Source organism: Malaclemys terrapin, chromosome 10, assembly GCF_027887155.1.
Source record: "Malaclemys terrapin pileata isolate rMalTer1 chromosome 10, rMalTer1.hap1, whole genome shotgun sequence".
Lineage (NCBI taxonomy): Eukaryota > Metazoa > Chordata > Testudines > Emydidae > Malaclemys > Malaclemys terrapin.
The window spans coordinates 46,330,033-46,402,121 of record NC_071514.1 but is presented as its reverse complement, the minus strand read 5'-3'; positions in this window follow the sequence as shown (position 1 = coordinate 46,402,121).

The following is a 72,089-nucleotide window of genomic DNA, read 5'->3' as shown; positions in this document are numbered from 1 at the left end:
AGAAACTCAGTGTTTGAAAATAGAAAAAGTGGGAGGTTCAGTTATTTCACTTACTCTTGCTCTTTTTTCCCTTCTTCCCCAAAGGATGAGAGGAAGCAAAAAGGAACAGAAGAAGGAGGGAGAAAAAGTCAAGTGAAAAACTAACTTTTTCATATTTCAATTAAAAAGAGGAGCATTCTGAAACAAATTTTTCTGCAAAAATTTTAATTTAATTGAAAAAGCCATATTTCATGGATAAACATTTAGATGAAAATTTTGCTACCATCTCTATTCTACTTCTGTCTATTTAGTAAAGACAATATTCAGATATGTACAGCCATGCTCGGGTTTGTGATCCCATCTGCTTTGGAAGGCAATGTGGCCTAGTGGATAGACCTTGAGAATTACAAGACCAGGGTTCTATTCCCAGTTCTGCCCTTGGCCTGCTTGGTGACCATGAGCAACACACTACACTCTGTCTCAGTTTCCCCATCTGTAAAATGGGTATAATGATTCTGACCTCCTTTGTAAAGCGCTTTGTGAGCTAGGTATTATCTACTAGAGGGTTCTGGGTGCTAGGTGAAAAATCTACATCTTGCACTGATGGTGGAGAGAAGGATTGAAATGCAGGGGCAGTCTCAGCATAGCTCTAAAAGGCACGCATCCAGAATTACCATCTGACACCAAAGTGCCCTGACTGGCAGTCTCTGGACCGGGACCAAGGTTTGCATGGGTGTCCTACTAAGTCAGAGATGGGAGAGCAGCAGGGATGCTTCTAGCAGGGCTGCCCATGCTATATCCCTGCTGTGGAGAAAGAGATTGGAAAAAAATCTGTCTCTAGGGTTGTGACCAGCTCCAAATTCACTCTTCAAAAGGAAAGGATGTCTGTCAGTCCTGGCTTCAGCACTAAGCAATCTGCAGCACGTCACAGTGAGATGACTCATGCCAGCTCAGTGAGTACATGTGGGCAGAGAAATTCAGGAATTGCATGAAAGAGAATTCACATCAGCTTCCCATAAAGAAGGGCAGCAGGAACAGCTTGCACACCCTTCCTTGCGGCAAGGGAGAGATCGCTCGGCTGATGTCCTACAGGCATGACACGCAGAAAGGCAGGGGAAGGGGAGGATTTACACAGAGCTGGTCATGGCTAGCAGATTTGCAATGGGATTCCTAAAATGACAATGTTCTGGATATAGAAGAAACTGGGGACTCCAGCTATTGCACACCTGCTGGCGAGGTGAAGTTTTGAACCATTCAACAAGAGCAAATGCTGGAGAAGATGGTGTCTCTGGCAAGGTCTCTGCTCAGGTCCACAAACAGCTCAGAGACCTTGTTGGTAAAACACCTGCTGCAGTTTATTTACAATATTAGTTCCCACCAACCCTTGTGCTCTGTGTAGCCTCATCCCCCTAGGACTAAGAAGCCCTCTGCTTTTGCATCAGGAGCTATCTCTTCCTCCCTTCCTTTCCCCATGTCCTTCCTGTGCCTTTTGTATCATCTGCCTACTGACCTAATTAGCCTCTCAGTTCTCCTCAGCCCATCAATTAAGCCAGGTCTACACTATGTTGCTCAGGGGAGTGAAAAATGACAAAGTTCAACCTACCTAAGTCCCTCTGTAGACAGCGGTATATTGACAGGAGAGCTTCTCCCACCCACATAGTTACCGCCTCTCAGGGAGGTGTATTAACTACGCTGACAGGAGAAGCTCTCATGTTGGCATAGTAGCATCTTCTTCACTAAAGTGCTACAGCAGTGCACCAATGCAGCTGCACCACAGTAGCACTGTACGTGAAGACAAGCACTAAGGTACAGCTCTTCTTAATGAGGTCTGCTTTGCAGTAATTAATTAGAACTGCAGTGACTAGGGTGCTGGCTCAGCAGCTGTTGCCCAGCACTCTGTCAAAGTGTCCTAGTGGTTATAGCACTAGACCAGTTATCAGGACACCTGGTTTCTGTTCTACTAACTTGCTCTATAAGCAAATGACTGACCATTTCAGTTTTCCCATCTGTCAGATGGGGCTAATGATCATAGACATGCAGGACTGGAAGTGGTCTCAAGAGATCATCTAGTCCATCCCACCACACTGAGACAGGACCAAACATACCTAGACCATCCCTGGAAGAGGTTTGTCTAACCTGCTTGTCAAAGCCTCCAGTGGTGAGGATTCCCCAGGCTTCCTAGGTAACATGTTCTGGTTCATCTCTGAAACCCCAAATGCACTGTGTACATCTATGGTCCCCTTTGCCATACCATCCGAGCACCTCATAGTCATTAACATACTCATCTTCACAACAGCCCACAACAGGAGGGAAAGGCCACCATCTTCATTTCTTAGGGGATTCTGAAGCACAGAAGTACTAAAAGATTTATACAGCGCTGGAAGTCAGTGGTAGGGCAGGGTATGGAACCTAGGTCTCTTGAGGCCTAGGCTTGGGGCCTAAACAGTGGACCAGCCTACCTCTTATACAACAAAGTGTTATTGGGCTCAATGGACAGAAGGGGTGCCTGCTTTCCCTGGCAATTCTTGAAGTTGCATCTGTAACCTCCACTAAAATGCTCTTTGGTATTTGCAACCATTCTGCTCTGCAGTGTGAATTCTAGCAAATACCCATTGTGGTACTGTAGCCTGAGATTTCTCCAGTGACCCTCCAGTTCAATACAGCCAACAGGGGGTTATAAATATCATAACATCTGACACCTCCTAACTGCTCAACACTGTCTGACCAACGAGCTGCCATTGGGAGAGCCATCAGAACCCACGAGTGGTCACACTAACCCGGAGCTCCCACAGCCCTTGGGATCACACTGAGGAGGGCTGGCCAGAAAATAAGGATGTGAAAAATGTCGAGGTTTCAGAATGTGTTCATTTCGAAGTAGAATGAAAACTCAACCTTTCAAAACTTCTTGTGAAAAAGCACACAGAAAAGAGCCACCCCTACCCCCTGAATAGCCACTAGCATGCTGGTAAAGGTGTACAGCTGGGGTATAGGAAAACCAGGGTCAAGTCACTGCTTGGTCTGATTCAGAGCATGGACTTGAACCTGGATTTTCAAAATCACACATGAGTGCCCTAACCACTGAGCTATTGGCTATGCAGGGGGTTGCTTACCAGAAATTCCATCCTGGATCTAAGAAACAATCTGTTTCAAAACCAATATGTTTCCATCAAAAGCTTTGGCTTTGACAAATTGTCATTTTCTGATTAAAATTGTTCAAACAAACCTTTCCTTCTTAGTCCTGAGCTCAAAGGCAAACATAAAGACATTACTCCAGCCATTGCAGTGAAGCAAATCCAGATTGGCCATGCTGCCTTCATTTAGAACAGGAGACTGGGTCACATGGCATTCATGTGAAGCAATTTATTTAGTCTTTCTCTCACTAGGAAGAGTTCACCATGAGTTTCCATGGGACATTTAAAATCTTACTCCATATTTTGGGGGTATTTTTCATCTCCTTCCTCATTTTAACTGCTATGGCCCATGAGTTCTTCTAGCTAGCACTCTCTGGTGAAAGCTAGAGACACTTCCTCATTAAAACTTAAGTTATAAAGTTTAGTCCCCAAGAAAAAATGAAGGGAAAAAAATACTACTGATTTCCCCAACATCAAAGTCTTTTTGAAGATCAGTCAACAGAGAAATGATGGAATCACTGCCTCTCGAGTCTTCTTTTTTCCATCATAAATGGTCAGTAAACTCTATTACTGTTGGAGAAGCAGCAATTGAGAGATTTGATTTCTTAGATCAAATCAGAACCCTTCCTGAGTGTCTCAATACAGGTGCCATCGGGGCTGCCCGGGGGGGGGCAAGTGGGGCAATTTGCCCCAGGCCCCGCAGGGGCCCCCACGAGAGTTTTTCAGGGCCTGTGGAGCGCGATCCTTCACTTGCTCCGGGGGCCTCGGAAAACTCTCGCAGGGCCCGGGCCCCCGGAGCTTCTTCCAGGACCCGCCGCCAAAGTGCCCTGAAGACCCGCGGGGGGGGTGTCCTTCCGCCCCGGGACCTGCCGCCGAAGTGCCGGGTCTTCGGCGGCAATTCGGCGGTGGGGGCCCCCTGCCGCCGAAGACCCCAGGCCCCCTGAATCCTCTGGGCGGCCCTGGGTGCAAAAACTGAATAGGCCATTGGACAGCTGATTTCCTTCTCAACACTGTGTAAGTGGCCCTACTAGGTCAAGTTTGTGAGCTAAGGCTCAGTGAAAGTATTGGGGATTCATTTGCAATTTTGTTTTGCCTCTTTTCATATGAACCCAAAATGTAGCTTTTTCGTGAAATTTTGCCATGGTAATTTGACTACTAAAGCATGTGAAATCATGATGTATTTTCATGTTTCCAAAAACTGAGTCCATGTTGATGGGAAATTGGTTTCAACTGAGCTCATGTGCAAAGCAAAGTTTCCCACAAAAGTCCATCAGTGTGGACTAGGCAACTAAATATGAAAACATTCCCATTTCTAGCATTTTGAATGCTATCACAAATAATTGGCACAACTACAGTTGTGGCACATTTGCAGTGGGGGATAGTCTTGCACTGATATCTGTGCTCTATGTACTTGCTCTGGGGAGACAGAGGCCTTCAGTTTCCAGGGCTGTCTTTCTCCAGCACTAAATCCATTATAGAGAAAATGTTATGGATTGCTTCTACTTCTCGTTCCTCATTTCAGCAAATACATTAACCTACATGTGTTCCTAGCACAAGGAAGAAAGAGCTGATTTCCCCCAGTTCTCTCTGCAGCGAGATGCTAGCTGGAGACCTGGTAGTATCGGTAGATTGGCCAACAAGGAAGAAATGATTGGCCAAGCAATGCGCGCCCAGCTCAATGGCATTTCTGTTTGCCTGTCTGTAACGTGATAACCTTTGAAAACCACCTCTGAGCAATTCCAAAGAGCCAGGGAATGTTTTGGGCACCAGTGGGCAGAACCCTACTGACTGTGCGGGAAATTAGAAATGCCTGATTTGCACTAAAATCACCATTTGGTGACTCAGGATGAAGGAGTGAGGTGTGACCTCCCAGAGGCCTACAGAAGGGAGGCAGAGTCGCCCCGGATAGTGGGGTGAGACAGTGACCTTAGGATTAGGGGTCCTGGTGAGGTTTAGGGCTAGTAGGCCCCTTGCCCCCCAGTCCAGCCCCCCAGCTGATCCCGTTGCCACCACTCTGGCTCCCACTGCCCCAGACCCACTACTCTACTTTGAACCCTACTGATTGTGGTGAAAATTGGAAAACTAGAAAAGCCTGATTTTATTGGCCATCAGACTGTTCCAGTTTTCTGATTCTCACCAAAGTCAATAAGGTTCTGACCAATGTAGGTGGACAAGGGGCCCAGCTGTGTGTCCAGCTTGGCCTATATAAGTAGCAAAGTGCATGAGCCTCTAATATCCTGGAAATTATGATGAGCTCACCAGTGTGATGCACAGTGATGACTGCTGTAGAGGAAACAAAATCATCAGATGAACTTCATTGAGTGGACTAGTGAGAGCAATAAATCTGATGGAAGGTTTGGAACTCATGGGCCTCAGCTGCTTTGACTCTGATGTCAATGGCAAGCAATGGAGCTACTCTGGTTTACACCTGCAGGAATCTGGTTCAGGATCTCTGAAGGAGGATGAAGAGGACCTCGGGGCAAGGTTAGTCCAGAAGAGAGGGAATGGAAATGGCTCTGCATTAGAAATTGACAATTTTTTAAACCAAAATGCTTTTTCCATGAGAAATGGCTCCTTCACCAAATGGAATTTTTGCATTTCTATTTTTTGGATTTTCTTCAACATTTTTCAGTGGCTGGCCATTGCAAACCCTCAAGTTAGCAGGTTTTGGATGAAAATTTTAAACAAAAATGAAAAATTTCCATTTTGGGCAGAAAATAAAGTACAGCTGTAATCTACATAGGGACAAAATGCTGTTACGAAAAAGGAGCAGGATCTGTTATTCCTATCATGCCAACAACAAGATGTTAGAACATAGAAATGGAAGTCTGGCTCATCAGTTGGTATAAATCAGTGTACTCTGTGGATTTCAGTGGGGCTCTGTTGTTTTACAGTATAGCTGAGGCTCTAGCCCTATGAACTAAGTGGATCAGCCAGTCATGCCTTTCTCATTCATTATAGTGACTTTAACTCAGCAGTTCTCAACCTGCGGCCCGGGGACCGCATGTGGTCCAATTACCACACAGTTGTATGCTAAAGGCCGCCGGGTCACGTGGTGTCCAGGGTGCCTGGCCCAGCTAGATCACCACCTGGCCCTGCAGAGTCTGGGCTCAGGGGCTGCCGCCTGACCCTACAGAGGCCAGGATCTGGGGCTGCCACCCGGCCCCGCACAACGGAATCCGCGGTCCCTGCCACATGGCTTCCCACCCAGGACTCCACTCCTGGCCCCACTCTGTGGACGGGTCTCTGGGTGGGAGGCACTGGGCATAGTGGTCTGGGGGGGCGCACTGTGGTTCTCAACCTGCGGCCCAGGTAACACATTGTGAGCCGCATTTGTGGCCCACAATGATAAATAGGTTAAGAACAACTGCTTTAACTAGATCAGAATAACAACAAGAAAATAAAATGAGAACAAAAATGATTCAAGCTAACACAGTGAGGAGACCCATCCAATTGCACTTCATCACGGGGTTCAGTTTCCAGCCAACTCCAGCTGAAAAGCACACTCAATTGCCAGAGCATCTACAGGACAGAGCTAGATATCACCCCTGAGCAGTGGGTGAAGGTTTTTGACTCCTCCCAAATGGCTGGAGACCCGCTGTACTCTGCAGGGACAGACTAAGGTCAGGCCATGTAGGATTTGTTCCTTAAAGAGATGTTACCAGATCTGCCCGTTACTTTGGGGTATGCACATTTATTCGGGTTATTCTTCTGGAGGGGAGTGGGTTTCTGTAATTCTGTCAATGTACTGCTTGTGTCACATGTTTTTTTCATATGGAGCTCTACTTCTACCTTATGCAAGTCGCCTCCCAATGTAGCTATCCTGCAGGACCTAGGTTCCCTAGGGCTGGGTTTCTCCAGCCCCAGACTGGGATGAACACACCCACACATACATTAACAGAACAAGTCTGAGCGGACTGGATCAATCAGCACTTTCAAGCTGACCCCTGATATGTCTCTGGAGTCAGTGGGCTGGATCGAGGAGCACTTTCAAGCTGCCACTCCTATGCATCCCAGATTCAGCACATCCCTATCCCCACTCTCACATCACAATTGTACTGGTAGTAACCTACTCGATGAACAAACCCCACAGTATTTTGGGCGCTGCAGGGATCTTTAGCTTAGGTAAAAGAAGCGTTGCTCTAGGGTAAATGGGGGAAGCTAAAAACACAAAAGTAAATTTCAGCAAGAGAGAGAGAAGCAACCAGCTTAACCATACAAGTTATGTATTGAATAATAGTGATAACTACACAAGGAGAGTCTAAACCAACATAGCATACATTATTAAAGGTTAATACCTAAGGTAGAAAGGAAAACAGAGAAACAAGGGGTTCTCAGCACTCCCTAAAGCTTGAACTGGTTGGGGTTCTGTCATAACTATAAAGGGAAGGGGAACAGCCCTCCTGTGTACAATACTATAAAATCCCTCCTGGCCAGAGACTCCAAAATCCTTTTACCTGTAAAGGGTTAAGAAGCTCAGGTAACCTGGCTGACACCTGACCCAAAGGACCAATAAGGGGACAAGATACTTTCAAATCTTCGTGGGGGGAAGGCTTTTGTTTATGCTCTTTTTTGGGGTGGGGGGGGAGTTCACTCTTGGAACTAAGAGGGACCAGACATCAATCCAGGCTCTCCAAATCTTTCTGAACAAGTCTCTCATATTTCAAACTTGTAAGTAAACAGCCAGGCAAGGCGTGTTAGTTTTATCTTTGTTTTCTCAACTTGTAAATGTACCTTTTACTAGGGTGTTTACCTCTGTTTGCTGTAACTTTGAACCTAAGGCTAGAGGGAGGTCCTCTGAGCTCTTTAAGTTTGATTACCTTGTAAAGTTATTTTCCATCCTGATTTTACAGAGATGATTTTTACCTTTTTCTTTAATTAAAAGCCTTCTTTTTAAGAACCTGATTGATTTTCCCTGTTTTTTAGATCCAAGGGGGTTGGATCTTGATCCACCAGGAATTGGTGGGAGAAAGGAGAGGGGATGGTTAATTTCTCCTTGTTTTAAGATCCAAGGGGTTTGGATCTGTATTCACCAGGGAATTGGTGAAGAGTCTCTCAAGGCTACCCAGGGAAGTGAATTAGCACATTGGGAGTGGTGGCAGCGGACCAGATCTAAGCTGGTAGTTAAGCTTAGAAGTTTTCATGCAGGCCCTCACATCTGTACGCTAAAGTTCAGAGTGGGGAAGGAGCCTTGACATGGTGGCAGAGCGGTGGGATCATTTTAAACCAAAAGCCAGTAAGATTTTTTTTTCTCCTTTCTAGCTGCTTGGAAAGCAGAGCTGAATTTAGATGCATATCTTATCTATCCTTGCCTAAATGCAGAGGTGTTAAGTTTTTTTAACAAGGGTCTTTGCTCACTGCTTGAACCCTTCTCTTAACAAACAGTTGGCAAAAGGAATTTACAAGCTGAATTGTTTTTTTTTTCTTTCTACCTCTCGGGGATAGCTAGTTAGAAAGTCTCTGTTACCTAAGCCAGCCCTGAGCTGAGTTCATCCCAGTTTCAGTGAACTTCAGAGGGGTGTGGCCCAGCACAAGAAAGCAGGAAAATGACTACCAGTGAAGCAGCTAATAAACTAGAACTGGCTAGACTGGAAGCAACAGAGAAAGAAAATGAACATAAGACACAAATGGAACTAAAACAATTAGAAATTAATGCAGAAAAAGCCAGGGAAGAAGCTGCCCATGAGAGAGCTATGGAGCAGAGAGAAAAAGAGATGGAGGAGAGAGAAAGAGAGAGGAAGCATGAACTGGAATTAGCAAGGGGTAGGCAGAAAAATCCAGCCAACCCTAGCAACCTCTCTCCAGGTACCGCTTCCCATCCCAGAAAATTCCCCACCTACAAGGCAGGCGATGATACTGAGGCCTTCTTAGAAAATTTTGAAAGGCTTGCCTTGGGTACAGCATCACTACAGACCAGTACATGGTAGAGCTGAGGCCGCAGCTCAGTGGACCCTTAGCAGAGGTGGCGGCTGAAATGCTTAAGGAACACATGGACAGTTATGAACTTTTTAAAAACAAGGCCAGAATCCGAATGGGGCTAACACCCGAGCATGCCCGTCGGCAGTTCAGAGCCCTAAGGTGGAAACCAGACATGTCATTTACCCGACATACCTACCACATTGGGAAAAATCGGGAGGCCCGGATATCAGGAGCAAATGTTAAATCTACAGAAGAGTTGCCCTTCCTAATGCAAATGGAACAGTTTTTAGAGGGTGTTCCTGAGGAAATAGAAAGGTACATCCTAGATGGGAAGCCCAAAACTGTAACCAAGGCGGGGGAGATTGGAGCCAAATGGGTGGAAGTGGCAGAAAAGAAAAAAACTAGTAGCAGTTGGAGCGAATATCAGAAGGGGCAACCCGAAACAAAACCTTACCACCGGGGACAACCCAAGGCCCCACCTACATCCCAAGGGAAATCCCAGATGCCTTCTCACCCCACCACACCAGTCTCCACCAACCAACATCGCCCTGGTGATACCTTAGCAGGGCGATGTTTTAAATGTAATGAACTGGGACATATAAAGGCCCACTGCCCCAAGAACTCCAACCGATTACAGTTCATTACACCCCAATCACACCAAAGATCCCCAGGCCCAGATGCTTCTCTCATACCCTCGGAGCGAAGGGAAACCTTGAGAGTAAGCGGAAAGAAGGTTATCGCGTGGAGGGACACTGGGGCACAAGTGTCGACTATCCACCAATCCCTAGTGGACCCCAAACTCATCAACCCGGAGGCTCTGGTGACAATTCAACACTTCATGTCACCTCTGTAACCTTGCCTACAGCCAAGTTGCATGTCCAGTACAAGGGCTGGTCAGGAATGTGGACTTTTGCAGTCTATGACAATAATCCCATCCCCATGCTGCTGGGGAAAGACTTGGCCAACCATGTGAAGCTAGCCAAGAGGGTGGGAATAGTCACCCGCAGCCAGGATAAGCAAGTTTTCACCCCCATCCCTGTTCCTGAGCCGTCCACCAGGGCCCCGTCTGTGTTAGCAGAGACCCAGACAAAGGTGGTGGAACCGGATCCCCTGCCAACGACTGCAACAGCCGTAGTGGATCCAATCCCAGAGACCCAGCCAAAGCCAGTCCCAGAACCGAAACTGGCAACACAACCAGCGCCAGAACCATTGCCAGCACTGAGTACAGCGTTTGCAAACCCGTCTACAACTCCAACACCACAGGGCACGAGCGAGCCTGAACTGGCAGAAGCAGCACATAACCCTACCCAAGAGGCTCAGCCAGAGCCTGAAATACAACATAGTGCACCAGCGGACAGCGGTTCACAGTCAATGGAAACAGCTCCAGCACCTGCATCGCTTCCAGAGGGACCAAGCCCAAGTCCGCAGTCCAAGGAGGAACTGATGTCTCCAGCATCAAGAGAACAGTTCCAGGCCGAGAAGGAAGCAGATGACAGCCTTCAGAAAGCTAGGGCGGCGGCACGGAGCACCCACCACCTCTCAGCTCTTCTAACCAATCCCGGTTTGTTGTAGAACAAGGACTTTTATACAAGGAGACTCTTTCTGGTGGCACCAGGAAGACTGGCATCCTCAAAGACAGTTGGCAGTTCCCACTAAGTATCGGGTAAAGCTCTTGAGCTTAGCCCATGATCATCCCAGTGGCCATTCTGGGGTGAACAGAACCAAAGACCGGTTGGGGAAGTCCTACCACTGGGAGAGAATGGGCAAGGACGTTGCTAATTATGTCCGGTCTTGTGAGGTGTGCCAATGAGTGGGAAAGCCCAAAGACCAGGTCAAAGCCCCTCTCCAGCCACTACCCATAATTGAGGTCCCATTTCAGCGAGTAGCTGTGGATATTCTGGGTCCTTTCCCAAAGAAGACACCCAGAGGAAAGCAGTACATACTGACTTTCATGGATTTTGCCACCCGATGGCCGGAAGCAGTAGCTCTAAGCAACACCAGGGCTAAAAGTGTGTGCCAGGCATTAGCAGACATTTTTGCCAGGGTAGGTTGGCCCTCCGACATCCTTACAGATTCGGGAACTAATTTCCTGGCAGGGACCATGAAAAACCTGTGGGAAGCTCATGGGGTGAATCACTTGGTTGCCACCCCTTACCACCATGAAACCAATGGCCTGGTGGAGAGGTTTAATGGAACTTTGGGGGCCACGATACGTAAATTCGTAAATGAACACTCCAATGATTGGGACCTAGTGTTGCAGCAGTTGCTTTTTGCTTACAGGGCTGTACCACATCCCAGTTTAGGGTTTTCACCATTTGAACTTGTGTATGGCCGCGAGGTTAAGGGGCCATTACAGTTGGTGAAGCAGCAATGGGAGGGGTTTACGCCTTCTCCAGGAACTAACATGCTAGACTTTGTGAGCAACGTACAAAGCACCCTCCGACATTCTTTAGCCCTTGCTAAAGAAAACCTAAAGGATGCTCAGGAAGAGCAAAATGCCTGGTATGATAAACATTCCAGAGAACGGTCCTTCAAAGTAGGAGACCAAGTCATGGTCTTAAAGGCGCTCCAGGCCCATAAAATGGAAGAGTCGTGGGAAGGACCATTCATGGTCCAGGAGCGCCTAGGAGCTGTTAACTATCTCATAGTGTCCCCCACCTTCAACATAAAGCCTAAGATATACCATGTTAATTCTCTTAAGCCCTTTTATTCCAGAGAATTAAAGGTTTTCCAGTTTACAGCCCAGGAAACAGATGACGCGGAGTGGCCTGAAGCTGTCTACTATGAAGGAAAAAGTGACGGTGGCATGGAAGAGGTGAACTTCTCCATGACCCTTGGATGTCTGCAGCGGCAGCAGATCAAGGAGCTGTGCACTAGCTTTGCGCCAATGTTCTTAGCCACTCCAGGACGGACCAAACGGGCATACCACTCCATTGACACAGGTAATGCTCACCCAATTAGAACCCCACCCTACCGGGAGTCACCTCATGCCCAAACTGCTATAAAAAGGGAGATCCAGGACATGCTACAGATGGGTATAATCCGCCCCTCTAATAGTGCATGGGCATCTCCAGTGGTTCTAGTTCCCAAACCAGATGGGGAAATATGCTTTTGCGTGGACTACCGTAAGCTAAATGCTGTAACTTGTCCTGACAACTATCCAATGCCATGCACAGATGAGCTATTGGAGAAACTGGGACATGCCCAATTCATCTCTATCTTAGACTTAACCAAGGGGTACTGGCAAGTACCACTAGATGAACACGCCAAGGAAAGGTCAGCTTTCGTCACCCAGGCAGGGGTGTATGAATTCAATGTACTCCCTTTCAGGCTGCGAAATGCACCCGCCACCTTCCAAAGACTTGTAGATGGACTTCTAGCGGGATTGGGAGAATCTGCAGTTGCCTACCTTGATGATGTGGCCATTTTTTCTGATTCATGGGCAGAACACCTAGAGCACCTAGAAAAAGTCTTCAAGCGCATCAGGCAGACAGGACTAACTGTTAAGGCTAAAAAGTGTCAAATAGGCCAAAACAGAATGACTTACCTGGGGCACCAGGTGGGTCGAGGAACTGTAAATCCCCTACAGGCCAAAGTGGATGCTATCCAAAAGTGGCCGGTTCCAAAGTCAAAGAAACAGGTCTAATCCTTCTTAGGCTTGGCCGGATATTATAGGCGATTTGTACCACACTACAGCCAAATCGCCACCCCACTGACAGACCTAACCAGAAAGAAACAGCCAAATGCAGTTCAGTGGACTGATGAGTGTCAAAAGGTCTTTAACCAGCTTAAGGCGACACTCATGTCTGACCCTGTGCTAAGGGCCCCAGACTTTGACAAATGGTTCCTAGTAACCACAGATGCGTCCGAGCAGGGTGTGGGAGCAGTTTTAATACAGTGAGGACCAGATCAAGAATTCCATCCTGTCATGTTTCTCAGCAAGAAACTGTCTGAGAGGGAAAGCCACTGGTCAAGCAGCGAAAAGGAATGCTACGCCATTGTGTACGCGCTGGAAAAGCTATGCCCATATGTTTGGGGATGGCGTTTCCAACTACAAACTGACCATGCTGCGCTAATGTGGCTTCATACCACCAAGGGGAATAACAAAAATCTTCTTCGGTGGAGTTTAGCTCTCCAAGATTTTGATTTTGAAATACAACACATTTCAGGAGCGTCTAACAAAGTGGCTGATGCACTCTCCTGGGAAAGTTTCCCAGAATCAACTGGTTAAAAATTGTTCTTGGAATGTGGGACATATTGTTAGTTTTTATATAATCAGTAGTATGTCTAAGGTGCATGTGTCTTATTAACTCTGTTTTCTCCTAAAGCTCCAGGAAGAAATCACAGCCAGTGTGGAACCGGATGTCCAACACTATCTGTGATTTGGGGGGGCGTGTCATAACTATAAAGGGAAGGGTAACAGCCCTCCTGTGTACAATACTATAAAATCCCTCCTGGCCAGAGACTCCAAAATCCTTTTACCTGTAAAGGGTTAAGAAGCTCAGGTAACCTGACTGACACCTGACCCAAAGGACCAATAAGGGGACAAGATACTTTCAAATCTTGGTGGGGGGAAGGCTTTTGTTTATGCTCTTTTTTGGGGGCGGAGTTCGCTCTTGGGACTAAGAGGGACCAGACATCAATCCAGCTCTCCAAATCTTTCTGAACAAGTCTCTCATATTTCAAACTTGTAAGTAAAAATCCAGGCAAGGCATGTTAGTTTTATCTTTGTTTTCTCAACTTGTAAATGTACCTGTTTGCTGTAACTTTGAACCTAAGGCTAGAGGGGGGTCCTCTGGGCTCTTTAAGTTTGATTACCCTGTAAAGTTATTTTCCATCCTGATTTTACAGAGATGATTTTTACCTTTTTCTTTAATTAAAAGCCTTCTTTTTAAGAACCTGATTGATTTTCCCTGTTTTTTAGATCCAAGGGGGTTGGATCTTGATCCACCAGGAGTTGGTGGGAGAAAGGAGGGGGGGATGGTTAATTTCTCCTTGTTTTAAGATCCAAGGGGTTTGGATCTGTATTCACCAGGGAATTGGTGAAGAGTCTCTCAAGGCTACCCAGGGAAGGGAATTAGCACATTGGGAGTGGTGGTAGCGGACCAGATCTAAGCTGGTAGTTAAGCTTAGAAGTTTTCATGCAGGCCCCCACATCTGTACCCTAAGGTTCAGAGTGGGGAAGGAGCCTTGACAGGTTCCCAGATGATGGTGGTAGCTCAGGGTCCTGAGGGCAGGAGACAGGCAGAGCCCCCAGCACAATCAGTCAGGAGATGTAGTCCTAGTGAAACTAATGCAGAGCTTGGGTCTATGCATCAGAACACTTACTTGAACATAGGTAGGGGTTTTTGTAGAGAAACATCAATGGTTCAAGGGAGAAAACTAGATTTGTTTATGGGTAAACTGATGACTCAAGGGTTATTTTTAGGCTAGACAATAGGAGCTGATCACTCTTGGCTATGGGTGGTGTTTTCTTCCAGGGAGCTCACAATGCAACTAGGCTGCTTCAGTATTTTGGATATCAATCAAGGAGCAGAGATTCCCAGGATGCAGTGCTTCCCTGCTTTTTCTGGTCCCAGAGTTCAGTGCGGTTCTCTGTTCTTCATTCTATATGCTAATCCTGTCCCATCTTTCATGCAGATGAAGCTAGGGGAGTTGTCTGTGCTCTCCATTCTGTATGCAAATAGGGAGGTCTTAATCTTGTCACCCTTGTCAGGAGGGGTCTAGGTGTGTTTCCCAACGCCGTTCACTGCTCTGTGCAAGCCTTTTCTCTGATCAGTCTTGGTTCAAGCAGAGACCGTGGGGGAGGAGGATGTCCCTCATGAATCAGACAGGCCAGACACTGCGCCCTGGTTCCCCCAAAACACAGAGCTGACTGGTATCAGAGAACAGCTTCAAAACTGAGATACACTGGGCTTGTATAACAACATCTCCATCTTGGTCCAGTGAAGGAATTGAACCTGCTATCTGATCATAGGACAGCATTAACCTTATGGCATGAGGTAAACAACTGGCTCTGTCAGCCTCCAGGCAGTAGTGCTTATAAACCTCAATGGCCACTAGCCAGCCACAGAAAGCCACACTGTGTTAGGGTGGGTTATCCTTCAGCCCCTCAGCTGCAGCTAAAGTGAATAGATGAGGAATTTCCCATACAGTGGGGCAATGTGCTCTCTGGGGGTAAGATTTCAAAAGTGCACTAACATGCTGCATGTGAATTGGTCTGTGTAGACCCTGCTAGTGTGCACTGAAGGATCCTTAGTGTGCTTTGACATAGGACTGTTTCTCTACTGCACTTCAGTGAAGTGCATTGAACTTGTAATGCACACCAGCAGGGTCTACACACACCAATTAATGAGCAGCATGTTAGTGAGCTTTAGAACTCCCACCCCTGGAGATCATATTGCCCTACCACATAGACAAGCCCTTAGTGTTCAGATTTACTCAACTCCCCCATCCCCTACCATTTCCATTGTTCTCTGTCTGAAGGACACTGGGGAACACACACAGCTTCTTCCCTGATCACCAATCTTCCAGTGATTGCAGCCACAGCCCCTCACATCAGCACCTGTAATCATTCTCTATTAATTGTAAATGTACATTCATTAACGTCAGGCCTTGGGTGTTTTTTCTTTCACCTCTTCCTTTGCTTTGGCAGGTTATATAATTACTCCCAGATTCGCTAATGTGGAGCTGCGGATGATTTATTAAGGGAAAGTTGACAGTTAATGACAAAATAAACTCTGCAGATGTATTCTTTCTTCCCTTTGTTAGTGGGGAAGATGAAAAAGCAACAGAAGGGAAGAGCAATAAACAAAGCTGCAATTACATGGCCAAAACCAATTAATTACATTAATGAGTTAATGTCATTGTTAAGATGTGGTTTAAGAGCTGAGCGTGGTTTGGTGGCAGACCAGAGCAGCCTCGTTGTTTTGACCACCAGCTGCTAGCAGATGTGTTTTGCTCCTTGATCTGTACAGACCCAAGCTCCTGTGAATCATAGAGAGAACTGCACTCTTAGAAAATGGTCATGGCAAAAGCATTGCATGGCTGGTGGGTCTTGCTCACATGCTCTGATTGTCAGACCTGGAGTCAGGAAAGAATTTTTTGCCTTCCTGTGCAGTATAGGGCATGGCTCAACCGCTGGGATTATCTGGGCATGCCCAGTGCTGGCCAGGCCATCCCTAGGGGAGTGCGGGGCGGAGTGGAAGTGACGTCACTTCCGGAACTCACCGCGCCAGGGGCGGGTAGGGGAGGTGGTGTCTCCCCAAACAGCCAGGTGTGGCCCTGCCCATACTCCGCCCCCCCCCCCCCCCCGGCCCCTGCTTTGGCAGGACCGCTGGACTCGAGGGTTGGGGCCATGCTGCCCGCCTTCCCGGGGCTGGGGAGAATGCAGCAGCCCTCCCGGCAGGGCTGGCCTTACCATGAGGCGAACTGAGGCAGCCACCTCAGGTGCCAGACTGTGGGGGGGCGGGGATGCCACTAGGACCCAGAGTATAGAAAATTGTGTCTGCTGCTGGTGCATATGTATTCTCTCTGTTCTAGATGCACAGAAATGGTGGAGTGCTGTGCTGGAGGAAGGAGGGCACAAAAGACATAACAGGCAGGCAGGAGAAAAGGTGAGAGGGAATAACAGAAAGCAGCAGGAGCTGCAGGGAGAGAGAGGAGGAGGAGCCTCTTATGTACCTCTCTAGCACCCCCAGGAGCCTGGACTGATTAACACCAGCTTCTCAGGGAGCTTCCTGTTTCCTGCTGCTTCCCTGAACCCACTTGAGGAGAACAAGCAGTCAACTGAAATAGTAGGAGCCAGTTAGGCCCTTAGACGCTGATATCTTCCCTCACTCAGGCCCTGCTACCAGCCTGCTTATTTATTCCCTTCAACTGAGTGTTGAAAGCCATTATAGCTGGCACAGAACAGCAGTCATGAGTGAAAGAAGAAAATGCCCCTCTGGGGCAGTATTCAGAAAAAGAAAGAAAACAAAGGAAGCTTTTCTATCAAAGCAGGAAGGAGCTCTCCTGAGATACACAGACACAAATGTTCACGGTGACCCTTCCAGCCCCAGTGAGGATGTGGGTGGTGAGGAGATGCCTGATCTTCCAGTTAGTCAGAGTGCAGGTGACCTGACAGCTACTGCAGCATCCATATCTCCATCTCAAATGTATGTAACCATGCACATTCCTGAAGAAAAGTGTAGATCAGAGAAGAGTGTGATGGAGGTGCAAGAAACAGCTGCTGCTGAGTTTAGTTCCTTAAGTCTAGGTGATCCAGGACTGTGGACCCACTTGAGCAGTAGCCCGAGGGACTTCCTTGTACTGCATGGGCCACAGCAAGTGAAAAACTTCATGTTCCCCAAAGACAATGAAAATAGAAGTTTCCATTCAACACATTACTGGTGTGAAATCCCCAATGGTGACAAAGTGGAGCGGCCTTGGCTTATGTACTAAAAAAAACAGAATGCTGCATGCTGTTTTTGTTGCAAACTCTTCCAGTCAAATGTTCCAGCCACATTGGGTTCTACAGGAACAAAGGACTGGAAAAATCTGGCTAGAAATCTGGCATGCCATGAGAAGGCAGCAAATCACCAGAGAGCATTCCATAGGTGGAAAGAGCTTGAGGTGAGACTAAAGTTAAAGGCCACCATAGATGATCAGCATCAAGAGAAGATGGCATCAGAGTCTCTTTACTGGCAAAATGTTCTGAAAAGGCTCATTACCATTGTGAGAATGCTTGCTACCCAAAACCTAGCACTGTGTGGCACTTCAGATCAGCTATATGTGCCAAACAATGGAAACTTCCTTAAAATTGTGGAGCTGATGGCTGAGTTTGATGCTGTACTCCAGGAGCATCTAGGACAGTGGTTCTCAAATTGGGGCCGCCACTTGTGTAGGGAAAGCCCCTGGCAGGCTCGGCTGGTTTGTTTACCTGCCCCGTCCACAGGACCAGCTGATCGCGGCTCCAACTGGCCATGGTTCACTGCTCCAGGCCAATGGGAGCTGCTGGAAGCGGCGCGGGCCGAGGGACATATTGGCCGCCGCTTCCAGCAGCTCCCATTGGCCTGGAGCAGCGAACCAAGGCCAGTGGGAGCCGCGATTGGCTGGACCTGCGGACGGGGCAGGTAAACAAACCGGCCCGGCCTGGCAGGGGCTTTCCCCACACAAGTGGCGGCCCCAGTTTGAGAACCACTGATCTAGGAAGAGTCATCACCACTGATCTAGGAAATGTACACACACCACTACCTTGGAAAAACAATTCAAAATGAGATCATACAGTTACTGGCAACAAAAGTCAAACAGAAGATTATGGCAGATCTGAAGTCAGCAAGACTCTGTTATTCTGGACTGCACACCTGACATCAGCCATACGGAACAAATGACTTCAATGGTGCATTTTGTAACAGCAACAGAACCTAGTGAAAATGTCCCTGCAATGGTGACTGTCAGGGAGCATTTTCTAGAATTTATTGACATTGATGATAATACAGGAGCTGGTATGACAAATGTGCTTCTTAAAAAGCTGGAAGATACAGGAATTGCGATATCTGACATGAGAGGTCAGGGCTATGATAATGGTGCCAACATGAGAAGAAAGAACAGAGGAGTGCAGACACGGATCTGAGAATTAAACCCTCGAGCTTTTTTTGTTCTGTGCAGTTCTCATTCATTGAACTTGGTGGTCAGTGATGCAGCATCAGCTTCTAGTGAGGCTGCTGAATTTTTTAATGTAATTCAAAGCATCTATGTATTTTTCTCTGCATCAACTCATCAATGGCAAATTTTGAAGCAACATCTGGGAACATCCTCTCTGACATGGAAACCATTGAGTGCCATATAATGGGAAAGTCGAGTGGAGGCGATAAAACCTATCAAACACCAAATTGGGAAGATAGATGATGCCATAGTTGCCATTACGGAGGATAATGCTATGACAGGAACTGTTCGTGGAAGAACAGTGGCAGAGGGAAATGGAATCACCAGAAACATACATAACTTCAAATTTCTGTGTGGCTTAGTGTTGTGGTATTACATACTGTTTGAAATAAATGTTGTAAGCAAGAGACTCCAAGGTGTTGACCTTGATATATCTGGAGCAATGGAACAACTGGACAAAGCAAAGTCATACCTACACAGTCTTACCCATCAGATGAGGGATTTCAAAATGTTCTGAAGAGTGCACAGAAGTTGGCAGAGAAACTTCATACTGAAACTATTTTCCCACCCATTCAAGAATACAAGAGTCACTGAAGAAGAAGACATTTTGATTACAAGGCACGGGATAATCCCATAAGAGATGCCAAACAACAATTCAAAGTTGAATTCTTTAACCTGGTGCTAGATTGTGTAATACAGTCAGTTGAAGAACCTTTCATGCAGCTCAAGGAACACAACAGTATATTTGGGATGTTGTATGATATTCCAAAACTCCTCACTATATCTGAAGAAGACCTACACCAGCAATGCAGGGCACTAGAGACAGTGTTGACACATGATGATATGTGCAATATTTATGCGATGATTTAAGTGATGAACTGAAAGCCCTTTCAAGATATATTTCAACAGGATCAACTCCAAAGGCTGTTCTGGAATATATGTGCACAAATAAAATTACCACCCTCTTTCCAAATGCTTTTGTTGCTCTGTGCATACTTCTAACACTTCCTGTAACAGTTGCCAGTGGAGAATGCAGCTTCTCCAAGCTGAAGTTAATAAAAACACATCTAGGCTCCATAATGACACAGGAGAGGCTGGTCGGCCTTGCAACCATCTCAATAGAGCATGAGCTGGCCCAGACTATGGACCTTCATCAGGAAGCAGTTCAAATCTTTGAAACCAAGAAGGCATGGAAAGCACCACTTTGATTATTCAGACAGATAAAAATGCCAGTGTTTACTATGCAGACAAGAAAAGTAAGATTTGCTGTTCAAGCATTTGAAAGTTAAGTGCTAATTAAAATTTTTGACCAAGGCATTTTAAGTTGTTAGTTCTCCTTTATTGGGGTAGGGAGCAGAGCAGAACCATGAGAGAAGTAGAACAGGAAGAAGGCAGAATTGAGACCTTTCAATGTTTTGGCCCAAGCGAGGGGGCATCATTTGAGCTCCTCACCTCAGGTGCCAAAATGTTGTGGGCCGGCCCTGCCTCCCAGCACTCCGGGACATGCGCTCTCCCTCAGGTGGAAGGGCCAGGGCTAGGGGCAGCCTCCCCCAGCTAGCAGGTGACCAAAGCGCGGGCCCAGAGAAGTCACCCCGATTCGCCGTCCCCTAGGGATAGCTCTGAGTGCTAGAGTCCTAAAGAAAGAAGTGCCAGAACTCCAGAGGTGGTGGAAGCTTGCTCTGAATGTGGGGGCTGAGGTGCATAATGGGGGGCAGTGGGAGGGAGCAGAAGTGAATAGGAGACAGTGGGGGGAGTTGGAAGAAAGATTGGGGATCTGGGGGAGGCCCAGGGGAGTAGAGCCTGGCTCACCTCCACCTCCCTGTTACCTGTGCCTGGTGGAAAGGGCAGGGAGGGGTGCATAGGGAGTGTGGGTCTTGGACAGACTTTGCTCCATCTCCTCAATGTGCTGCTGTGCTCACAGTCACAGAAGTGGGGGAAGCAATATGCACCAGGTATGAGATTAGCTTCAGGGGAGGAGGGGAAAGAAGACTGTTACTTGTCTGAGTCAGTCTGGTTCCTTTGCTCCCCTTAATTGGACCTTGTGACAAAGCTACTCACTGGGAAGTTCTGTAGATGTACATACCACTTAAAAGCAATGGTCCCTGCTTCGAAGAACTGCCTGTCTACAGGGAGTCATGCAAAGAAAGGCCACAGGACAACAGTTCCAAGGTCAGAGGTCATGGGGCAGCCATCCAGTTAATGAGTCTGTGGCAAACTAGTGGCTTTCTGTGGATTTTGCCCAAGCCTGATGAAACCAATGGCAAGACTATCATTGGCTTCAATGGACTTGGGCTCGAGTCCTAATAGTACAGCATGGAAAGAGCAGGTTCGGGTTTTGTAATTCTGTATTATTAGTGTATAAATTAACATCCTGAGTCAGCAAAGCACTTAACAGATCTTGAGCACTTGCTCACAGTTAAATGAATGCCTAACGGGTCTGCTGAATAGGGATGAATTTAAATAGGTGCTTGAAGTTAAGTCCCTACTTAGGTGCCATGTTGAACCGGGACACAACAGAGTTAAGGGGGCTTCATATTTGTAGACTGAGCTGCCCTGGGGAATTGGAGTCTATCCCTGCCTGTTCCACAAACTTCCAATGTGTTGCTGGGCAAGTCACTTACTGTCATATTCTGGGGTGCAATCCAGACTGGTAAGGGGTTGTGCCACCATCTACCCTGTAACCCTGAGTGCCTTAAATGCTGCTGGGGCTTCCAGCTGGACACCAACAGCCAGCAGACAAGCATGCAGTCCCCTGAGCCTCTGTGGTGCGTTGCAGTTCTGGTTCTGTGCTCTGACCCCAGCAGCCTGCCTACAGCTCACCAGCCCTGCTCAAGCCTCTATCACCCAGTTACCTGATGCATGAGTGATGCCAACACACTCCCAGTCCCAAATTTCCCCAGACCCACCTGCCCTTACGTGTCCAGCCCTCTCCTGGGATGCTTGTAGAAGTTATAAAATTTGTGGGTCCCTTTAAAGAAACAGTATACTAGCAGCTTGCCACCTTACTGGAGTTAACACACACTCTAGGGGATCAAAGCACTGGACTGGTTTATAGTAAAAAGTAAAACACTGTGATGGGGTGTTCACCCCACACTTGCCCTGAAAGGATTAATGACAACTAAGAAGGGGGGTAATTAACCCAATAGGCCACAGGTGAGGGGCAGGGCCGGCTCCAGGGTTTTTGCTGCCCCAAGCAGAAAAAAAAAAAAAAGAAAGAAAGAAAGCTGCGATCGCAATCTGCAGCACTTCATTTTTTGGCAACAATTCGGCAGCAGGTCCTTCGATCTGAGAGGGAGTGAGGGACCCGCCGCCGAAGAGCCGGACACGCCGCCCCTCTCTGTTGGCCACCTGCTTGCTGAGCTGGTACCTGGAGCCGGCCCTGGTGAGGGGAATCCAGTGGCGAAGTAAGCCCCTGACGGAGTGAGGGAGCCCAGCTGAGGAGGAACATACTGGGCTGGGATGATAAAGACAGGAAATTAGAAACCAAAGTGGTGGCTAGGAAAATCTGTGCAGTCACTCTCTGGGAGAAGGTAGGTGTGTTTGGGTTGGCAAACCAGGAGGGAGCCAGGAAGATGGGAAAGGCAGTGAGGGCTTGGCTGTTGGCTAGAGGGTCCCTGAGATGGAACCCGGAATAAAGGGCGGGCTGGGTTCCCCTTCTAGCTGCTGCGGGAGTGGCACTATGTGGCAGTGACTGGGAAGACTGCCTAGGGCTGCTGGCAAGGAAAGACATTAATACCCTGGAAGGGGGAAACACAGACAGTGACCTGGCTGGAGGGTTGAGTCATGAAGAGGCAGCAGCAGCTTATGGTGCCAGAGCAGGGCAGATGGGCTGAGACGGAATGACAGCGTGCAACTATAGGAAGGCGCATGGACCTGGAGAGCTAGTCCCCAGAGTGACCAGTAGGAGGCACCAGCCTAGCGGAGAGTGGATCACCCTGTCACAAACAAACTTACTAAACCAACATCATAGACTAAATGACACCAAGTAGGGAATATAGGGTAGAAATGGTTACAAACAAACTAAATACGCTTCTAAGACTAACCATTTCAGCCAGTTATAATCTTTGTCTAAGCAGGTTTGTCACTTATAATCAATTTCCAGAGACTTCAACCCGCTTGGCTGAAGGCCCCATCATTCTGTGATCCCGGGACCAATGGCCTCTTTAGTCCTGCAAGTGATGGATAACTTAGGAGTTCTCTGCCCCTCCCTTTACAGCCCAGTAATCCTTTGGAAAATGTCTCTCTCGAAGCTCAAGACCTACTTCAAGAGGCAGGAAGGCTGATAACTAGGCTGGCCAGACACAGGCCTGTGTGATCTGGTCTTGCTGACTCCCCACCTAACTGGTGAGCTTTGGTGACTCTGTTTTTTGCATTGGTAAATTGTGATCCCATTGTTGCTGGTCAGCCCTGCTGCCTTTGTATTCAAGAGCTGGGCTGACCAGTTCTCTACTTCCTTCCAACACAGACTTTAAATCATAAGGTCAGAGAACATCCATGACTCCACCTGCAGCGTTAATGCATACATTTCACAAGCCTATGAATCACCAGGGTGTCATTTGTTTTCCAATGATATATGACATAGCACCATTCAGATACAGATCATGAGACCCATGTGTTAGGGTACACTGGTCAAGCCGGCTGAAACTCACTGCTAGATGCCAGGGAGCCACCAGTCCTCTGACTTTGGGATGCTGTTAGGATTGTACTTACACCAAACTTTTCAAAGGTGGCCACTAAGTGTGTGTTCCTCATTTTCTGGGTGCCTGACCTTGGGGAATCCCTGGGCCTGATTTGCAGATGTGCTGAGAGCTCCCAACTGCAGCCGAAGTCAATGGGAGCTGGGCATTGAGCATATAACGTGCTATACAGTGCTGTGCCATCTGAAAAATCAGGCCCTCAGGCCTTTCAAATTGGGCACCTAGAATTAGCTGAGCGTTTCCAAATGCTATCGCATTTCTTCTTTCACCGCTGATTTTAAAGTGGGTACTAGTTGATCAGCTTTGAGCCAATGGTTTTGATGGGGAATATTGATTGGCAATGCAAACCTGACCTCCCAAATTTGTCCATTGCATCATTTTTGCTACAGGAAAATCTGCTAACTCTTGTGGGCCAGGAGTCAGCAGATGGATTCTGAATCCTCTTTGCACCTTCTTGCCCCCCAGTCACCCACAGATGGGTTATGCCCCAGATGTCCCTTGCTTGTTGCATGTTCATTGGCTTGCGTAGAGCTGTCATGAGGAACGGAGACAAAGTGGAGAGAGGGGACAGTTTCAATGGATGATAAAAAAGGGCAATTCTGGTGATTAAAGATGGTTGTGCTTCTTGTTTTCCACAATCACACAGCCCCAGCATATACAAATACTGTACATTGCATCAGGGTAATACCTTCCTTTGTCCCTCTGTGAAGATTTTGGCTGCAAAATCTGCCTCAGACCACAAGTGAAATGAGTTCCGTCAGCTCAGTTTAATCACTAATGAATACTTCTCCACATGACTATGCCACAGCATAGCTACTACTCTTGGCATAAATGACAGTCTGAGCAGAGGCCCAGAGGTTAGCATAATGGACGGGGAGGGCTGCAGGTCAGGATGGGGGTGCATTGGTAGGGCTGGTGGATCCAGGACTAGAATAGCAGAGAGTGCCACTGTGGCTTAGGAGTGAGCTGCATTGGTGGAGCTGTGGGAAGCTGTAGGACTGGACTCACAAGAGATCTACATGTCTGGATTGTGGCAAAGTTGTGGAAAGACAGTGGAGTGAAGAGCAGGGCTGGAATAGCAGGGATCACTACAGGTAAGGACTGAGGTATGTCAGATAAGACTGACGTGAATTGCTTAACCTTTCAGGGCAGGGCTGGAACAGCAGAGGGTTCTGTGGGTTAGGTGTGGGGTGCATTGGCAGAGGTGCAAGTGGATGCAGGTTTGGACTAGGAGTGGGTGCTACAGTATTGGAAAGGCTGTGTGTGAGGAGCTCAGGGCTGGAATAGCAGGGAAGGCCTGAAAGGCATGGGCAGAACTGACTGTTAGGCAAACCTGCAGGCTTCTCCTTTGTGCTAGCTCAGTCTAGTATATCCCTACAGGTCAGGGACACGTGAAGCCCCCATTTTAGCAAGGCACCATCCCTGCCAACCCTCTCACCCAGCACCAATGCTGAGCCAGCGCCAGGGCTGCTTGGCCACTGGTCAATTCTTTTTTCTTTTTCTTGTCACTGGGCTAAAGCTCATTGGATTCTATTAATGGAGGTTTTCACACTGAGCTTGGGATTTAAATTGGCAAACTCAGGTTTGATGCAGTGCATTGTCAGAGCCTCTTATGCCCATAATGAGACAGTGATGAATGGGCCTTTGTTACCCATTCTGCAGCAGCAGCCTCTGGAGCCAGCACATGCTAATGCTATTCACATGAAAGCTGAGGAGGTGGCTGGAGGAAGAGGAAACCCAAGTGCTGGCATGAGAGGCTGTTAGCCATGAAGGCTCCAGCCCAACATAATTACTGACTTAATTACTCATGAAAAACTACAGTAAAAGGACATGAGTAAGGCTGCGAAGTCAAGGAAATGCCAGGATTTAGGGTTTTTTTATAGAACTGGAAGGGACCCTAAAAAGGTCATCAAGTCCAGCCCCCTACCTTCACTAGCAGGACCAAGTACTGATTTTGTCTCAGATCCCTAAGTGGCCCCCCTCAAGGATTGAACTCATAAGCCTGGGTTTAATAGGGTAATGCTCAAACTGCTGAGCTATCCCTCCCCCAATCTCAGGAGGCACCCCTGTAGACATGCATTATGTTACTGTGATGGGAAGCAGCATAGCCTAGTGGGTAAGCCACTGGATTAAAACTCAGGAAACCTGTCCTCCATTCCTGGCTCTGCCGCTGGCCTCCTGGGTAGGCCATTTCCCCATCTGTAAAATGGGGCTAGCCACCTGGTTGATACAGCACTTTGCAATCTATGGGATGAAAGCTGCTATAAGAGCTAAGTAGTGTTATTTATCTTAGCTCCTCAGGTGGAGAAAATGAGTCAAATCAGATGCCAGGCAGTGCTGTGGCCTGCAGATGAGATGCAGGCTTGTGAAGAGCCAGACCGGGAGCAGGAGGACTCCTGGGAGAGCAGCCTGGTGAGTTAGTGATCTGTAGAGGGCAGGGAGAGACTGAGTAGAGGCTGTAAGACTCTTTAGGGACTGAAGACAGACCCTCAGGGCAGGGAGGCTGTGGCCAGTTGGAGATTGGGGCAAAGACTCTTTTTGTTTGGTGCCGTTTGACTTTGATACCCCAGAAAGGGCAAATTAGGCCTGGTCTACACTACGACTTTAATTCGGATTTATCAGCTTTAATTCGAATTAACCCTGCAACCGTCCACACAACGACGCTATTTATTTCGATGTAAAGGGCCCTTTAAATCAATTTCTGTACTCCACCCCGATGAGCGGAGTAGTGCCAAAATCGATTTTAGCAATTCGAATTAGGGTTAGTGTGGCCGCAATTCGATGGTATTGGCCTCCGGGAGCTATCCCACAGTGCATCATTGTGACCGCTCTGGACAGCAATCTAAACTCGGATGCACTGGCCAGGTAGACAGGAAAAGCCCCGCGAACATTTGAATTCCATTTCCTGTTTGCCCAGCGTGGAGAGCACAGGTGACCACAGATAGCTCATCAGCACAGGTAACCATGCAGGCTGATAATCGAAAAAGAGCACCAGCATGGACCGTGAGGGAGGTACTGGATCTGATCGCTGTATGGGGAGAGGATTCAGTGCTTGCAGAACTTCGTTCTAAAAGACGAAATGCAAAAACTTTTGAAAAAATCTCCAAGGGCATGATGGAGAGAGGCCACAATAGGGACTCAGATCAGTGCCGCGTGAAAGTCAAGAAGCTCAGACAAGCCTATCAAAAAACAAAGGAGGCAAACGGTCGCTCCGGGTCAGAGCCGCGGACATGCCGCTTCTACGCCGAGCTGCATGCAATTCTAGGGGGGGCTGCCACCACTACCCCACCTGTGTTCGTGGATTCTGGGTCGGGGATAGTCTCATCAGCGACGCCTGAGGATTCTGCCGATGGGGTAGAGGAGGAGGAGGAGGAGGAGGAGGATGAGCTTGCAGAGAGCACACAGCACTCCATTCTCCCCAACAGCCAGGATCTTTTTATCACCCTGACTGAAGTACCCTCCCAAGCCTCCCAAGCCAGTACCCAAGACTCTGACCCCATGGAAGGGACCTCAGGTGAGTTTACCTTTTAAAATATAAAACTTGTTTTAAAAGCAAACGGTTTTTAATGATTACTTTGCCTGACTTTGCATTCGCGGTCAGTTCAGCTACTGGAAAAGTCTGTAGCTACTGGAAAAGTCTGTTAACGTGTATGGGGATGGAGTGGAAATCCTCCAGGGACATCTCCATGAAGCTCTCCTGGAGGTACTCCGAAAGCCTTGCCAGAAGGTTTCTGGGCAGTGCATCTTTATTCCCTCCTCCATGGTAGGACACTTGACCACGCCATGCTTGCAGCAAGTAATCTGGTATCATTGCCTGACAAAGCCTGGCAGCGTATGGTCCCGGTGTTTGCTGGCATTCAAGCAACATCTGTTCTTTATCTTGTTGTGTAATCCTCAGGAGAGTGATATCACTCCTGGTAACCTGGTTGAAATACGGGAACTTAATTAAGGGGACAGAGGTGGCCGTTCCTACTGGAATGTTTGCCTGTGGCGGAAAATAAATCCTTCCCTGCAGTTAGCCAAGCGCAGATGGGAAATTGGCCCTGAGTTTTTCGCGTTTGGCTAGCAGGGATCTTCCCTGTTACCAGCCACGCGGTGGGGGGAGGGGTACTGTGATCATCCCAGAGAATTCATGGCGGGAGGGGGGCGGCGGCGGGGGGGGGTTAGTTTGGTGCCTGCAGGGATCTTCCCTGATACCAGCCACGCGGTGGGGGGGAGGGGTACAGCGATCATCCCAGAGAATTCATGGCGAGGGGGGGGGTGGTTAGTTTGTTTTCTGGTGCTGCTGAATGTTAACAGAAAAACCGCAGCACTCTACTTGCCTGAAGGGGCCCAGACAAGCCCCCCCACTCTGCTCCCCCCCCCCAACTGGCTGAGATTGGCCAGGCTTCTGCAGCACTCTACAGGCTATGCTTGGTATGTGGGAAAGGAGGGTGCAGAAGCTGTAAAACAATGGCTTACCATGGCCGCATGCAAGCCGAATTCTGTTGCCCAGACCTGTGATCTCTAGCAGCAAAGCCACAGGCACTCAGCATTAAGAGGCAAAATGCAACCTTGCACAGAAATCACATGTGCTATGTAATGTGAACAGTGTTGGTCACCGTGAAAGAGTATAAGCATTGTTCTGCAAAATGTAGCTTTTAAAACAATTCTCTCTTTTTTCCCCTCCCTACACCAGCTGCAAATTCCTCAAGCCTCCCTCCTCCATCCCGAAGGTTATCACAGATAAGGCGTCGTAAGAAGAGAACGCAAGAGGACATGTTTTCGGAAATTATGGAATCCAGCCGCAGTGACAGAGCTCATGTGAATGAGTGGAAGGAAACAGTTTCAAAGTATAGGAAAGAAGTCAGTGAACGTGAGGAGAGGAGGGACCAACGTGAGGAGAGGAGAGACGCTTGAGATGAGAGGTGGCGGCAGGAAGACCAGAGGATGAAGGATGCAACGCTGGGGCTGCTCCGGCATCTGGTGGAGGTTCAGGAACGGCTGCTGGAAAACAGACTGCCGCTTCAGCCCCTGTTCCACCCTCCCCCCTCCCCATGTTCCGTATCCTCCTCACCCAGACGTGTAAGAACGCGGGGGGGGAGGCTCCGTACACCTTCCCATTCCACCCCAGTAGACAGCCCAAGCAAAAGGCTGTCATTTTTTTAACCTTTTCTTTGTGGCTTTTTCCTTCCCAGCAATCCTCCTCCCAAATACCACCCGGGTTCCCTCCCTCTTTTTCTAATCTATTAATAAAGAATAAATGATTTTTAAATGATAGTGACTTTATTTGGTTTGAAAGAAAGATGGGGGAAGGGGCAGGGTGGGTTCCTTACAGAAAATCAGTCAGTAAAGGGGGAGGGTTTTCATGAAGGAGAAACAAACAGATATTTCACACGGTAGCCTGGCCAGCCATGAAACTGGTTTTTAAAGCTTCTCTGATGCACAGCGCTTCATGGTGTGATCTTCTAATCGCCCTGGTGTCTGGCTGCGTGTAATCAGCAGCCAGGCGATTTGCCTCAGCCTCCCACCCCGCCATAAAGGTCTCCCCCTTACTTTCACAGAGATTGTGGAGCACACAGCAAGCAGAAATAACAATGGGGAGATTTCTTTGGCTGAGGTCAGAGCGAGTCAATAATGATCTCCAGCGACCTTTTAAACGGCCAAATGCACATTCTACCACCATTCTGCACTTGCTTAGCCTGTAGTTAAACAGCTCCTGACTCCTGTCCAGGCTGCCTGTGTATGGCTTCATAAGCCATGGCATTAAGGGGTAGGCTGGGTCCCCAAGAATAACTATGGGCATTTCAACATCCCCAACGGTTATTTTCTGGTCCGGAAAGTAAGTCCCTTGCTGCAGCCCTTTAAACAGAGTAGTGTTCCTGAAGACGCGAGCGTCATGAACCCTTCCCGCCCAGCCCGCGTTGATGTTGGTGAAACGTCCCTTGTGATCCACAAGTGCTTGCAGCACCATTGAAAAGTACCCCTTGCGGTTTATGTACTTGGTGGCTTGGTGCTCCGGTGCCAAGATAGGGATATGGGTTCCGTCTATTGCCCCACCACAGTTAGGGAATCCCATTGCAGCAAAACCATCCACTATAGCCTGCACATTTCCCAGAGTCACAAACTTTCGTAGCAGCACCTGAGTGATTGCTTTGGCTACTTGCATCACAGCAGCCCCCACAGTAGATTTGCCCACTCCAAATTGATTCCCGACTGACCGGTAGCTGTCTGGCGTTGCAAGCTTCCACAGGGCTATCGCCACGCGCTTCTCAACTGTGAGGGCTGCTCTCATCTTGGTATTCTGGCGTTTCAGGGCAGGGGACAGCAAGTCACAAAGTTCCATGAAAGTGCCCTTACGCATGCGAAAGTTCCGCAGCCACTGGGAATCGTCCCAGACCTGCAACACTATGCGGTCCCACCAGTCTGTGCTTGTTTCCCTTGCCCAGAATCGGCGTTCCATGGATAGAATCTGCCCCATTAACAACATGATCTCCAAAGCACCGGGGCCTGTGGTTTCATTGAATTCTGTATCCGTGTCTGTGTCCATGTCCTCATCATGCTTGTCGCTGCGCTGCCGCCGCCGCTGCCTCCTCACCTCGTTTCTCTGGTCCTGGCTGAGCATAAACTCCACGAGAACGCGCGAGGTGTTTACAATATTCATGACTGCTGTCTTGAGCTCAGCGGGCTCCATGCTTGCCATGGTATGGAGTCTGCAGTGTTCACCCACCCAGGAAAAAAGGCGCGAAAATGGTTGTCTGCCGTCCGTTGCTTTCATGCAGGGAGGGAGGGAGGAGGGAGGGAGGAGGTGAGGCTGTACCCAGAACCACCTGCGACGATGTTTTTTGTCCCATCAGGCACTGGGATCTTAACCCACAATCCCAATGGGCGCGGGAGACTGCGGGAACTATGGGATAGCTATGGAATTGCTACCCACAGTGCAACGGTGCAGAAATCGACGCTAGCCCCGGTACTTAGACGCACACCACTGAAGTAATGTGCTTAGTGTGGCCGCATCCATTTCGACTTTATACAACCTGTTTTTCAAATACGAATGATCTAAATTCGGATTAATCCCGTCGTGTAGACATACCCTTAGTTCTTTTATGGCCAATGGGCCACATCACTGCAGCAACTAACCTAGGCAGAAGGACTAAACTCTGTGAAAGAGAAACTGAGGCAGCATCTAGCCCTGAACCAGACCAGGTTGGTGGTGGTGCTACAGCTGGCAATAAAGGATCAACCATGGGACACTCCACATGTGTCTGGGTATCGTTGAGATAACCCACCCCTAGTCTGGGAGGGGCTGTGAAGTGCTGTGCACTCACACACAGACGCACACATTAGCACAGCTATGCAGCATGGGAGGGATTTAGAAGGTCGGACTCTTTTTCAGGCCCTGATTCCACACCGAAGGCAGTGATCTCGCAGCTGATGCTAGCTCTGTTCCAACACTAGTGAAATAAGTTCCAACACCCAGCATAAGCTTTTCATCCAGCAATTGGCATCCGCAGCTGCCTTAATGCATTTGTTTCATCTCCCACAGATGCCTTTGTGTTCTTCTGAGAGAATAGGAAATCGGGGGACTTTTTAAGTTGTCTCCCTGCAGCTTAGTAAATTCTTATTTAAATGCTTTGAGTTCTAAGCCTGGCTTTCTCGGCAGGGACAGAGGGTCCCTGAAAACATTACCCTGATCTAGAGTGGACCCAACCAGAACCCAACATCCCTGAGGGCTGGGAAAGCACAAGTCCAGATCCTGACCCAAGAGTCTTGCGTGTGTGGCCCAGGGTGATGCTGACAATAGGCCACTGACTCGGCCAATGATTAGGCCAATAACAAGCCACCAACTTATCCAGAACCCTCAGCCTTCAGCTGCAAAAGCACAGGCCTCCCGCCCTGGAGGTGAAGGAGCTTGCCCACAGTCAGAGCTAGCAGTAAGTCCCTTGTCCTCACAGTGGGCTAGCCACTACCTTGCCCACAAAGCTGGCATACGACACCAGAAGAGACAGGTGCATTCACCTCTGGTTTCCTGGCTTCCATGGTGATCGATGCCAGAGGCTTCAGAAGATGGGAGACTCCCACACTGTTCCCAACCAGGTAGTACCACACTGTGAGAGGGAGTGGCCCCTCCCTGCCTGGAAATAAGCCTGTCTTCTGAAGCATGAGGGCTCCAGGATCCTAAGGACAGACCCCTGGGCCTAACCAAGCCGTGTTCAGCAAAAGTCTCGAGGGGATGCAAGAAAAGGTGACTTGGCACTCTAGGCCACCCTCCCACTCTGTAAGGCCTGGGCTCACCCCCAGCCCACAGGTGCTGTAAATTAAGCTGGTGCTGGTGGCCCTGTTGGAGACTGCTGGAGGGCGAGACCATGCCCCCCTCCCCCCTCCTCCAGCGGAGCAGGAGTTATATAGATTGGAAGGGGTTCCCTTACAAAGAGCTCTGGAAGGAATCTAAGCCCTGCTGCTATGGGGCAAGAACAAACCTCTATTGTGGGGCAAGGAGGGAACCTTCCCTGGCAGCAGGTTGGTCCCTAACTGCTTGCTGCAGGGGATCTTCCTCTGAAGTGGCTCATGCCAGCCATGGTCAGAGACAGGACAGGACAAGGCCAGATGGACCTTGAGGCTGAAAAGTCTGGCAATTCCCATGTAGCAGCCAGCCTTGGGACTGATAGGCCAGGTGCTCTAAGAGGCACATGTTGGCCTCCTGTGCCCCCACCCCACCCCCATAGTGCTGTGCATGGAGGCCACAGCAGAAGGGGGACAGAGGCGTTTTGCTTGATGACCCCATAGCTACACTTTGTCCATATGGAAATGAGCCTAATCAGCCCAGCTTTGTTAAGGGGAAAGCCCTGACAGCTGGAATATCAGTGACAGTCTCACCTTCCTGTGGAGTCGGTAAAAACCGCATGAGGCCTTTGGCTGAATCCAGCGTTCCCTGTAATCTGCTTGGATCCAGCACATGGTTGCTTATTATCCTTTATTGCTTTCCATGTCTAGGCACATGAGGCATTCTATGGCCACATACTGCCTGCCTCCAGGAACATGAAACCTAATTTGGATGGAAACAAGGACAATTAAAGGATAAGGTACAGGAAGGGCAGGAGAGGAAATGGGATGGGAGCAAAGGTGGGCTCTGAAAGGGAAGGAGAGAAAATCCAGGCATGTGTGGAAAGGGCACAGGCCTGAGAACTTTTTCACATTCTAATATATCTTTTTTGAGACCGAAACTGGAGCATTAAGGAGAGAGGGTGGAAGGGAGGGTCCCACGGAGGCTGCAGGAGGATTCAAGCAGGCACCTGAAGGTGGTCCTCACATCACAGGTTAGGGCCCTAACCACTGAGCTCTTCCATTCTCTGGCTTGTCATGAAAACTGTCAAAAGGGCTCCAGTACTCCTGATTCAGGAAAGGAAACATCATGAGCCGGGAAGACCTTTTCCCACCGAGTGTTAACACAGAGAAGGTGGAGGTTCTCCACAGAGCGGCCAGTGTCTCGCTTTACCACTGAAGCACAATATATTAACCTCAGGCCGACAGTGATGTCTGCAGTGTCTCAGGCTTCCAGGGGACAGGTCTCACAGCTGAACCTTTATCTGCAGCAGTACTTGTTGACTCAGGAATTTATCAACCCAAATTAGCCGTGTTAGTGCAAAGGCAGGAGTGGATACAGTGGTAGGGGAGGGATCTGAACTCAAATTAATCCGAACAGATGAAACTTGGCTAGGAATGGGAAGGGAAAAGTGGAAAGAAAACAGTCCACTGGAGAAGTCCTGCTAGAGATTTAGCTAATGCTGATAGGTTCCTTAACACTGGCGTCTCACTGCTACCTGCTATGGAGTCAGGCATGTATGGTCTGTGTTAATTGGGACTGGAATCCAAAGGATGCAGGGCTGGCTCTAAAAAGAGATGTTCACTGACAGCAGCTCAGTTGTAAGGGTTGGTCTCGGGAAGTGAAAGTTCAAACCCCTAGATAGATCTGCATTAGCAAAAGGCCCAAGGAACAAATCAATGAGTAACTTGCAGCGAGACATAAACTGGAGCACTAGCCCTGCAATCTCAGAAACAGGGATTTAAATTCTGCCTGCAAGAGCCACATTCCCCCAGCAATTTCAACTAGAAAATTTATTCTTCCTTTCTTCTCCTTAATAGTGCTGCTAGTGTGCAATAGCTGCCCTGCCTCACCCCAGAGGTGGCTGCATTTCTGTGTTGGACAAAACCATCCCTGCATATGAAAAGGGCAAATTCTGCTGCCATATGCAGCCCCTACTGCCATCACATTGAAGGCTGCTTGGGTGTAACAGGAAGAAGATTGCCCGGGGATGAGGTATGGGAAAGAGATGCTCCCTGCCTTCTCATCACCCCAAAGACAGGAAGGAGGCAGGGAAAGAAAGTGCTAGTACTGAGCCCCAGACAAGACATTGTGTTAAGGGTGAGAGCTCACACCCAGGGTCCAAATCCTTACAGGAGCATTCATAGAATCATAGAATATGAGGGTTGGAAGGAACCTCAGGAGGTCATCTAGTCCAACCCCCTGCTCAAAGCAGGACCAATTCCCAACTAAATGATCCCAGCCAGGGCTTTGTCAACCCTGACCTTAATAACCTCTAAGGAAGGAGATTCCACCACCTCCCTAGGTAACCCATTCCAGTGCTTCACCATGCTCCTAGTGAAATAGTGTTTCCTAATATCCAACCTAGACCTCCCACACTGCAACTTGAGACCATTACTCCTTGTTCTGTTGTCTGCTACCACTGAGAACAGTCTAGATCCATCCTCTTTGGAACCCCCTTTCAGGTAGTTGAAAGCAGTTATCAAATCCCCTCTCATTCTTCTCTTCTGCAGAATAAACAATCCCAGTTCCCTCAGCCTCTCCTCATAAGTCATGTGCTCCAGTCCCCTAATCATTTTTGTTCCCCTCCGTTGGACTCTTTCCAATTTTTCCACATCCTTCTTGTAGTGTGGGGCCCAAAGCTGGGCACAGTACTCCAGATGAGTCCTCACCAATGTCAAATAGAGGGAAGTGATCATTCCCCTCTATCTGCTGGCAAAGCCCCTACTTATACAACCCATAATGCCGTTAGCCTTCTTCGCAACAAGGACACACTGTTGACTCATATCCAGCTTCTCAACCACTGTAACCCCTAGGTCCTTTTCTGCAGAACTGCTGCCTAGCCATTTGGTCCCTAGTCTGTAACAGTGCATGGGATCCTTCCATCCTAAGTGCAGGACTCTGCACTTGTCCTTGTTGAACGTCATCAGATTTCTTTTGGCCCAATCCACTAATTTGTCTAGGGCCCTCTGTATCCTATCCCTACCCTCCAGCATATCTACCACTCCTCCCAGTTTAGTGTCATCTGCAAACTTGCTGAGAGTGCAGTCCACGCCATCCTCCAGATCATTAATGAAGATATTAACAAAACCGGCCCCAGGACCGACCCTTGGGGCAATCCGCTTGATACCGGCTGCCAACTAGACATGGAGCCATTGATCGCTACCCGTTGAGCCCGATGATCTAGCCAGCTTTCTATCCACCTTACAGTACATTCATCCAGCCCATACTTCTTTAACTTGCTGGCAAGAATACTGTGGGAGATCATATCAAAAGCTTTGCTAAAGTCAAGGAATAACACATCCACTGCTTTCCCCTCATCCACAGAGCCAGTTATCTCCTCATAGAAGGCAATTGGGTTAGTCAGGCATGACTTACCCTTGTTGAATCCATGCTGACTGTTTCTGATCACTTTCCTCTCCTCTAAGTGCTTCAGAATTGATTCCTTGAGGATCTGCTCCATGATTTTTCCAGGGATTGAGGTGAGGCTGACTGGCCTGTAGTTCCTTGGATCCTCCTTCATCCCTTTTTTTAAAGATGGGGACTACATTAGCCTTTTTCCAGTCATCTGGGACCTCCCCCGATGGCCATGAGTTTTCAAAGATAATGGCCAATGGCTCTGCAATCACATCCGTCAACTCCTTTAGCAACCTCGGATGCAGCGCATCCGGCCCCGTGGACTTGTGCTCGTCGAGTTTTTCTAAATAGTCCCGAACAACTTCTTTGGATACAAACTGGCCGGGGGGAAGTTTAGGCTTGAAATTAGACGAAGGTTTCTGACCGTCAGAGGGGTGAAATATTGGAACGGCCTTCCGAGGGAAACGGTGGGGGCGACGGACCTGTCTGGTTTTAAGATTAAGTTGGATAAGTTTATGGAGGGAATGGTTTAATGATAAAACATAGTAGCCAAGGAAAACCAAGCAATGGTACATGAACAGCATAATGGCCAACAAGGGTCAGGCTAGAGACTCTTGCCTATATGCTCGGGGTATTACTGATCGCGATATTTGGGGTCGGGAAGGAATTTTCCTCCAGGGTAGATTGGCTGAGCCTCTGGAGGTTTTTCGCCTTCCTCCGCAGCATGGGGCAGGGATCACTAGCAGGAGGGTCTCAGCCGATTGAAGTCACTAAAACACAGGATTGGGGACTTCAACGGTAGAGTCCAGGGAAGGGTCTTGCGGCCTGCAGCATGCAGGGGGTCAGACCAGATGATCATAATGGTCCCTTCTGACCTTAATGTCTATGAGTCTATGAGTCTATGAGTTTCTCCACAGAGAGCTGGTCCCTTCCTCCCCATCCTGTGCTGCCTAGTGCAGTAGTCTGGGAGCTGACCTTGTTTGTGAAGACAGAGGCAAAAAAAGCATTGAGTACATTAGCTTTTTCCACATCCTTTGTCACTAGGTTGCCTCCCTCATTCAGTAAGGGGCCCACACTTTCCTTGACTTTCTTCTTGTTGCTAACATACCTAAAGAAACCCTTCTTGTTACTCTTAACATCTCTTGCTAGCTGCAACTCCAAGTGTGATTTGGCCTTCCTGATTTCACTCCTGCCTGCCTGAGCAATATTTTTATACTCCTCCCTGGTCATTTGTCCAACCTTCCACTTCTTGTAAGCTTCTTTTTTGCGTTTAAGATCAGCAAGGATTTCACTGTTAAGCCAAGGTGGTCGCCTGCCATATTTACTATTTTCTACACATTGGGATGGTTTGTTCCTGCAACCTCAAGAAGGATTCTTTAAAATACAGCCAGCTATCCTGGACTCCTTTCCCCCTCATGTTATTCTCCCAGAGGATCCTGCCCATCAGTTCCCCGAGGGAGTCAAAGTCTGCTTTTCTGAAGTCCAGGGTCCGTATTCTGCTGCTCTCCTTTCTTCCTTGTGTCAGGATCTTGAACTCAACCATCTCATGGTCACTGTCTCCCAGGTTCCCATCCACTTTTGCTTCCCCTACTAATTCTTCTCGGTTTGTGAGCAGCAGGCCAAGAAGAGCTCTGCCCCTAGTTGGTTTCTCCAGCACTTGCACCAGGAAATCGTCCCCTATACTTTCCAAAAATTTCCTGGATTGTCTGTGCACCGCTGTATTGCTCTGCCAGCAGATATCGGGGTGATTAAAGTCTCCCATGAGAACCAGGACCTGCGATCTAGTAACTTCTACTAGTTGCCAGAAGAAAGCCTCGTCCACCTCATCCCCTTGGTCTGGTGGTCTATAGCAGACTCCCACCAAGACATGACCCTGGTTGCTCACAATTCTAAACTTAATCCAGAGACTCTCATGTTTTTCTGCGGTTTCATACCGGAGCTCTGAGCAGTCATACTCCTCTCTTGCATACAATGCAACTCCCACACCTTTTCTGCCCTGCCTGTCCTTCCTGAACAGTTTATATCCTTCCATGACAGTACTCCAGTCATGTGAGTTATCCCATCAAGTTTCTGTTATTCCAATCACATCATTGTGATAAGTAAAGAAGCAGTCATCCAGCTGCAGCAAAATCAGAGTTAAGATGAAACGTACAAGAAATGTGATGGTTTGAAAGTCGGAAAATTCAGCAGCACCCGAACTACCTTAACTCAGCTCAAGTAGCACTGCCCCAAGAATATCAGAAACTCAGCCTACTTTGTCCAACCGGAGCACACTGGAAAGTCTTAAAAGAAAAAAGCCTGACTCTTCATGGTCTGATGGCTGCTGCCAGTCCCTCTGTAGGTCATTAGCAGTCCAGAGAAATAAAATCACTTCCAAATTCCTGAGTCAACAACTAGCTTCCTCAGGGCAATCCTTCATCAGTCCTCAGTGAGGGCCCAATTCTGGATGGTGCTGCATATGCTCATTGCTTTGGAGGAGATTCTAAGCCACTCAGAGGCACAGAAGCTATGGGTCCCTTTGCCAGCCATCCATCCAAGCATCATTGGGCAGAGATCTTATGTAATCCAGTGCACGGCGTGCAATGTGTCCCTCTCTGTTCCAGCTTCCAGCTCTGGGACCTGGAGAGGCTCCTGCTTTCAGCCATGGAGATCCCTGGTTGTGAGCAATACAACAGATGTCACTCTGGCATGTCCATAGCCAAATCTGCTGGGCCTAGCCCATGAAATGATAGCACGTACATAGACAGAACAATGGTTACTGAGCCACAAAGGCAGTAAGGCTGATGTTTTTAAGTCTGGGCTCCATATTTGCACAGCTAATGAAAGCTTATGAAATAATCATAGAATCATAGAATCATAGAATATCAGAGTTGGAAGGGACCTCAAGAGGTCATCTAGTCCAACCCCCTGCTCAAAGCAGGACCAATTCCCAGCTAAATCATCCCATAGATGATTCCCAGCAACCATAGCTCCTGCTGAAGTCAGTGAAAGGTGGTTAAACCCCTGGCCCAGATTGTAGTGTAGATGGGACATAAACATGTTTTAAACAAGCTTCTTGATCTTATGTCATGGAATTCAGTGGGAACTGCGTTAGGCCCTAAGCCTTAGACTTCAAAATGAGCTATTTTGATTTTAAGTGCAATTATTTGTCCTTTTAAAGTTGACTCTGGTGTTTAGTTAGGGCCTGCTCCTGCTCTCACTGAACCCAGATTTTCCACTTCCCTGTGGCTTTCTTGGTCATTTGTGACAGTGCAAAGTGAGTGTATGATCCCACTCTTCTGATTTCGTAGTGTTTCACGCCCCCTTGGCATGAGAATAAGCAATGACCTAAGGTGCAGGTCAATGGAGAATTTGTCCTATTGGCTTCAATGGGACCAGGATCAGGCCCTTCAACAGCTTTTCTTTCTTGCAAGCATTCCAGCTCCCTTTCAGCTGACCTCCATTGCTCTGTGCTCAGTGAGAGCTTTGAGGACATCACAGTAATCATGAGAGCAGGCTCAAGTAGCTTCTGATGATCTCAGACTGCTGATGTCTGTGTGTGCTTATCTAGGATTAGTCAACACTGCTGTGTGTTGTAGATCTTAAGGCTGTAGTGGAAGTTGGCCATGAAAAATGTGTTCATTACAAACCACACAGCATCTCCCCATTCTGCCCTGCAGCTTGGCTTATTGTGATGGTCTGTCTACAAGAGATGCCCTAAGAAACAGCTTGGATTGAACAGATCAGCGCAGACATTCTGTTCCTTTTGTTCTTCGCTCACTTGGCAGATCTAGAAGAGCCTAACTAAGGATTCCTGATGATCCTTAAGAGCATCACTGGGGGATGATCATCCTTTTAGTCCCATTGGGTGGCTGATGATCTGTTTTTAGCTCATGGGGCTAAACCAGCCCCCTGTGGTTTTCAGGGCCTATGGGGAAGGCTTGAGTGGCTGTGAAAGAGCATCCTAAATTGTACAGTGGTGAAAGTTGAGGGCTTCTCCACAAACCTCCAAAGGTGGAGCTCTTCCCGTGTGAAATTTCTAAGATCAGCAAGAGAATGGTTCATCTCCCACAGGAGGTCTGCAGGACGGGAGTGGAATCCTGCCCTGATGTACAGATGCCCCTTGTTGCCCTATTCTTAAATAAATTAATGGAGATATATCTATCTCCTAGAACTGGAAGGGACCTTGAAAGGTCATTAAGTCCAGCCCCCTGCCTTCACTAGCAGGGCTAAGTACTGATTTTGCCCCAGATCCCTAAATGGCCCTCTCAAAGGTTGAGCTCACAACCCTGGGTTTAGTAGGCCAATGCTCAAACCACTGAGCTATCCCTTCCCCAATTTCAGTAGGCTCCCCTGTAGACATGCATTATGTTACTGTGATGGGAAGCAGCATAGCCTAGTGGGTAAGCCACTGGATTAAAACTCAGTACTCTCTTGGGGGGAGGGATAGCTCAGTGGTTTGAGCATTGGCCTGCTAAACCCAGCATTGTGAGTTCAATTCTTGAGGAGGCCATCTGGGGCAAAAATCTGTCTGGGAATTGGTCCTGCTTTGCATAGGGGGTTGGACTAGATGATCTCCTGAGCTCCCTTCCAACCTTGATATTCTATGATTCATTCTTCCCCATCTGCAGCCCTCATGTGATCCTCAAGAAAGGATTCCCTTTCCTGTGTGCTTTGTAAATTCTGCAGGAGTGGGGCTCATCTTCTTGCAGATGTCAGGGAGGAGGAAATACCTCCTTAGCTCTCACTCTCTAGTCCCACTTTAGGACCATTTAAAATAAAAACAAGCAAAGGAAATTCCCAAACAAAAACTTTGTGAAGGTGACATTAAAGTTGAGAATACATACCCAGGTAAAACTTCTGGCAAGAATGTTGGAGTTAGTTAAAAACAGCCAATAAAAATCCAATATATTTGGTGTTCAGGTTAAACTTACAACCAATAGTCACAATGGTGAAATGCCTGCAAACTGCATGAACACTATTTAAAAACACCATAATAGAGGTTCAAATTAAATGTATACCCCCAATAAAAGAGTAAGGGGACCAAGAAAACAGTATGGCTAAACAGCACAGTAAAAGAGGCAGAAAGCATCCTTTAAAAATTGGAGGTCAGATCTTACTGAGGAAAATAGAAAGGAACATACACTCTGGCAAGTCAGGTTTAAAAGAATAATAAGGCAGGCCAAGAATGATTTTGAAAAGCAACTAGAAAAAGACACAAAAAGTATCAGGAAAAACATTTTTAAATACACCTGAAGCAAGAAGTTTCCCAAACCATGAGTGGGGCCACTAGATATTTGAGGTGCTAAAGGAGCACTCAAGGAAGACATGGCCATTGTGGAGAAGTTAAATTAGTTCTTTGCATAGGTCTTCACTGCAGAGGATTTGGAGGAGATTCCCCACACCTGAGCCATTCTTTTTAGGTGACAAATCTGAGGAACTGCCCCAGATTGAGATATCAGTAGAGGAGGTTTGGAAACAAATTGATAAATTAAACAGTAATAAGTCACCAGGACCATATGGTATTCATCCAAGAGTTCTGAAGGAACTCAGAAATGAAACTGCAGAACTACTAACTTAACGCTTAAATCAGCCACTGTACGAGATGACTGGAGGGGAGCTACTGTAACACCTTTTTTTTTTTTTTTTAAGGCTCAAGAGGAGATCCTGGCAATTACAGGCTGGTAAGCCTAACTTCAGTAACAAGCAAACTGGTTGTAACTATAGTAAAGAACAGAATTATCAGACATATAGATGAACATGCTATGTTGAGGAAGAGTCAACATGGCTTCTGTACAGGAAAATCATGCTTCATCAATCTATTAAAATCCTTTGAGGGCATCAACAAGCATTTGCACAAGAGTAATCCAGCTGATATAGTGTACTTGGACCTTCAGAAAGCTTTTGAAAAGGTCCCTCACTGAAGGCTGTTAAGCAAAGTAAGCAGTCATGGGATAAGAGGGAAGGTCCTCTCATGGATCAGTAACTGATTAAAAGACAGGAAACAAAGGATAGGAATAAATAGTCAGTTTTCACAATGGACAGAGGTGACTTAGTGGTGTGGGGGTTCCTCCAGGGTTCTGTACTGGGACTAGATCTATTCAACAGATTATAAGGGCTCAGGGAGGAGCTGGGTCAGACACTCTCTCTCTCTCTCTCTCTCTCTCTCTCTCTCTCTGGAGAGAGAAGGACCTAGATGCCTGAAGGAGCAAGGGTACCTGGAGTGGAGCAGGGCTGAGGAAAGGCCAGAGGAGCTGGGGAGCTCCAGCCTGGCAACTCCCCGGGCTGAGGCCTTGGTAAAGGCCTATGCAGGTAATGGGGCTGAGAGGTGCAGCCCAGAGATAGGCAGATGCAGCTGGTCCAACCTCCTTGCTAATGGTGAGTAGCCATGACAGACAGCAGTTTGCCCCAGTGAGCAGGGGCTAGATCATGACTGACAGTAGCCACTGAGGCAAGGTGGGTGAGAGGGTTGGGGGTTCCCCTGGGTGGGGAGACCCAGAGCATGGGGGTACTGCTGGGGCAGAACCCTGAGGTAAAGGGCACCGGGGTCCGGGCGGGACACGGGGCCAGCGGCAGGTGAGATGCTGGCCTGCAGAGGGCGCTCCAGGCTGGATAAGAGCTAATTCCCAGGACGACCAGCAGGTGGCACCATGGCGGCAAGTCTTCGCTTCTCTACAATATTCATAAATGATCTGGAAAAAGGGGTAAACAATGGGGTGGCAAAGAGTGCAGATGATGCAAAATTACTCAAGACAGTTAAGTCCAAAGCTGGCTGTGAAGAGTTACAAGGAGATCTCAGTAAACTGGGTGACTGGGCAACAAAATGGTAGATAAGATTCAATGTTGATAAATGCAAAGTAATGCACATTGGAAAACATAATCCCAACTAAATGGTGGGGTCTAAATTAGCTGTTACCAATAGAGAAAGATCTTGGAGTCATTGTGGCTAGTTCTCTGAAAACATCTGCTCAGTGTGCAGCAGCAGTCTAAAAAGCTAACAGAACATTAGGAACCATTAGGGAAAGGATAGATAGTAAAATGGAAAATACCATAGTGCCACTATATAAATCCATGGTACACCCACACCTTGAATACCGTGTGCAGTTCTGGGTGCTCTGTCTCAAAAAAGATTTATTAGAATAGGAAAAAAGTACAGAGAAGATAAACAAAAATGATGAGAAGAGATTAAAAAAACGGGGACTGTTCATCTTAGAAAAGACATGACTGAGGAGGATATGACAGAGGTCTATAAAATAATGAATGGTATAGAGACAATGAATAGGGAAATGTTATTTATCCCTTCACATAACACAGGAATCAGGGGTCACCCAATGAAATTAATAGGCAGAGAGTTTAAAACAAACAACGTAAAGTACAACATACAGTCAACCTGTGGAACTCATTGCCAGGGGATGATGTGAAGGCAAAAAGTGAATTAGATTAATTCATGGAAGATAGGTTCATCAATGGCTATTAGTCAAGAAGGTCAGGGATCAGCTCCTTGCTCTGGGTGCCCCTAAACCTCTAACTGTCAGAATCTGGAAGTGGATGACTGGGGATAGCTCATTCAATAATTGCCCTGTTCTGTTCATTCCCTCTGAAGCACCAGGATACTGATTAGATGGACCACTGGGGTGACCCACTAGCTGTTCTGATGTTCTTAAAGTTAACCATTTGAAAGTATGGAATTTCACCCAAACTACCTAACCTCTGCCTCTGTAGACATGCCAGCCAGCCTGCATCTTCCTTTGTTTATGGAGCATTAAAGATGTGCACTACAGACAACTGGAATTGTGATTTGTCTCTGGCATGGCTGTCTCTGACATTAAGCATGGTGCAGCCACAGGGATAAGGATGAGGAGAAGCATTACCTGCTGCGTGGAGGGGGCTGGGTTAATTAGACAATATATGGAAAGTTCTAATAAGGAATGACATTAGTCTAAATGAGCATGAGCGTGCTTTTCCCATTGAGCCTGAGGGGCTGGAGAGAAGTGCACATTGTGAAGCTCTCAATAGCACTTCCCAGTGTCACTTTGCCCTCTAGAGCTGGGCCTAACACGTCTCTCTTATTAATTAAGCACTTCTGTCCCCGCCACCCTATTTTGCTTAAAAAATACATTTCCTGTTAGATGCAGATAAGTTTGTAGCTGAAAGTTAGAAATTGCTTCCGTTGCTCTGATATGAACGAAGGGCATAATTTACCAGATGCCTGCAAGGTTGTTAATTAAGCAGAGAAGCGAGAGCCTAGCAATTAGAGACAAATTTGCAGACACTTTAGATGGCAAAGCCCCTTCCACACTAGCTGCGCGGCCGGCATCTTACTTTGGTTATTTACTCCAATGTTGTGTGTTCTCACCATGTACTCCATTGAACACCCAGGATCCATCACACACCACAGAGCAAGGGCCCGGTCCTGCAGGCATTCACTCACAGGCCTAAATGCATCACATTGGCTTCCATGGAACGCTGCATGTGAGTGGAATTAGGCTTCCCCACTCAGCGGACCTGGAGGTACCCACTCTAGGAACGAGAACTGAGTTCAGTCCCTGTGATCCAGTCAGTGCTTGGCATCTCTGCAGCAGCTTCCCAACCAATGCCCTTTTTAACAGTGGGAGCAGAACTGAGACTCATTTCAGATGAGCCCTGAACAGCCATCAAATGGCAATGCCTTCCAGTCCTACCAACCCAGCCTGCTGTCGATATGAAAATGGCCAGGGGATGTACCGACCATCGCTTTTTCAGATTTCCAGCAGCAATCTTCTCCCAGAGAATGGTTATTAATAGTATTACGGTAGAACTTAGAGACTCCAGCGAGTTTGGAGCCCATTGTGCTAGGTGCTGTACAAACACTGTGAGAGAGAGCGTTCATCGTACAGCTGGGGAACTAAGGCACAGCAAGGCTAAGTAATTTGCCCAAGGTCACCCAGGAAGTCTGTGGCAGAGACAGAAATTGAATCCAGATCTGAGTTGCAGGCCAGTGCCTTAACCACAAGATCATCCCCCTCACTCAGTGATCTGTGCATCCCAAGTGGGATTTTCAACCATGCTCAGCCTTGGCCTACCTCTGCTCGCATTGACATCCATGGGACCAATTATGGTCCATGCTGGGAGAACTGATGACAACAGGAGCTGAGTGAAGCCAATGATTATGGCCCGTGAACATCCCTCCTGTGATTGAGTGTATCAACCCCACACTGATTAACCATGGGTTCCCAGGAGCCTGAGTCCCATCAGGCCACTGGCTAGCATCTGGAGGGATATTAGGTATAAATAATGATCAAACCCAGCTGGGGAGGAGCTGGGCCTTCATAAAAGAAGGAGCAGAGGGCAGTGGAAGGAAGGCCATGGAGGAGAGCTGGGAGAGCAATAGCTGGGAGTTTTCTCTCTTGGGCTAATGGCAGAGAGAAGCCTGGGAGACCATGCTCTGAAATAAGAGCCAGAAAATACTTTTCAGGTATCTGGCTGAGCCCCAGCAAGACGTGCTGTAGCAAGGAGGGCAGGGGTCCTGGGAAGGAAGGCAGGGGTCCTGGGAAGCTGAGGGTGTCAGTACCTCATTGTGCTAGGCACTATACAACCACAGCAAGAGACAGCCCATGCCCCAAAGAGCCTGCAATCTGAACAGATAAGACAGACAAGAGCTGAGTGGAAAGAGCGGCACAGAAAAGGACTTGCTCAAGGTCATTCAGGAGGTCAATGGCAGAGCTAGGAATAGATTCATATATTTTAAGGCCAGATGGGACCATTATGATCATGTAGTCTGACTTTCTGCATAACACAGGCCAGACCCCCTTACACATTCAGTCCTGCATCCAGCCCATAACCTCTGCTTGAGCTACAGCATCTCTTTTAGAAAGATCCTGTCCTGATTTAAAGACTTCCAGTAATGGCGTATCCACCACGTTCCCTAGGGAATTTGTTCCAAGGGTTAATTACACTCACTGTTGAAATGTGCCCCTTACTTCTAGCCTGAATTTGTCTATTTTCAGCATCCAGTCACTGGATCTCATTACGCCTTTTCTGCTAAAGAGCAGGTTAGTATCAGAAATCTCTTCCCTCTGTAGGTATCTGTAGACCGTGATCAAGTCACCTCTTAAACTTCTCTTGGATCAACTAAATAGACTGATCAAGTATCAGAGGGGTAGCCGTGTTAGTCTGGATCTGTAAAAAGCAACAAAGAGTCCTGTGGCACCTTAAAGACTAACAGATGTATTGGAGCATAAGCTTTCGTGGGTGAATACAGATATCATCTTCCTTTCCAAATGCAAGCGGGTGGACATCATACCAAATGGCCTGAAGGTGAAAAATCCATTGCTATCTACATACTGCACAGACCACAGTGAGAGATCATGTGTCTGACGAAGTGGGTATTCACCCACGAAAGCTTATGCTCCAATCCAACTATTAGTCTTTAAGGTGCCACAGGACTCTTTGTTGCTTTAAATAGACTGAGTTTCTTGAGTCTAACTATAAAGCAAGTTTTCCAGATCTCAAATCCAAAGTATCAACATCTTTTTCTGAAGTGTGGATATAAGACCTGGACATAGTCTTCTGTAATAGTCTCACCAATGCCATATACAGATATTCTTCTTTCTGCTTGTTCTTGCTGGTTCATCCAAAGATTGCACTCACCTTCTTAGCTACAGCATCTCACTAGGTTATCTACCATGACCTCTTAAGTCCTTTTCAAAGTCACTGCTTTCCAGTCTACATTAGCGCCCCCCCCATCTTGTAAGTGTGACCTATAACCTTGGTTCCTGCTGTATGACCTTTCATTTGGCTGTATTAAAATGCATGTTACGCAAATAAACCAACCTTACCACGCATGCCAGAGCAGTCTGTATAACAGACTTGTCCCCATCATTATTTACCATGCCAATTTTTCTGTTCTCTGCACATTTTGCCAATAATTATGTTATATTTCTTTACAGATCCTTGATAAAGATATTGAATTATATAGGCTCATGTAATAGCACAGTGAGGACCACAGCAGAAACACCCTGTCAAGGCTGTATCCCTACTTTGAACTTTAGGGTACAAATGTGGGGGCCTGCATGAAAACTTCTAAGCTTAACTACCAGCTTAGATCTGGTCCGCTGCCACCATCCCAAAGCTAATTCCCTTCCCTGGGAAGCCTTGAGAAACCTTTCACCAATTCCCTGGTGAATACAGATCCAAACCCCTTGGATCTTAAAACAAGGAGAAATTAACCATTCCCCTCCTTCCTCCCACCAACTCCTGGTGAATACAGATCCAACCCCCTTGGATCTAAAATCAAGGAAAAATTAACCATTCCCCTCCTTCCTCCCACCAACTCCTGGTGAATACAGATCCAACCCTCTTGGATCTAAAAACAAGGAAAAATCAATCAGGTTCTTAAAAAGAAGGCTTTTAATTAAAGAAAAAGGTAAAAATCATCTCTGTAAAATCAGTATGGAAAATAACTTTACAGGGTAATCAAACTTAAAGAGCTCAGAGGACCTCCCTCTAGCCTCAGGTTCAAAGTATAGCAAACAAAGATAAACACTCTAGTAAAAGGTACATTTACAGGTTGAGAAAATAAAGTAAAACTAAGACGCCTTGCCTGGCTTTTTACTTACAAGTTTGAAATAGGAGAGACTTGTTTAGAAAGATGGGGAGAACCTGGATTGATGTCTGGTCCCTCTCAGTCCCAAGAGCGAACGAACTCCCAAACAAAGAGCACAAACAAAAGCTTTCCCCCCCCTGAAGATTTGAAAGTATCTTGTCCCCTTATTGGTCATTTGGGTCAGGTGTCAGCCAGGTTACCCGAGCTTCTTAACCCTTTACAGATAAAAGGATTTTGGAGTCTCTGGCCAGGAGGGATTTTATAGTACTGTACACAGGAGAGCTGTTACCCTTCCCTTTATAGTTATGACACCTCCCCCCCACCCCCCCCCCCCACTGGATGACAAGCCCACATTTCCAGTTACTTTTTGATATCCATCAGTTAATCAGTTTTTAATTCCTTGGTGTGGGCTGCACTGAGTTTGTAAAGTGCTAAATTTTTATCAGGATGTCATGTGGGACAAAATCAGATGCCTTCCAGAAGCCTATGTGTGTTATGTCAACACAGTTGCCTTTATCAACCAAACTTGTGATCTTAAGAAAAAATGGTATCAAGTGTGTTTGACAAGTACAGAACTAGAGTTGGTTGGAAAAAGTTTACACAGAACATATTCTATCAGAAAATGCAGTTTGGCCAAAAATGAAATAATGGGAATGTGCCGACTTCTACACATTTTTGACGGAAACACATTGAATCAAATCATTTCCACACACTCATCTTGTTTTGATATTGTTGAAATGGTTGACTCCAATAAAGTTAAAACACATCATTATGATCAGGTAAAATGATTTGCTTCCATTTTATTGTTTCATTTCATTTTTATTTTATATATTTTAAATTATAATTAATGTAAATATTATATTACCATTTTAGATATATTATAAATGCTTCGTCCTTATTGCAATTAAACATTTCAATATCTCTCAACTGAATTTTTTCAGACTTTTTATTCAGGGAAACATTTTGAAGTGGTTACTTTTCCTTCTGATTCTGAATGAAAACACGTTTTCAAATGTCAGAATTTCCCACAAAACAGGAATTTCTGCCTAGGTCTAAATAAGCCCCATCTCTCTTGGGGCTCCCCTCCACTGCCCAAGCCACCAGTATACATTGCCTCTCATGCAATGAATGGACCACATCCTGAAGCACTTTGGAAAAAGAATAAGAAGCTGCTCCTATTAACTCAATGGAAGTTTTGCTTCATTGTGACCTAATGGTGAAATTCACCCTCAGAACAGACTTTGGGATTTGGCTCAATGTGAGAATGGATCAAGCTCTATGGCCCATTTGCCCTTTCCGAGGAGATGGAGAGTAAGGGTGAGAGGGATTCCATAGATTTCTATACGTTGCTTTGTGTCTGCAGCATAGTTTTAAGGATTGGGTTTACAGAAGGCACACGTTTCCTGGCTGGTGACCTCAAGCTAAAGTCACATTCTATTTGCCTCTCAAGGAAGAGGCAAGTCCAAGCAGGTGGCATTTATATTGGGCAGTGCTTTTGATTTATTTTTGGTTCTTTAATTGTGATCATGGATATTTGATCTTTAAATGGAAGGTTGTATGCCAGTCAGGTGCAGCCCACCTGGCTCCTAGGAGCTAACACGGTGATCCTTCTATGTTGCAAAGCTTGAGAGATGAGGAATTAAAAGTTTTAGTGTCAGCAACACTGTAAACTGGCCAAATAATTGTAATCCCCCCTTAGGTGGGTCAGCTGTAGGTCCTGATCCTGCAACCTCTAGAACTACAGCAAGGAGTACTGCCTCCTTAGCCGAAGGACTAGACCCCTTAGGTCAAGGGCAGTAATGGCCTCATAAATCTCTATATGTGATTCAGGCACTGGAAGGGGACAAAGAGTCCCACTGGTTTTAATGTGGGTTGCACAGTCATATTCTGACACCTCGCCTCAGCTGGCTTTGCAGGCAGAGATCCTTTCAGCCTCTCAGTTCTTCCTTTGGTATGTACAGCAGGTGTGACCTGAACTCTCAGCTTTCTCTGCACCACACCGGGTGTCCGATGAGTCTTGACAGGGCAAAACACATATTCCCAGAGGCTGCCCTGCCCTGTGGAAAACCCTGGCCCAGCAACGCCTTTGATTTTGGCAGTTGGTTCCTTTGATTTGTGGGATACACAGTGATAAAAGGGGGCTGGGGAGGGGAGAGGTAGGAAACAAAGAGAAAGAAAGAGTTTGGAAGGGAAAACTGCAAGAGGCACAACCGAGGCTACCGTCCACACACAGTATGCCAGCCCTTGAGAGAGGCTTTACACACCTGGTTGCACCTGGAAAGTGTCCCAGGCCCAATTTGAAATGAGTCCCAGCTGGGGAAGAAGCTGGGTGGTTAGTGGAAAGGCAGGGAACCCAGGGTAGGAGGAAAGTGGCAGTGAGAAAGGAGAGACATGAGGGTGCTGCAGTCCTTGTCTTGGGAGGAGAGTGTGGAACGCTGGGCAGGGTCAAGGCAGAAGCTTGGGTGGAGGATTTGCCTGAACAGAAAGCCTGGCAAGTGGTTGGGACATATGGGGCTCAGCTGCTAGGATGGAGCTGAGTCCAGTGGTGAGTGCTGATAAAAAGACAGACTCTGGACTGCCAAGGAGAGCTGGAGCTGTGGGAGGTGTCCAGCTAGAAATGGAGCACGGGAAATTTCAGAGGAATGGAAGGTGGAGCCTGTGGCGGACAGAAGCTGAGTTGGGGGTTTCCTGGGGATTCGAGGGGGAGTCCTGTGATTCCTGGCCCTGAAAGAGGGGTGACCTTAGAGAGGCTGTGGGAGAGCCCTGCTGGCAAGCTAGGGGAGGAAGGAATCTAAGGAGGCAGCAACGAAGAGCCTGATGGAGCAGCTCTTGGCTGCTGGTTGTAGGGTCTGTGGACTGGACCTCAGTGTAGTGCCCCTCACTGGGTAGGGTGGTGTGAGGCCCCTGACATAAGGGGATCAGGACAGTCTAAAGCCCTGAGAGGAGGGTGCGAGGACCTTGGGGCCCAGAGCTGGGGCCAAAGAGCAGACGTAAGGAAAGGGACTGCTGTTTGTGGGAATGTTATCCTGGATGGGGTGGGACCAAAGTGCGACCTGGCCAAAGGGATGCTTTATGAGAAGAGGCAGATTACCATGGGACTCGAATGACCATTGGCAAGGGGCACTAGAGAGGAACGAGCTGCTGCACCATGCCCAGCCAGCGGTGTATGCTGGGGTGCTAATGCTTTGCCACTCTAAGGACCACATGGGCAACATGCGACCTCCCACATGGTCACACCGGGATGACACATACTGCATTAGTCATGTACTGACACAGGACTGAAAAGGTTTGGGGGTGGGGGTGTCAGACAGTGGTTGTGCCTGTATCTCCTCTGAGGCTAGGTCTACACTACAGGGTGGGGTCGACCTAAGATACGCAACTTCAGCTACGTGAATAGCGTAGCTGAAGTGGCGTATTTTAGGTCGACTTACCTGGCTGTGAGGACGGCGGCGAGTCGACCACTGCCATGCCGCCGTCGACTCCGCTTCCGCCTCTTGCAGCAGTGGATTTCCGGAGTCGACGGAAGAGCCATTGGGGATTGATTTTATCGCGTCTTCACTAGACGCGATAAGTCGTTCCCCAATAGATCGATTGCTACCCGCCGATTCGGCGGGTAGTGAAGACGTGCCCTGAGATTTGCTTGAACTTGTATCTCCTCTGAGCAGTTGGGATATTTCTCCTCCCCTGCCCCCTTGTAAACAATGTATCAATCCAGCAGAACTGCTGCCTGCTCATCCCAGCTTGAAATGTGCAATCAGCTTTGTGTGTGTGTTGGGGGGAGGCTGAAGCATTGAGATTGGAGCAGGGGCTGAGAGTTCCTTCTCCCAACCCCGAGCTCTTTACCATCAGAGAAGGCAGTGGAGCCAGGAAGCTGCGCCTGCTGCAGCACCCAGTTCATGGGACAGATCTGCCCACGGGGAAGCCTGTTAGCATCAGACTCATATCCCAGGAATTATGGAGGGTTGAGAACGTAATAACGGCCACACTGGATCAGACCAGTGATCCATCCAGCCCAGTATCCTGTTTTCCAACAGTGGCCAATTGCCAGGTGCTTCAGAGGGAATGAACAGAACAGGACAATTTATTGAATGATCCATCCCGTCATCCACTCCCAGCTTCTGGCAGTTGGAGATTTAGGGGCACCCAGAGCATAGAGCTGGTCCCTGACCTTCTTGGCTAATAGCCATTGATGGACCTATCCTCCATGAACATATCTAATTCTTTTTTTAACCCGGTTATACTTTTTGCCTTCACAACATCCCCTGTCAATGAGTTCCACAGGTTGACTGTGTGTTGTGTAAAGAAGTACTTCCTTTTGTTTGTTTTAAACCATCTGCCTATTAATTTAATTGGGTGACCTCTAGTTCTTGTGTTATGTGAAGGGGTAAATAACACTTCCTTATTTACTTTCTCCACACTATTCATGATTTTATAAACCACTATCATGCCCTGCCTTAGTTGCCTCTTTAAGATGAACAGTGCCAGTCTTTTTAATCTCTCTTGGAAGCTGTTCCATACCCCTATTCATTTTTTGTTGCCCTTCTCTGCACTTCCCCTCCTTCCCCTATTCTAATACCTTTTTGAAGCTGAGGGGTCCAGAACTGCACACAGTATTCAAGATGTGGGTACCATGGATTTATATAATGGAAGTATAATATTTTCTGTTTTACTATCTATCCCTTTCCTAATGGTTCCTAACATTCTGTTAGCTTTTTTGACTGCCACTGCACACTGAGTGGCTGTTTTCAGAGAACTATCCACAATGATGCCAAGATCTCTTTCTTGAGTGGTAACAGCTAATTTAGACCCCATCATTCTATATGTATAGTTGGGATTATGTTTTCCAATGCGCAATACTTTGCATTTATCAACATTGAATTTCAGCTGCCATTTTGTTGCCCAGTCACCCAGTTTTGTGAGATCCCTTTGTAACTTTTCACAGTCTGCTTTGGACTTAATTATGTTGAGTAATTTTGTATCATTTGCAATCTTTTTCACCTCACTGTTTACCCCTTTATCCAGATCATTTATGAATATGTCAAACACCACTGGTCCCAGTATAAATCCCTGGGGGACCCCGTTATTTACCTGTCTCAATTGTGAAAAATGACAATTTATTCCTACCCTTTATTTCTTGTCTTTTAACCAGTTACTGATCCATGACAGGACCTTCATTCTTATCCCATGACAGCTTACTTTGTTTAAGAGCCTTTGAGGACTTTGTCAAATGCTTTCTGAAAGTTCAAGTACACTGTATCTTCTGAATCACCCTTGTCCACATACTCATTGACACCTCAAAGAATTCTAGTATATTGGTGAGGCATGGTTTCCCTTTACAAAAGCTGTGTTGGCTCTTCCCCAACATATCATGTTAATCTATGTATCTGATACTACAGTAAAAAACAGAATTTGCAATCAGTTTGCCCAGTACTGAAGTTAGGCTTACTGGCCTGGAATTGCCAGCGTCACCTCTGGAGCCTTTTAAAAAAATTAGTGTTACATTAGCTACCCTTCAGTCATCTGGTACAGTGGCTGATTTAATCAATAGATTACATACTACAATTAGTAGTTCTGCAGTTTCACATTTGAGTTCCTTCAGAACTCTTTGATGAATCCCATCTGGTCCTGGTGACTTATTACTGTTTAGTTTATCATTTTTTTCTAAAACCACATCTAATGACACCTCACTCTGGGACAGTTGCTCAGATTTGTCACCTAAAAAGAATGTCTCAAATGTGGGAATCTCTCTCAGATTCTCTGCAGTGAAGAGTGATGCAAAGAATTCATTTAGCTTCTCTGCAATGGCCTTGTCTTCCTTGAGTGCTCCTGTAACACCTCGACTGTCCGATAATATTTCTGCATCCTGTCCTGACGTGACATATTGGACTCAATAGGTGGACAGTTGAAATCCTCCATTATTATTGGGTTTGCTGTTTCTGTAGCATCTCCAATCTCTCCCTGAGCATTTCACAATCAGTTGGTGAGATAAACAAGCAAATATTTGGTGACCCTTCAGATCCAGTGCCTCGCCTGGCTGATATGGCTCTTGGCCTGTCTTTCTCCTCCTGTTGTGCTCCTAATTCCAAGGGACCTCTCCACATCTGGGCACTGAACCTCCACAGGGAGACACAGTACTCACTCAGCTCCCAGATGCTGGTCCCAGGATGCAGTGGGTTCAGTGGGACACTGGAATGGAGGCAGCCCCTGCTTGGGGTGCTCCAAAGTCCATCTCAGTCCCCCTCTGGCTGCATGTTCAAATGGTGGAGATCCCTTTATGACCACATTCTGTTTAACTGTGCCAAGGGCCCACACCCTGCAAGCTCTCCCAAGGTAGCTGCTCTGCACTGAGCCTATCCAGCTGCTGTGCAGCTAAATTGGATCGTCATTAAATTACCACCTAGGCTAATTAATCAATCCCATTGTTGTGGAGATGAATGGCACTTCTGCAACACTCACAGCTTCCATAAAAACACTCACAGAGTGACTGGAAACTTTTTCCTGTGTCAGTGTTTGTTATTGCCTCTAATAGGAATCTCACCCTTTTATTTGCTGTGGACAGAAGGAGTCCAGCTCCTAGCTCTTGGGGTCTATGATTCCCAGCAACAGAGGAACCCTTGTACAACCAGCAGGGTGCCTGTGCTGATTATCGAGTCAGATATTCCTTCGACTGGAGGAGGGGAGACAGTTCCCTATGGCAAGACACTTAGAGGTGGGTCGGGCATGTTACCTAGCAGCTCTGTGTTCTTAGGGAACCAGGGCACAGTACCCAGCCTGTCTGACTCATGAAAGACCCGCACCCCCGCAGCCTCTGCTTGAACCAAATCTGCATCAGAAGAAAAACTTACAAAAAGCAATGAAAAGGCAGTGGGAGAAACACCTAAACCCCTGGGATAAGGATGACAGGATTAAGGAAACTCCCCTAGCCTCATTTGCATCGAAGATGGGACAAGGAGGCATCTCCATTAGCATACAGAATGGAGAACAGAGATTCCAAGGCAAGAACCGCACGGAACTCTGGGACCAGAAAAGCAGGGAAGCACTGCATGATGGGGGATCTCTGCTCCAGCTGTTAATGAATCCACGCCTGCACACACCCAGCTCAGTAGTTATCAGACCAATTCTAGTAATAAATCCTTCATTGGTATCCAAAATAGTGAAGCTCCTTTATTGCATTGTGAGCTCCCTCCAAGGAACACTGCCCAGAGCCAGGAATGATCATGTCTAGCCTGAACAAAACAACTTTGGTATTCTCCCTAGTTTACACATAAACAAATCTAGTGTTCTCCCTTGAACCATTGTTGTTTCTCTGCAAAAACCCCTACCCATGCTCAAGTAAGTGTTCTGATGCCTGGATCCAAAATCTGCATCAGTTCCACTGGGACTTCACCTTCTCCTAACTGACTGTGCTGGCAGCTCTGCCTGTCTCCAGCACTCTGGACCCTCAGCTACTACCACCTGGGACCCCTGATCGATTCAAGCTTCATGGAGTGGTGAGAACCCATCACTCTCTCTCTCTCTCTCAGTATAGCCTTCTGACCCTGACTTGTGTGATCAGTTATAGTTTTGTAAACCTGACTTTTATAATCAAATTTAAGTTAGATTTAATATTTTAACTGTTTTGTTTGTTTGGCTGCCCTATGGTTATTACCTGGCAATAAATAACTTTCATGATTAAACTGGTTGCTTCTCTCCACCTCCCTGTGGGTGTTTTTTGGTTTCCTCATTTACTCTGCAGCAACACTCCTCATACCTAAGCTAAAAGATCCTTGCAGTGCCCAAAAATACTGTGGGGTTTGCTCATCAAGTGGGTTATTACCAGAACAATTGTAACATGAAAATTGGGATAGAGATGTGCTGAACCTGGGACATATGAGGGTGGCAGCTTGGAAGGGCTGCTCGACCCTGCCTGCTCAGTCATGCTCTGTTTGTGTGTGTGTGTGTGTGTGTGTTTATCTGATTCTGGAGCTGGAAGAACCCAGCCCTGGGTAACCTAGGTCCTGCAGGATAGCTCCATTGGGAGGGAACTTGCAGCAGGGAGAAGTAGAGCTCCGTATGAGAACACAAGTGACACAAACAGTACATTGATAGAATTACAGACCCCCCCACATCCAGAAGAGTAACCCTAATAAATGAGCATACCAAAAGTAACGGGCAAAGCTGGTAACAGGAAGGAGAGGTTGGTCAATCCTGCTCAATGGACTCCGGGCACCTCTTGAAATAGACCCTAATAGTTTGCCCAGTTGCAGAAGGGTTGGTGTCTTGAATGGAGAATGAAGCTTGTCTACACTTGAAATGCTACAGCAGCACAGAATGTAGCTACTGCCTACACTCATGTTCTCCCATTGGTGTAGCTAATCCAACTCCAAGAGATGGTAGGTAGGTTGACAGAAGAACACTTTCGTCGACCTAGCACTGTCTACATCAGGGGTTAGGTCAGCTTAACTATGTTGCTCTGGGGCATGGCAACGTAGCTGGGTCGACCTAACTCTTTAGACTCCAAAGTTTAGAGCATTAACTTGGTAGCTGGGTCTAAGTCCTTCCTCTGAGCTTGACCAGATTACTGGGGCTGAGATCCTCAAAGGTATATAAGCACCTAACTCTCATTGAAATCAAGATGAGTAGGTGCATAAATGCCTTTTTGAGGGTCTGGGCCTTCGTCTCTCTGACTCGGTTTCCCCTTGTACAGTGGGGATACTAGCTCTGCCCTGCCGCTTGGGGTGTTGTGAAGACAGATGCATTGATGATTGGAGGGCCTCTACTTAGTAAGATGGGTGTATACCATGTTTCGGCCCTTTTAATGTTTGAAAACTGAAATAAAACAACAGTTTGATTCAAAACAAAGCTGCCCATTTTGGGTGGAGGGGGACCCCAAAAGTCCAGTTTCAAACCAAGTGAACCCTTCTTTTTGTTTTGTTTGAAATGTTCTCCTGGAAAATATTTACCATTTGTTTGACTGGCCCTAACTGGGTCCCACTGAGCAAAAGACAAGAGCAACATAGGCTATGTCAACACTGCAGACAGAGGGGTGATTGCAGCTGCAGGAGGCATACCCAGGCTAGTGTTACTCTAGCTAATACAGCTAAAAATGGCAGAGAGGTGCAGTGGCATGGACCTGGCTCAGGCTAGGAATGCAAATTCATGTATTCTGAGTCCCAGCTGGGTTTGTACAGCTCATGCTGCCGTGTCTTCACTGCTGTTTTTAGCTGCATTAGCTAAATTAAAGCTAGCACAGGTATAGGTATGTCTAGTTGGTAGCCGGTATCAAGTGGAGTGCCCCAGGGGTCGGTCCTGGGGCCGGTTTTGTTCAACATCTTTATTAATGATCTGGATGATGGGATGAATTGCACATTCAGCAAGTTCTCAGATGACACTAAGCTGGTGGGAGAGGTAGATACGCTGGAGGGTAGGGATAGGGTCCAGAGTGACCTAGACAAATTAGAGGATTGGGCCAAAAAAAACCTGATGAGGTTCAACAAGGACAAGTGCAGAGTCCTGCACTTAGGACAGAAGAATCCCATGCACAGCTACAGGCTGTGGACTGACTGGCTAAGCAGCAGTTCTGCAGAAAAGGACCTGGGGATTACAGTGGACGAGAAGCTGGATATGAGTCAGCAGTGTGCCCTTGTAAAAAGCAACAGAGAGTCTTGTGGCACCTTTAAGACTAACAGATGTATTGGAACATAAGCTTTTGTGGGTGAATGCCCACTTCGTCGGATGCAACGACGAAGTGGGCATTCACCCACGAAAGCTTATGCTCCAATACATCTGTTAGTCTTAAAGGTGCCACAAGACTCTCTGTTGCTTTTTACAGATCCAGACTAACACGGCTACCCCTCTGATACTTGACAGTGTGCCCTTGTTGCCAAGAAGGCTAACCGCATATTGGGCTACATTAGTAGGTGCCTTGCCAGCAAATCGAGGGAAGTGATTATTCCCCTCTATTCGGCACTGGTGAGGCCACATCTGGAGTATTGTGTCCAGTTTTGGGGGCTCCTCCTACAGAAAGGATGTGGACAAATTGGAGAGAGTCCAGTGGCGGGCAATGAAAATTATCAGGGGGCTGGAACACATGACTTACAAGGAGAGACTGAGGGAACTCTTGTTTAGTCTTCAGATGACAAGAGTAAGGGGGGATTTGATAGCAGCCTTCAACTACCTGAAGGGAGCTTCCAAAGAGGATGGAGCTCAGCTGTTCTCAGTGGTGGCAGATGACAGAACATGAAGCAATGGTCTCAAGTTGCAGTGGCGGGAGGTCTAGGTTGGATATTAGGAAACACTATTTCACTAGGAGTGTGGTGAAGCACAGGAATGAATTACCTAGGGAGGCGGTGGAATCTTCATCCTTAGAGATTTTTAAGGACCGGCTTGACAAAGCCCTGGCTGGGATGATTTAGTTGGGGTTGGTCCTGCTTTGAGCAGGGGCTTGGACTAGATGATCTCCTGAGGTCTCTTCCAACCCTGATCTTCTATGATTCAGTTGGTCAGTTTGACCGTGTGCTTGATTGCTTGCTTGTTTGTTTGAAAAGTGTGAATTGGGAGTGCTTTGTTCCAGCTGGGCCTTGAGTGGGCCTGACTGGTATATAAGGGCAGTCAGCAGCGAACCAGCTGAGCGGCGAACAGCAGAGGCTAACAGCGGGAGTTTGCCTGGGAGTTCGCGTGGGGAGAGCGCACTGAGGCTTTCATCTGCAGGTTTCTCCGAGTAGTTCCTGCAACAGTTGAGGAAGCTCCTAAGAGGACGGTGATATGGAAGGTGAGCGATCAGCTGTTGTAACCTGCACAGGTTGTGCCATGTTTGTCTTTCTTCCGCAGGACAGAAGCGACTTTGTCTGCACAAAATGCAAGCTGGTCTCCATATTGGAGGAGAAGGTTCGAGGGCTGGAGAAACAAGTATCAACTCTGCGTTGCATAAGGGAAAATGAAGATTTCCTGGACAGACGTCAGGAGATGCTTCTACGGCCACAATGTTCTGAAGATTCAGAGCAGGCGCAGCAGGGACAGAAGGATTGTGAGGAGGTTTGGCAGCATGTGACCTCCAGAAGAAGAAAGAGGAGCGTCCATGCACCAGCAATGGAGATACAGGTGAGGAATCGTTTCCATGTTCTCTCTACAGGTGCTAATGCGGAGAGTGGACTAGATGGCCCATCTGAGGGAAGGGAGCAGAAGGAGACTCCACCGATTGGAAGGCAAAAGATGCACTGTCCTAGGGATGGGGGTTCCACGACCACCACTCCCAAGAGGAGGAGGAGGGTGGTGGTGGTCGGGGACTCCCTCCTCAGGGGGACTGAGTCATCTATCTGCCGCCCTGACCGGGAAAACCGAGAGGTCTGCTGCTTGCCAGGAGCTAGGATACACGATGTGACGGAGAGACTGCCGAGACTCATCAAGCCCTCGGATCGCTACCCCTTCCTGCTTCTCCACGTGGGCACCAATGATACTGCCAAGAATGACCTTGAGCGGATCACTGCAGACTACGTGGCTCTGGGAAGAAGGATAAAGGAGTTTGAGGCGCAAGTGGTGTTCTCGTCCATCCTCCCTGTGCAAGGAAAAGGCCGGGGTAGAGACCGTCGAATCGTGGAAGTCAACGAGTGGCTACGCAGGTGGTGTCGGAGAGAAGGCTTTGGATTCTTCGACCATGGGATGGTCTTCCAAGAAGAAGGAGTGCTAGGCAGAGACGGGCTCCACCTAACGAAGAGAGGGAAGAGCATCTTCGCCAGCAGGCTGGCTAACCTAGTGAGGAGGGCTTTAAACTAGGTTCACCGGGGGAAGGAGACCAAAGCCCTGAGGTAAGTGGGGAAATGGGATCCTGGGAGGAAGCACAAGCAGGAGAGCGCAACAGGGGAGGACTCCTGTCTCATGCTGAGAAAGAGGGACGATCGTTGAGTTATCTTAAGTGCCTATACACAAATGCAAGAAGCCTGGGAAACAAGCAGGGAGAACTGGAAGTCCTGGCACAGTCAGGGAACTATGATGTGATTGGAATAACAGAGACTTGGTGGGATAACTCACATGACTGGAGTACTGTCATGGATGGATATAAACTGTTCAGGAAGGACAGGCAGGGCAGAAAAGGTGGGGGAGTTGCGTTGTATGTAAGAGAGGAGTGTGACTGCTCAGAGCTCCGGTATGATACTGCAGAAAAACCTGAGAGTCTCTGGATAAAGTTGAGAAGTGTGAGCAACAAGGGTGATGTCGTGGTCGGAGTCTGCTATAGACCACCAGACCAGGGGGACGAGGTGGACGAGGCTTTCTTCTGGCAACTAGCAGAAGTTGCTAGATCACAGGCCCTGGTTCTCATGGGAGACTTTAATCACCCTGATATCTGCTGGGAGAGCAATACAGCGGTGCACAGGCAATCCAGGAAATTTTTGGAAAGTGTAGGGGACAATTTCCTGGTGCAAGTGCTGGAGGAACCAACTAGGGGCAAAGCTTTTCTTGACCTGCTGCTCACAAACAGGGAAGAACTAGTAGGGGAAGCAAAAGTGGATGGGAACCTGGGAGGCAGTGACCATGAGATGGTCGAGTTCAGGATCCTGACACAAGGAAGAAAGGAGAGCAGCAGAATACGGACATTGGACTTCAGAAAAGCAGACTTTGACTCCCTCAGGGAACAGATGGGCAGGATCCCCTGGGAGAATAACATGAAGGGCAAAGGGGTCCAGGAGAGCTGGCTGTATTTTAAAGAATCCTTATTGAGGTTGCAGGAACAAACCATCCCGATGTGTAGAAAGAATAGTAAATATGGCAGGCGACCAGCTTGGCTAAACAGTGTAATCCTTGCTGATCTTAAACGCAAAAAAGAGGCTTATAAGGAGTGGAAGATTGGACAAATGACCAGGGAGGAGTATAAAAATATTGCTCAGGCGTGCAGGAGTGAAATCAGGAAGGCCAAATCACTCTTGGAGTTGCAGTTAGCAAGAGATGTTAAGAGTAACAAGAAGGGTTTCTTCAGGTATGTTAGCAACAAGAAGAAAATCAAGGAAAGTGTGGGCCCCTTACTGAATGAGGGAGGCAACCTAGTGACCGAGGATGTGGAAAAAGCTAATGTACTCAATGATTTTTTTGCCTCTGTCTTCACGCACAAGGTCAGCTCCCAGATTGCTGCACTGGGCAGTACAGCATGGGGAGAAGGTGGCCAACCCTCTGTGGAGAAAGAAGTGGTTCGGGACTATTTAGAAAAACTGGACGTGCACAAGTCCATGGGGCCGGATGCGCTGCATCCGAGGGTGCTAAAGGAGTTGGCGGGTGAGATTGCAGAGCCATTAGCCATTATTTTTGAAAACTCATGGCGATCGGGGGAGGTCCCAGATGACTGGAAAAAGGCTAATGTAGTGCCCATCTTTAAAAAAGGGAAGAAGGAGGATCCGGGGAACTACAGGCCAGTCAGCCTCACCTCAGTCCCTGGAAAAATCATGGAGCAGGTCCTCAAGGAATCAGTTATGAAACATTTAGAGGAGAGGAAAGTGATCAGGAACAGTCAGCATGGATTCACGAAGGGGAAGTTGTGCCTGACTAACCTAATTGCCTTCTATGATGAGATAACTGGCTCTGTGGATGAGGGGAAAGCAGTGGATGTGTTATTTCTTGACTTTAGCAAAGCTTTTGATACTGTCTCCCACAGTATTCTTGCCGCCAAGTTAAAGAAGTATGGGCTGGATGAATGGACTGTAAGGTGGATAGAAAGCTGGCTAGATCGTCGGGCTCAACGGGTAGTGATCAATGGCTCCATGTCTAGTTGGCAGCCGGTTTCAAGTGGAGTGCCCCAAGGGTCGGTCCTGGGGCCGGTTTTGTTTAATATCTTTATTAATGATCTGGAGGATGGTGTGGACTGCACTCTCAGCAAGTTTGCAGATGACACTAAACTAGGAGGCGTGGTAGATACACTAGAGGGTAGGGATCGGATACAGAGGGACCTAGACAAATTAGAGGATTGGGCAGAAAAAAACCTGATGAGGTTCAACAAGGACAAGTGCAGAGTCCTGCACTTAGGACGGAAGAATCCCATGCACTGCTACAGACTAGGGACCGAATGGCTAGGTAGCAGTTCTGCTGAAAAGGACCTAGGGGTCACAGTGGACGAGAAGCTGGATATGAGTCAACAGTGTGCTCTTGTTGCCAAGAAGGCTAACGGCATTTTGGGCTGTATAAGTAGGGGCATTGCCAGCAGATCGAGGAACGTGATCGTTCCCCTTTATTCGACATTGGTGAGGCCTCATCTGGAATACTGTGTCCAGTTTTGGTCCCCACACTACAAGAAGGATGTGGAAAAATTGGAAAGAGTCCAGCGGAGGGCAACAAAAATGATTAGGGGTCTGGAGCACATGACTTATGAGGAGAGGCTGAGAGAACTGGGATTGTTTAGTCTCCAGAAGAGAAGAATGAGGGGGGATTTGATAGCAGCCTTCAACTACCTGAAGGGGGGTTCCAAAGAGGATGGAGCTCGGCTGTTCTCAGTGGTGGCAGATGACAGAACAAGGAGCAATGGTCTCAAGCTGCAGTGGGGGAGGTCCAGGTTGGATATCAGGAAAAACTATTTCACTAGGAGGGTGGTGAAACACTGGAATGCGTTACCTAGGGAGGTGGTGGAGTCTCCTTCCTTGGAGGTTTTTAAGGCCCGGCTTGACAAAGCCCTGGCTGGGATGATTTAGCTGGGAATTGGTCCTGCTTTGAGCAGGGGGTTGGACTAGATGACCTCTTGAGGTCCCTTCCAACTCTGATATTCTATGATTCTATGATTCTATGTCTATCCAACCCCGATTGGGGTCAAATCTCCGATTGTTGTGTAGACATGTCAGCAGTATGCCTGCCTCTACCTGCGCCTGGGAGCAAGTGTCAGATGCGAAACACAGTGTTGCTGACTCACTGTGCCAGATGCAGTGTAGCCAACTACCACTAACTGCAATTTTTCTGAGGGGATGTTTTTGCTGTCAGGAAATGACACTTCCTTCAGGAATGTGTCAATTTCAATGATGTTTGGGGGGGCGGGGGAATGAAACCAAGCATTTCTATGAGATCCTTATTGGAACACTTTGATTTTTCATTTTGAAATTACCTTTCATTTCCCAATTTGTTTTGTTGTCTGTTTATATTCTAAACTAGAGTGAAAATTTTATAAATCAAAACCAGAAGAGAACACTTAGCTCTTTATCAAAATGGATTTTTCCAAAAAATTTATAGGGAATTTTAAAAACGTTCATTTTTGTTCTGATCTGGAACAAACATGTCTAAAATCAACATTTTTTCCCAAAATGAATTCTGAGTTTTAACCAGCTGTAATGGCAATATTTCATGTGGCTTTTTAAAGCCTCAGCTCCTCTAGTCATGTGATTACTTGGGACTCTCAGCTTTCTGTTAAACAGAGTAAGTTTCTAGCCCTCTTTGGGGGGGGGGGTAGGGGGAGGCTGGAAAATCTGAACCCTAAAATGTATTTGGCTTTAAAATCATCAGATTTATTTTTTAAACCTGATTTTGGGGTATGGTGCTGATGACTCTTATTTTAGTTTTTTTAAAACATGTGGGACTGACAATACTGGACATGCTGCTCACTATCAAATGGGAGCATCCCTTGGGGACTAGAAGAGAGCTAGGGAGCCAGTTTAGGCTGAGGTCTATGTTGTGTTGTTGATTTTCAGTGAGCAAATGCCCTGGAATGGAATGAGTTTGGATGCTAACTTGGGGGGGGGGTGCTCTGAGGACAGGGTAGGTGTAGGGGACTGTGCCTTTTACAGACCCAGCAGTGTTACATGCTAGACAGTGAGTGCTTTGGATCTATATGTCAGGCAGCCCTTGGGGAGGGTGTGATAAAAGTCTGTTGTCATGATGCAGAGGCATCTAATGCAGAGATGCAACCTGGGGAGCTCAAGCAGAGACTCAGCCCATTTAGGTGGGCTACAGACACTGGTTCATCAGCCAGCCTGCTGGCACAGGAAGTCCTTGGAAACCAGAACAGGATTTTCCCAGATCACATGAGTCACCCACAAAATGGCAGCTGGGTGCATTTGTCTTCCTGATGTTGGCTTCCTGTTTTTCCTTGGCACGTGAGGCAGCTGTGAGGTGTAAACACTTATGCCAAGTGAGGGACGGGGCAGCTGTCGAAAGTGTGAAGTTGAGTCTGCCAGGATTAGTTGGAGATCCAAAGATCCCAGGCTTTTAGGGCTGTCTGATCCCATGGGAGGGGGCAGGACCAAGAAACTGAAGCTAAGCTTGTAGAGTTTCCTGGTGGCCCTCTGCTCAGGTGGGCAGGGTTTTCTGGGACTATGAGTAGGAATCACAGCCTTAGCAGGCTGATCCACAGGGAAGACAGATCTCAGGGCCACGGAGGGTAGATCCCTCCACATTGATCCCCCTGCTGTGACACACATGCCCATGGGTGCCAGATAGGGTGACTAGGTGTCTGGTTTTCGACCGGGACACCAGGTCGAAAAGGGACCTAGCGGCTCCGGTCAGCACCGCCAACCGGGCAGTTAAAAGTCCGGTTGGCAGGGCTGCAGTGCTAAGGCAGAGTAGTCCCTACCTGGCCTGGGACACCGCGCTGTGCCCTGGAAGAAGCCAGCAGGTCTGGCTCCTAGGCAGGGGGACCACAGGGATCCATGTGCTGCCCCCGCCCCGAGCACCAGCTCAGCAGTCCCATTGGCAGTGCCTGTGGGCAAGAGCAGCACGCGGATCCTCCTGCCCCCACCCCCCGCCTACTAGCGCTGGACCTTCTGGCCACTTCTGGTGCGCGTGCAACGTGGTGTCAGGAGAGGCAGGCAGCCTGCCTTAGCCCCACCACTGTGTCGCTGATCGGGAGCCGTGCGAGGTAAGCCAGAGCCCCAACCCCCTGCCCCAGCCCTCAGCCCCCCAAACCTGGAACCCCCTCCTGCACCCCAAAGCCCTCATCCCTGGCCCCACCCCAGAGCCTGCCCCCCCAGCCCAGAACCCTCACACCCCCTGCACCCCACCCCCCTGCTGCAGTCCTGAGCCCCCCCAACCCAGAGCCCCATTCTGTACCCCAACCCCCTCATCCCTCATCCCACCCCAGAGCTCGCACCCGCAGCCCAGAGCCCTCACTCTCCCTGCACCCCAACCCTCTGCCGCAGCCCAGAGCCCCCTCCCACACCCTGACCCCTCATCCCCGGCCTCACCCACTCCTGCACCCCAACCTCCTGCCTCAGCCCGCAGCCCCCTCCCACACTCTGAATCCCTTAGCCCCACCCCCCAGCCTGGAGCACCCTCCTGCACCCCAAACCCCTCATCCCTGGCCCCACCCCAGAGCCCACAACCCCAGCCCAGAGCCCATACCCTCTCCCACACCCCAAGCCCCTGTCCCAGCCCGGTGAAAGTGAGTGAGGGTAGGGGAGAGCGAGTCACCGAGAGGGGGAATGTAGTGAGTGGGGGGGCCGGGGCCTCAGGAAAGGGGTAGGGGTAGGGTATTTGGTTTTGTGCAATTAGAAAGTTGGCAAGCCTAGTGCCAGCTGGCCAAGGGGCCACAGTTCTGTAACTCCTAACAAGCCTGAAAAACTCACTACACCTAGCACCCTGCTTTCACAGTATTTATCTCTGTTGATGATGTCATGTGAGGTCTCTAATAAAAGCTTATATCCTACTGATCCTCAAACCATTGCAAGCTGTATTCAGGGAGGGTATTTAAGTAGATGTATAGACAAGACATTTTGAAGCCTGTTTCCAAGGCAGAGCTGACAGGTGGGCTTTGGATCAGGCAAAGGACATTGATTCACCTGTTGGCCATGTACATTAAGCATTGTAAGCCACCCCAAGAGGACCCGCACTTATACAGAGGCATATTTGGTTAGATTTCTGTTGCATCTGTGTCCACACTTTACACACTCCTGCAGTCATCTTTGTACAAAGTACATCTTGTCAGATGTCCTATAAAAACTCAGAATTTGTTGATCAATAATACCATGGCAAAATACAGCATTATTGTGAAGTTACAAACATACACTAGGATCAGGACTAAAAGTATGTTTGCCAGAGAAGTCTGGGGAATGGCCAAACCAGTTCCTCAGAGACAAAGCCCAACCTGTGCCTCAGCCATGTGTAAACAAGGCTGATGGGCCGTTTACCTGCTAAGGAGAGGGGACAGGGCAAAAATCTATATCTTAACAAGGAAACGGTATGGAGCTTCCTTCCACACAGTCTGCCTGCAGCCTGCCTGTCACCATGCTCCCAGTTGGAAATGCTTCTCAAAGAGGGGACAGGACTATAAAAAGAAGGGGCATTCCCTCCTCCTCCCTCTCTCTCTGTCCACTGATTCACTTCGCAAGAAGGGACAAAGGCAACAGCCATTAACCAGAAGAAGGGGTCCTGGTCTAAGGAGTTTGGCCTGTAAGACTGTTGAGAGCATGTGGTGATAAATTTTGCTTTGAATTTAACATAGTTTGTTCAGTTAGACACTAGTTGCATTTTATCTTGTAGCCATTTCTGGCTTTTATGCCTTGTTACTTGTACTCACTTAAAATCTCTCTTTGTAGTTAATACACTTGCTTTATTGTTTTATCTAAACCAGTGTGTTTGTTAGGGAAACTCCATTTGGGGTAACAAGATATGTGTGTATCATTTCAATTAATAAAATGATGGACTGTATATGAGCTTGTATTGTCCAGGAGGGGGCTGGGCAGTACAAGATGTACATTGCTGGGGGCAAATCTAGGACTGGGAGAGTGTTGAGGTCACCCTGCAGTACAACTAAGGCTGGTGAGAGCCATAGTGTGGCTGGCTGACTGCAGCACATGCAGACATAGCTGGGAGTGACTTGCATGATGGAGGCTGTTTGTGAGCAGTCCAGACTGGAGGTTACAGCAACAAAGCAGTGTAAAGGGCACCCCAGGTTAGAGGGCAGGGATGATGCAGCTACTAACTAGTCTGGATTGTGCCCTGGATATGTCACAACAACACAGGGAAAAAATAAATTACCCAAGAGGGTTAGCCTGGCTGTGTGCAAAACAATCCCACAGGGCAGGGGGTTAAACAGAAGGCTCCTTCACTGAGGAAGCAAAAGGTGCCATGCTTTTTGTATTCATGACTGTGGGCTCCCTGGCCTTGTTGGGAGATAAACTACATAACATTAACAGGCTAACAACCTTGTCTGAAGTTGAGTCTCCAGGAAGCATGTTACACTTGATTTTATATGGAACCATTTCTGTCTCCATTATTGTCTTTACTCCTTAGCTCTGAAATCGTAGCCTCTGATAATAAACCTGTGCTTGTTTTTACTATACATACATCTCAGTGCTGTGATGTTGCATTGGCGCTGATCCTCAGCTGAAGCAAATGAGGTGTGTGCACTGTTCCTTTGGGGACTGCTTACCTGGTTATTTCTGTGAGTGTCCAGCGGTTCAGTACTGAACTCTGCAGGGGAAGGCTTCAGGAGAGCTCAGGGATTGGAATGCACCTATTGTTAACCTGCCAGGCAAAGTAAGGGCTGGCACAGCTCTGAACAGAGTTCACAGACTGGTGGGGTCAGGGAGCTCATACCCATTTAAGCACCAGCAAGTCTTCCTCTCACAGTCTTGTGATCCATTCTCAGGGTTCCCACCTGGCAGCATGGTCTCTTCAGGAGTGGTAGTTGTGTTCCCATTAACTAGGTCCCCTGGAGTTGTAGGACTGAAGTACAGGAGATAGTCCCTGGCTCCAGCCCTTCCTGCACCCATGCATGGAGGGAAATTCTCTCCCATCGCTATGGCACTACAGCAGAGGAGCTTCTGTGGGGTGCAGGGAAGGGGGAGCAATGTTGTGATATTGAGGCTTCCCTACCAGCTGGCTCTCAGGTGTCACCTCTCTCAAAGCAGAGGGTGTTCATAGACTTTAAGGTCAGACGGGACCATCGTGATCATCTAGTCTGATCTCTGGCACATCGCAGGCCACACAACCTCTCCCCCCCATACATACGCCTGTAATAGGACTAGAACCAATTAGTTACTGAAGTCTTCATATGATGACTTAATGACTTCAAGTTACAGAGAATCCACCATTTATACTTGTTTAAACCTGCAAGTGACCCATGCCACATGCTGCAGAGGAAGACAAAAAAACCACAAGGTCTCTGCCAATTTGACTTGGGGCAAAATTCCTCCAGACTCCAAATATGGTCCATTTGACCTTGAGCGGGTGGGTAAGATGCCCAGTCAGACACCTGGGAAAGAATTCACTTTAGTAACTCAGAACCCTTCCCATCTAGTGTGACATCTCTGACCATTTAGGGATATTTGCTACTGGCAGTCGCTGATGGGCCACATGCCATTGTAGGCAATCTAATCATACCATCCCCTCCATAACATTATCAAACTCAGTCTTGAAGACAGTGAGATTCTTTGCCCCCACTGCTCCCCTTGGCAGGATGTTCCAGAATTTTGTTTCACTGATGGTTAGAAACCTTCATGTAGTTTCAAGCCTAAACTTGTTGATGTCCAGTTTACATCCATTTGTTCTTGTGCCAACATTGGCGCTTAACTTAAATACAGGGACGGAGAGGAGTTATTTATCCCTGTGATGTATTTATAGAGAGCAATCAGAGCTCCCCTCAGCCTTTGTTTGGTTAGGCTAAACAAGCCAAATTCTTTGAGTCTTCTCTTGTAAGGCAGGTTCTTCATTCCTCTGATTATCCTCCTGGCCCTTCTCTGCCCTGTTCCCTGGTCTGAATTAATCTTTTTTAAACATGCAATATCAGAACTGTATGAGGTCTCACCTGTGCCTTGTATAATAGCAATAACACTTCCCTGTCTCTGCTGGAAATACCTCGCCTGATGCATCCTAGGATTGCATTAGCCTTTCCCATGGCTACATCTCATTGGCATCTCATAGCCATCCCATGATCAACCAATATACTCAGGTCTTTCTCCTCCGCTGTCACTTCCAACTGGTAAGGCCCCAGCTTATAGCAAAAAATCTTATTTTATTCCCTAAATGCATGACTTTGCACTATTAACTCTCATCCCATTTCTATGACTCCAGTTTTCAAAGTCATTCAGATCTTTTTGTATGATATCCCAGTCCTCCTCCATTTTGGCCTACCTCCCAACTCTGTCATCAGCAGATTTTATTAGCACACTCCTACTTTTTGTGCAAAGGTCATGAATGAAAATGTTAAATAAAATTGGTCCCAAGACCAATCCCTGAGGAACACCACTAGTAACCTCCCTCCAGCCTGACTGTTCACCTTTTACAGTGTGACCTGTTGTAGTCTCCCCTTTAAGTAGTTCTTTATCCACCTTTCAGCTCTCAGATTAATTGCCATATTTTCCAACTTAACTAATAATTTCCCACATGGAACTGTATCAAATGCCTTCCTGAAATCCAGGTAGATTATATCTACTGCATATCCTTTGTCTAACAAATCAGTTATCCTCTCAAAGAAAGAGTTCAGGTTGGTCTGACACAATCGACCCTTTGTAAAACCGTGTTGTATTTTATCCCAATTACTGTTTACCTTTATGTCCTTAACTACTTTATCTTCCAACATTTTTTCCACTAAGCAATTCTCTGACCATTAGTTAATACAAGGGATTATGTCTGCTCGTCTCTGGGCCCAGCCAGAAGAGGGTGACATCACATACAGATGAGCAGTTCATATTCCATCCAGTAGAGGGCAGTAGCATGCAGACATAGCCGGCAGGCAGTACAGGTGTCATTGGAAAAATGGATTTTGAGGGGGAAATGGCCTTTTTCCCCAAGGGGACATTTCTCCAGAAAACATTCAATTTTTTTAACCAAAAACCAACATGTTCTACCCCACACACACATACACACACACACACAACCACTTTCTCTCCATTTTTCCTCCCACCCTTTTCCAGTAGCAAACTACAAAGAAGGGGGGAGGGGGGAACACACCAGGAGAAATGGAGAAAAAGGACAAGAAAAATAAAAAATAGGAAATTTCCACCAAAACTTAAAAAAAAATTCCTAAACTCCCCCTGCCTCCTCCCCACACCCGGAAACTACCTTACCATTTCTTGCAGCCACTGTGCCTTTGTAAAGAACACCACCTGTGGTGCTTTTCTGGGGAGGGGGGCATGTCAGCCCAGCTCTGTAACTAACATTCCACCAACAGAGAGATTCACAAGCCACCCTTTTTTCAGCCACTGTCTTACACTCTGGACAGACACAGGTCATTTTAACTCTTGTAAAAGATGTTCCATGCATCAGGATGGAGAGGCATGACTAGGAACCATGCTCCATTGGTACCTAGACAGGGGAAGGAGAGAGAATGAGCAGCAGGCATTTAGGTTGGGCTTTATTATGACGATTACAGTAGCATAGCAGGACCCCACTGTGCTGGGTGTTGCACATAGACCCATAGATTGTAATGTCAGAAGGGCCCATCATGATCATCTACTCTGACCTCATGCCCTTTGCAGGCCACAGAACCTCACCCACCCACTCCTGTAACAGACCCCTAACCTCTGGCTGAGGTACTGAAGTCCTCAGATTAGAGAGATTTCAGTCCCTGCCCTGAAGAGCTCAGAATCTCAGTAGACAAGGCAGAGCATGGTCGGGAGGAACCTGAGGAGAATTGACTTGGCTGAGGTCACACAGCTGGTTGGTGGCAGATAGAGAGCTTGGGCATTGGGGGTCATAGTTCTGGGCCCTGCGCACTATATCACACTGCCTCCTGCAGGAGCCATACAGGTGAAGGCCTTGCCATTGGTAGTCCCCAGGTGATCCTCACTCTTGTACTGGAAGGTGATGCCAGGTGAGTGCTAGGCACAGACCTCTGTGCAGTGGAGGCATCCTGGGCACCTTACACACCCCTGTCCACGTGTGCAAGTTAAATAAACCACCAGCAGCACATGTGTGTTCAAGGAGAGACACCAACGTACGAGCCTCACCTCCTAGGCACAAGTCCTTCCCTACCCCTGGGCCTCGGTCTCCAAACACATCAACCCCTTGTAGGGTCCTCTGAGAGCTGCTCTTCCTGTCTTCTACTGCTTGGCTATCCAGCCTCTCCCAGGCGCTAGAAGGTAATGCTGCCTTGGCACATGCCCTAGGCCAGTATACTGCACCCCTCTCATTCCCCTAGTCAGTGCTTAGTGTTATCCTCCCAAACTAACTGAAAAACACTGGGCAGTGGCAATCAATCTCCTTCTCACTCACGCCTACCCTTCCTCCTCCCTTTTCATTGAATCATAGAAGATTAGGGTTGGAAGAGACCTCAGGAGGTCATCTAGTCCAATCCCCTGCTCTCCCCAAGCTGCTGCATATCCATCCAGGATCTGCTAACGCTTAACAGGCTGCAGCACCCTTCCCTTGTCACACCCTACAAAAGGAATCTTGCACTGGCTGGATCTGTGGCTTTGGGACACTAAAGCTACCCTGATGGAGTGGAGAATCTGCCTCCCTCCACCTGTCCCCAGTGAACACATCTGCGTTTTTACCCTCTCACTAGTGCTTTCAGACAATGCATTAGCTGCGTTCAGCTGGCTTCCACATGTCCTTTCTCTGGCATGGCCATTCAAATTCAGAATGAATTTTGCAGAAGCTAGCATAAAATCCGATCTGTGCCAGCGCAATTACAGAATGCGCCAGAACCTAGTGTTCTGTGGCTGGGAGGCTGACAAGGATGAGTCTGTGGGGAAAGAAAATAATTGAAAGAATACAATTAGACTTAACATTTACCCCACCCACGCACCCGTGACCCAGTGGGATTTATATGAGGAAAGCTAGTGAGGAGATCAGTGATTTCCCTACACCCACCCTGAATTTTCCCAACACCTCCCCTCCCCCCAGTTTTGTGAACTAGTTACATGCCAATTTAGTGACTGTCTGGAAATTTGAATTGAAATTGAACCATTAATACACACTTTAAAAGCATATACAGTGTATGATAAAATACATGTATCTGAAAAAGTATAATAGATTTGAAAATTATGAACATAGACTAGCTTCCTTATACAGCTGTTGTTTTTTATGACAATGTCAGTGCATTCATTTCGGTGATGGCCAACCTAATAATTTCAAATGATGATTTGTAAGTGAAGTCTCAGGCCTTGGCTACACTGGCGCTGTACAGTGCTGCAACTTGCTGCACTCAGAGGTGTGGAAACGCACCCCCCCCCCGCCCCGAGCGCAGCGAGTGCAGCGCTGTAAAGTGCTGGTGTAATCAGAGCCTGCAGCACTGCACGCTCGCTCGCAGCACTGCAAGCTATTCCCCTCGGAGAGGTGGAGTACATACAGCGCTGCGAGAGAGCTCTCGCAGCGCTGGCGGCGCGACTACACTCGCGCTTCACAGCGCTGCTGTGGCAGCACTGGGAAGTCCCGAGTATAGCCAAGGCCTCAATGAGCTCTCCCTGACAGCTAGTGATGAGCTGGGGCTGGAGGGAAAGGCTTCAGAACCAGATTGTATTTACATTCATACCTAATCTACCTAGGTATCCAGCAAACAGAGCTGTGTTGCCCAAGTGATAGATTTTTTAAATTAAATTAAATTAAATTAATGGAGATATCCCATCTCCTAGAACTGGAAGGGACCTTGAAAGGTCATGGAGCCAGCCCCCTGCCTTCACTAGCAGGACCAAGTACTGATTTTGCCCCAGATCCCTAAGTGGCCCCCTCAAGGACTGAACTCACAACCCTGGGTTTAGCAGGCCAATGCTCAAACCACTGTCCGTGTACTTTACTTTTTCAGATGGCTTAACAAGCACTTCTTGTCTTCTTCATTTAGGGAGTTAATATAAGTGCCCTAATTAGTCCGCTTCTGAACTGAAGTCTTTGCTTCTTCCAGTACGTTTTCAATGGCAATCTCTCTGATTAAACCAAGTGTAGCGTCCAGTGCTGGACAGAGATCTACTACTGTTGTAGCAGATGCCTGGATGGCATTGTATAATGACCCAAGTTGTTTCAACAGTAGACTTACAAGAGAGAATGGCGATGGTGTTCTCTGAACTTAGTAGCAAAAGTAATCCACCAGCCTCACTACTTACATCCATCCCATCTTAGTAGATACTTTCCAAAGCTAATAATAATGTTGCAGTAATTTTAAGACAACAGCCAAGGATCATTCATGAGAAAGCCAGTGGATTTTCCCAGGTTGGGCTAATTTGAACTTCTGTCCCAATGTATCGTCTATATTTTCCAAGACGTTCAGTCCTTTTGGACTCTTGCTGAAAAAGAGCATAATGAAGACATTAAATGTATAGCTTTTTTTAAGCTACCCTTTTGAAGATTCTGCAACTTGTACTAGTGCTAGTTGGAGTAGATGGCCTCTGCAGTGTGTATTGGAGAGATTAGAGTTACACTTTTCTCTGAGCAAAGCTTGTACTCCACTATGTCTTCCCTAGAAGTTTGCAGCTCCATCAAATGCACAAGCAGCCATCTGCTAACTCTTCTAAGATGTGGGTTGTCAGAGATGCAGCCGATGTGTCTTCTATAACCTGAACACCTAGAAATTCATCTACTGACTTATCACTGATATCAAGATAACATAGGCAGTGACTTACTACTTGATACCCATTTTCATCCATGCATTTATCAGCCATGTATGCACATTTTCTGAATGCAGT